The sequence below is a fragment of the Cyprinodon variegatus genome, unplaced genomic scaffold (assembly GCF_000732505.1).
Source record: "Cyprinodon variegatus isolate N-32 unplaced genomic scaffold, C_variegatus-1.0 Scaffold493, whole genome shotgun sequence".
NCBI lineage: Eukaryota > Metazoa > Chordata > Actinopteri > Cyprinodontiformes > Cyprinodontidae > Cyprinodon > Cyprinodon variegatus.
The window spans coordinates 304,881-365,435 of NW_015150946.1; the positions used below are offsets into that span (position 1 = coordinate 304,881).

At 38.5% G+C, this 60,555-nt stretch overlaps 3 protein-coding genes across 5 annotated transcripts in view; 2 read left to right on the forward strand and 1 right to left on the reverse strand.

Annotated features, from left to right (window-relative positions):
• LOC107094610 (round spermatid basic protein 1-like) overlaps window positions 1–7,844 on the forward strand; it is a 34,796-nt gene extending 26,952 nt beyond the window's left edge. The window contains exons 7-9 of the mRNA XM_015390341.1: window positions 2,254–2,424; window positions 2,532–2,640; window positions 3,357–7,844. Of these exons, the coding sequence (XP_015245827.1) occupies window positions 2,254–2,424; window positions 2,532–2,640; window positions 3,357–5,105 (2,029 nt within the window). The 3' untranslated portion in view covers window positions 5,106–7,844. The remainder of the gene's footprint in view (window positions 1–2,253; window positions 2,425–2,531; window positions 2,641–3,356) is intronic.
• A 1,901-nt stretch (window positions 7,845–9,745) lies between these two features.
• On the reverse strand, window positions 9,746–11,521 carry tmem60 (transmembrane protein 60). The gene is made up of 3 exons (XM_015390322.1): window positions 11,356–11,521; window positions 10,968–11,075; window positions 9,746–10,612 (listed from the first exon to the last, which is right to left on the reverse strand). The coding sequence occupies exons 2-3, from the start codon at window positions 11,049–11,051 to the stop codon at window positions 10,295–10,297; spliced, it is 402 nt and encodes a 133-aa protein (XP_015245808.1). The 5' UTR covers window positions 11,052–11,075; window positions 11,356–11,521; the 3' UTR covers window positions 9,746–10,294.
• A 5,656-nt stretch (window positions 11,522–17,177) lies between these two features.
• Window positions 17,178–56,594, forward strand: phtf2 (putative homeodomain transcription factor 2). Of its 3 annotated transcripts, XM_015390342.1 has the most exons (22): window positions 17,179–17,362; window positions 24,574–24,630; window positions 32,523–32,602; window positions 41,732–41,788; window positions 41,990–42,001; window positions 45,659–45,728; window positions 45,834–45,992; window positions 47,119–47,284; window positions 48,408–48,569; window positions 49,283–49,511; window positions 49,606–49,752; window positions 49,841–49,997; window positions 50,072–50,142; window positions 50,266–50,394; window positions 50,477–50,562; window positions 50,639–50,831; window positions 50,915–51,046; window positions 51,128–51,214; window positions 51,284–51,439; window positions 51,516–51,611; window positions 51,686–51,811; window positions 55,264–56,594. In XM_015390342.1, exons 3-22 carry the CDS (start codon window positions 32,558–32,560, stop codon window positions 55,282–55,284), a joined length of 2,301 nt encoding a protein of 766 aa, XP_015245828.1. In that variant the 5' UTR covers window positions 17,179–17,362; window positions 24,574–24,630; window positions 32,523–32,557; the 3' UTR covers window positions 55,285–56,594. The 3 variants fall into 3 exon arrangements, with proteins under 3 accessions (XP_015245830.1, XP_015245828.1, XP_015245829.1); XM_015390344.1 differs by lacking the exon at window positions 48,408–48,569 and having other exon boundaries at window positions 17,178–17,362; XM_015390343.1 differs by lacking the exon at window positions 41,990–42,001 and having other exon boundaries at window positions 55,264–56,593.
• Window positions 56,595–60,555: the final 3,961 nt, after the last annotated feature.

Here is a 60,555-nt window from a genome sequence, read left to right on the forward strand (position 1 = left end):
TCTAAAAATGAAGGCTGTGCATAAAAGCTTTAAATGGATTTCTGCTTAGAGATTAAACAGAAATATCTTTACTGTATTTTCTACCCCCTTATCTTGTAGTACTTTACTCTCCCTCCTCCCATCTTTCTTACTGTTTCAGTTCTCCTAGTCGTACCTCACACACTCCTCTCCTTTCCTCATCCCTACTTTATCTGCCCATAAATATACATAAATCTGTCCTGACAGGATACACACTCCCATGCATGGAAGCAAAAAAAACAAGACCTCACATATAGAGAATGCTTTAGGATCTATTTTAAACGTTACGCTTGAGATGGATTTTTTTTCCTTCACTACAGTCTCTCCTACTGTTGCACTTATCAGCTTTTCTGGTTTTACATTTATTACTGTCAGCCTGAGCGCACACACAGACTCAGATATGCGTGTGTTCGACTTCATCCATCCCTCCGCTCAGCAATATTGTCCCCCCCTCCTTCTCCAGCGGCTCATGCTTCTTTCTTCTTATCTCTGAATGAATGAGCACAGCATGGAGAGTCTAGCTGTTCCTCTGACCGTGTTTATATGTGCGCTGTGTCTTGGAGGATTCCCTAATATTTCCTGCATGTGTGTTCAGCCTCCCGTTTGAACCTGAATGCAGCTCCGGTGTGAGTCACTGATCTAGCAGTGAGCTGACTGCAGTACTTCTATTGTTCAGCGGTGCGGCTCATTTTTATGCTTTTACTCCTGTTATGCTACAAAATACAGAGTAAACATAATACACATAATCTCCATTTCCTATGTTTAAGCTAATATATAGAGCCACTTCTGTATTAGTGTACTGGTTCCCTGTTCTTATTCTATTGTTAGATTTAAAGAAATTCAAAATCTGAGGAAAAATTGAAGGCCTCTGATTAAATGATTCCTTTTGGCTTCCCTGGAAGACCAAACGGTTTTGTTTTTCTACCAATAATCCCTTATTGTTTACCTTCAGGTTAATCTAAAAATAAACTAGATCTGATGTAGTGCTTCCACTCTTAAAGGAATTTTATTTGGACCTAATTAAAAATAATCCAGATCAGACCCTACAGGGGTTGACGTTCAGGATTTTTACCACTTGCCCTTCGGGCAAGCGACTTTCACATTTCATTTGCCCAGAAACAATTTTTACTTGCCCAGTATAATGTTTGATAAATATAGTTCCTAATATTCATTTTTGTGTATATATAAATGAAACATGTTTGGTTTTTAAATGTTTTTTGGAATTCAGTATTTTTTAAGTTTCCAGGTTCCTGGTGTGTATATGCATGCGTCAGATAATGAACTCAAGCCTACATTACCGTGTTAACATGCTTTTTTTAATCCTTCCTGCACATTCTTTTCAAACTAAACTTTGCTTTAAACTGTTGTGTGCTTGAAAAAATATAAATTGTAATGTTAAAAATCTAAAAAAAAACAGGTTAAAAACTTAAGATAAATCACAAGACAGAAGTCAATGTCACAAATGAATAACTTTTATTTTAGAGCCACGGTATGTTTATACAAGATAATACTATTATTATAATGCAACTTTTCTAGAGAATCATTATACATAGTTATTTTATAAAGGGTTTCCAGTCTTACATAATTTCAGAATTCCCTGACTTTTAACTGACTCGGGATTAGTTTTCCCTGACAAAATAAATGCAGCAACAAGACAATAATTATAACATAACAGGTCACCAATTTAACATGTTTAGCTCTATAACATTTGAATTTACCACTCCAATTTTTTGCGATCATCGCACTTGGTTGGCGGGCAAATGCAATGAAATTTGTACTCTCCCAACAATAAAAACTACTTGCCCCGGGAGATCGGGCGATGGTTAACATCGAGCCCTGCCCTATATGTTGGTGTTTTATAAATAACCAATATAGCATCAAGTAATACAGAATTACATACTTTTAAGTTCATATGTCTGTCACCTTTTTTATAATTAATGCTTTTAGCTAATGAATTAAAATTTTTTGCTCCTCGTTTCTTTAAAATGTTATGACTGGGTAACCTTATTTTCACTGTAAACCATAGATGGAAAAATCGGGGGGAAACTATCTGTAATTATTTTGTGAGATATTTTTTACTGAATGACTAAAGGGTCTTTTACTTCAAACCCTTATGCATAAATGTTGGATCATAATGAGTCAGATCTTCCCCCTCACCTTTTAGTCATAGCTGCATTTATTTACCAAGCAGGAAAGAAGCAGACCTAAAACTGTGTTGTTGTTTTGTTCCTTTAGCTCCACTAACGAGGTTAAGAATCTGCTCCAATCGATGCCCAGAACCAGCGAGCCCAGAGAGGTGCTGTTTGAAGATCGGACCAGAGCCCACGCTGATCACATCGGTCAGGGCTTTGAGCGTCAGACCACAGCAGCTGTAGGGGTGCTGAAGGCCGTCTGTGCTGTGGAAAGGTAGGAGATATGGTCTGGAGGTGACACGCACTTATTGTTTACACAACTTCTTCCATGACGGATGGCGCGTCATCGCTCTGTTTTCCTCCACCCTGCTTCAATTTCAGCTCGGAGCCTCCTCGTGTAACCAAAGATGTGGTGTGTTTCCACGCTAGTGATTTCCCTTACGTCGTCCAGAGGCTGCAGTTGGACTTGTACGAACCTCCGCTGTCTCAGGTGATCATTTACACACAACCACAAGCAAATAAGCACACAGCGATTTCCCCAATATGGTAGAGAATTTAGCCCGCTGTGTTGATGTATCCACGTCAGTCAATGCTGCCCCCTGGTGGATAAGATGCTCTTTTTTTCTAGTTTAATAAGGAGACAGTAATGTTGATCAGTGCTAATAAAGGCTGAAGGTTTGGAAAGTTAATTTTCTTTATGCTTTTGAGGTAAGAGGGTTTTTTTTTCAGATGTGTTTTGTAAGAAATAAAAATCTGTGAAAGCAGAAAATAACCTCGATATTTCTGCACTGTATGCCTGGTTTTTCATATTTTATAAATACTTCTTCCTTTTAAATATTTCAGATCGCCACACTCATTTTATCATCAAATATAGATAATATTAATTAACTTATAATGGTTGTTATTCACCAAGAATTTCCTTGTTAAAGGCTGTATGTGTAAATAAACATAACACCTCACTACTGCCTGATCTGTAGCATCAAGATTTTAATAGAACTTTTATTACAACATTAAGTAGGCTCTTAATATCTCATAAGGTGTTACGTTGTGCCTTGAAAAGTGAGAAACAAAATATTTGTTCAAAATATCAGGTTTGCTTCATTACTTTTTTGGCGTTAATAATGTGAAATGTCCCTTTATTAAGTTGTTTTGTCTGATAGAACATTCATTAGCCTGTTGCTCACATCCTGTGTCTGATTATCATAGTGCGTGCAGTGGGTGGATGATGCCAAACTAAACCAGCTCCGGCGGGAAGGCATCCGCTATGCCCGCATCCGCCTTTGCCACGACGACATCTACTTCATCCCCCGCAATGTGGTCCACCAGTTCAAGACAGTGTCTGCCGTCTGCAGCTTGGCGTGGCACGTCCGCCTGCAGCAGTATCACCAAAAAGAGGAAGAGGAGGAGCAGCAGAGCGAGCTGAAAGAAGAGGAAAACGTGGCCGTGACCAAGGAGCAGGATGGAGAGAAGAGAGAGAATGAAGTGAAGGAGGAGGTGGATGTGGCAGATAAAAGGACGTTGCTCACTGAAGTAAAGGAAGAACAAGATGATCGTCCTCTGTCCGCTCAGCCCTCTCTCTCAGATGTCAGCAAAGATGAAGAGTTGGAAACCGGAAGGAAAGAGGATGAAAAACCCAGATGGGATTCTTCTCCTTCAAAAGCGAAGGCAGAGGCTCCAGCTTCTCCTTGTAAGAAGGAATCAGCATCGCCTCTTCCTCCTCCTGCTTCTCCTTCTTCTCATAAGGACATGAAATCCAAAGGCTCAGCTAAACCTCTGCCTCACCTTCACTCAGACAGCAGGACGGGGTCTTCCGGTACAAATGTCCCCCCGTTGGCTCAGAAATCCTCATGTTCTCCACCGTACTCCAAGTCTTCCACCTGTGTGTCATCCTCTCCTTCAGCAGGAACTGCCTTCACTTCTTCTCACACTTTGTCTTCTACCTCTCCTCCTTCCTCTGTTTTGCCCACCTCTTCTCCGTCTACTTCCTCTTCCTCCCTGACGAGTCCCAAGTCTGCGGCAGAAAGTCTTTTAAAAGCTCTTCCACCTTCCAACGGTTCGTCTTCCTGCCAGCTACCTGCCTCTTCCCAGTCGGACAATAAGGATTTGATCGCCCGGACGCAGGCGCAGTCAGACGTAAGGATGTCGCAGGGCCGACCTGCCGCAGACCGATGGACTCACCCGGCAACGGAAACACGGACACAAACGCCCTCCGAGTCAGAGACGAGGACTCACAGCACCGACTCTGACTCCAGGACATTCAGTGATTTGCATAAACATCTGGCGCCAGACGCCTCACGGCCAGGGGTCTACATGCAGCAATACCCATCCCCACACCTCCCTCAGATGCTTCCTCCTCCTTTTTCCCCCCTCCTGCCCCACTCCCATCTTCCTCACCAGCCTCCCATCCTCCAACAAAACCCCATCTCCAGCCATCCCCATGAGCAGCGCTCTCTGAACTCTTTCCTCAGTCAGGCGGGACCGCCACATTCGGTTCACCTGAACCACCCTTACCCGCCCCCCCAGCCCAGCCTCTCCTCACAGTCTCACTCCTACTTCCAGCCTCCCCTCATGTCCCCCTCCTCCTCTTCCTCTCAGCCCCTCACCAGCTCCCAGTCTGTCCCGCCTCATTTCTCCTACCATCACCAGTTTGCCAAAACCTTCTTCCCCCCCCAGCACTCCGGCTACCCCTCTCACCCCTTCCTCCCCCATCAGTCCTTCCTCCCACAGCCGCCCGGTTCTTACCCACTACAGCCACAGTACCAAACCCCAGGACCGATGCAGCCTCAGCTCCATTTGTCGCAGTCTTTTACTCCCCCTCAACCCCCTCCTCCCCCATCCTCCACACCGCCTCCGCCTCCTCCCCCTTTCCCACCTCCTCCCCCCTTTCCTCAGCACTCCCCTTCTATCTTCCCTCCTCCCCCAAGGCATGATGATGAGCAGAAACAGATTTTATAGTGGTATTTGTACATAGTGATGCTAAATTTAAATAACTGTAAATGTAAGAGGTTTTGTTTTGGTTGTGCTGTTGTAAAACTGTAAAAAAGAACAGAGGAGGAAGTAAAGTGTGTTATTAAGGAGCCTGGGACTAAAATACCGTGCCTTTCTGAAGCATTTATACCCTGAACTTCTCATTTTGTCACACTACAAATAATCAGCTTGAATATATTTTATTGAGGTTTTACTGGACAGTCCAACATGAAGTAGTGCAAAGGAAAATGTGTTAAAGATTTTAAAGATAAAGATATAAAAAACTAAAAAAGTGCAGCTTTTATTATTTAGCCCCTTTTAAGCTCAACTTGTTAATGTATTATAGCTGGGAGACTCTTGGAAGTATATCTGGGGGGAAAAAAAAATAAAATCAATGAAGCTGCTACCTCCACTTTGTTTCAGAGTCGTGTGCAAAATCTTTCCTCTCATTTTGTTTCCTAAAAGGTTCCATTTATCTCTCATAAGACCAAAACTCCTTGATTCGGTTGAATGCATTTCACACTTTCCTTTGCACTAAAAACTTGCTTTATTTGTGTTGGTTTGTTACAAGCTCTAGTCCAGTTAAATACTTTGAGATTTGTGTTTTTTAACTTAAGTAAATATAACAGCAAAAGCTCAGTGGGTATGAATTCTTATTCAAGGCATTGTATGATCCCAGACCCCACACTAAAGAGCCTCAGATTTTCCTGAGACTCAAATTTAAAACTCTTCTACGTTTCATTTTACTTGCAGGAAGCGAAGGGTGCATCTGTTTTAACCCCAACTGGTTCAGTTCAGGTCCCTGGTTGGCAGAACCCGCCATCAGATAGGAGGAGAAACACGTTTTATTTCAATAAGCCTTTTAGATTTTTTTTTTATAAGAATTGCAGCTCATGCTTCTACTTTGGGGGTTTATTTATTTCAGTTGTGCACTGATTAAAAAGCATTTTCTCTATTTATCAGTGCCAGTTGGTGGTGGCTGCACTTTTCTCACCGTTTTGTATTTAGAGCAATAAGGCTCTGCAATAATCCGCTGAAATAAACAGAATTCTCTATCTGTGTTTTTACTGACATTTTAAACAGACGGTGGAACACATGAAGAATGTCCAAAAGACTTTTCTAAACTTTTCAGGTGTTTCATTGGCTAAAAGGAAAGACCATGTGAAGTCTCGAGGTCGTTTTCTACCTGTTGTTCTAATATCACTTTTCGATGTCTTTGGCTGTTTAGGTGAGTTTTAGTTGAGGAGTTAGCTCAACATCAGCCAAGACTGTCTCAGGAAAACACCTCCATCTCGCTTCATTGGTTTTACTGTTACGTTGTTTTGTTTTTTTATGCAGAAAAAGTGAATTCTTAACCAAGTTATGACTGAAATGTTGCAGATAAGCTCCTTTAAACGTTTAGCCATCCAGATACCGGACAATTGTAATTCAAAGAGCAATATGCAGGAGTTCAAAACTAGGCATGGGTCGGTTAAAGTACAGCAAGGAATTAAACGGTTTGGGTTACAAAGCTGTGCTGCCCCTCCCTCACCTGTTGCTGCACGCTGCCAGTTTGTCAGCTGAGGTTGCAGGATGGAAAACATTCCCAATGAAGGGGGAAAAATACAATCTGTTAAAATGAAGAATGAAATTAAAAAATTGGCAAGTTTTAATTTTCATTTATGCTTCTCTTTTGTTTTTTATTAACTGTTTTATCTGTAATTATAAACATTGTATTTTCACAGCAGTAGGAAAATTTGCTGATTTTTGCTTCAAATAAAGAGGAAAGATTGTGTTTAAGCCGTCAGGATCTCATGCTAACCCATGCTTAGTCATGAAATACATATATTTATTTATTTCTGCTCTCAAACTGACATTTTTGATGAAGTGTTGGATCTCTGGATGACTTCAGGCTCTTCAGAGACTAATTTAAAGTGTTTGGTTTTTACATTTTTACAACAGATGGTCTACTGTTTAGAGGTTGTCTCCACAGCATTATTAATAGGTTTACCGGTCTCGTTTTGCAGCAGTGTTCAGCAAAGCTTTTATTTATCAGCCAGGGACTGAAGCGACCTGTTTGTGGCCCACATCTGTGGACCTTTTAAAGATGACAGCACCAGTGTCTTTTTCCTGTTGGCCGTCTATACTGGAGTACAGCCCACTCGCTAATGTAGCCCAAGACATTTCCCCAGTGCCTGTCCTTAACTGTGAACTCCTCAGTGCTCCACAGGCGCTCAGCGCAGGGAGTTTTGTCCTTTTATGAGTCGCAGTTGAAGTTCTCTCTAAACTACGAGAGCACTGCCTTAATTTGGTTTCCAAATCCGCTGAAAAGCCTCCAATTATCTATGTTTTAAATAAGACTCAGAAGAATGCTACGCTGTTTTCTTGAATTGGAAGAAGAAAGCCTTAGCTTTTATTCCTGCCTCAAACGACTCAGTTTTAAGGACTCTACTCGCTGTGGCTCTGGGGAGATAAAGGTGATAATTAAGCACTTGATGGCAGTCGTGTGGCGCTCTGCAGCTCTTTTTGTGCTTTGGGTTTAGACGTTACAGACATGACAGGATTTTTTTTTATTTTATGTGAAATTGTAACAAACCCTTCGGTTGAAAACACAAGTCCTCAGGGGCCAGGACTGTTTTCACAGAGTTTATTTATATCGAGTTTTGTTTATTTTTTCATGCTAGTTGTTATTTCAACTGTCAGCAATGAAGTGTACATAAGAGTTTTTTTGTAAAGAGGTGGAAAAAAAACAACTTGTAGTGTGGTTTCTACTTTAAATATGAGCCTAGCTAATAAAAGGTTCAAAGTATGAAAACTGTATCACGGCGAATGTTTTGTCTGTTATGATTGAATGAATTCAACTGTTTGCATCTGAAAACTATTTACAGACTAAATTTAATTTCACATCCAATTAAACCTAAATGTAATCCAACTTGATTTAATTAGTTTCAGATTTATTTATCACAAAAATAAACATATTTCCAATCAAAGTTCAATGATTGCAGGAGTCTCTCCAAAGTCAAGCACAAGGCGACAGTGGAACGAAACACTCTGAATAGTAAGAAACTAGCCGAATCAACCTTAGTATGAGAAACCAGCTACTTTAACCATTTCAGAGGACAGGAAAGAGGTACCCTCTTAGGCAGGGGTCTGCAACCTGTGGCCCCTGAGCCACATGTGACTCTTTGGAGCCTTAACCATGGCTCTTAATAGTGGCAAAAAGTATATATAGGGGTAACTAATATACCATAATAACAAATACCAGTCCACGAAACTTTAGTGGTTTTTAAAATATCTGAATTGAATTTATTTTAACAACCAAATGCTATTAAAAGAACCAGACATGTTTTTAGAGCTGTTTGTTTTTTTAACTTGAAAATTTTGTTTTATTACTTTTTTATTATTTACATCAAATAATAGCCTAAGGAAGGAAATCCATGCTTTATCGATCGTTTTTCCTTATTTTAAAAGCTAAAAATACAAAGACTGGTTGACTTGTGGCAACAGATTTTTTAGAGGCCGATATTTAACAGAAATGGGTCGTGTTTTAATAAAACGTCATACATTTTGTGACTCTATTCGACTCTACGTAGCCAAGCTCGGGGTAAAATGGCTCTTAGGATTTGAAAGGTTGCAGACCCCTGCTCTATGGAAAACTAAACGTATGAAATGTAAATAGTAGCAGTAGCTTCATTAGGGATACTACCGGTAAACAGAAATACTGGACTGAGGGTAGTTTGGCAAGAACATGAGGAGTATGAGGAGCTGATGGCAGCAGCAGCTTAGTTTGGAATAAAAATCCACGTAAATACAGAAGCACTGAGTCAGGAATACTTTATTCCTGAAAAGAAGAGAAAGGGAACGCTTACGTTACATTCAGTAACCATGAATTTTTTGCATAAAATTACTCAGATTGAAGTACGACAGCTGATAAAAGGATGCATGTATGCTTTGTAATGCTGTTCTTTAGTGTTTTTTTATTAAACTGTCCTATTTATACCGATGCGCTTCCAGACTGCATCTCTGATTCAGGAAGTTGACACATTCACCTCAAACCAGATTTTTTTTTTTATGTCCATATTTGCTTTTGCGCCAGATGATCTCAGTCGACCTTTAGAGCTTTCTAACTGAAAACCTGGTTTAGAAAGATGAAACTTTGCTGGTGAAGATTCTCAGTCATCCAGGTCATAGACATTCCAAAAAAAGTTAAAAACAAACCACTAGACTTTGTTTTCCAATTTTGTAGATATTTTGCTTCCCATCCAGGATGCTTTTTCTATTCAAAATGTCTGGAGTAGTGTTGAGCTCCAGGCTTTATAGGAACATCTTCCAACTTGGAAAACAAAGTCCCGTGGTTTGTTTTTAACTTTTTTTTGGAAAGAAAAATGAAGCTACTAAGGATTTTTTTGTGTGAAGACTGAAACCGCCGTTCCATTTCAGGATATTAACCTGCTGTTAAGTCATAAATATGTTAAGAAGTGTTGTGTAATATTGTTTAAACGTTTGCATGCAGCCTGCTTAACTGCATGTCAGACAGGACAGTTTCCTTTAAAGGGCAGCCTCTCCTCTGGTGGTTCGTCTCTTCAGGCCATTTCAGACACCATCTCCCCTGCTCTGGAATATCAATAAGCCACAACAGCAAATTATCAAGTAATAGAAATGAGTCATTTATTAATTACATCACATGCATACAGACTCTATTGGTGTTTGTTTTTCTTTTTTGAGTAAAGTGCAAAAAAAAAAAATGTTGGCACAACATAAACATTTGTACAAGAACATCTAAATGGGGCTGAAACCCAGTTCACAAATAAAACTGTTTGTAGAAAGTCTTCAAGTTGGACCAACCCTGCATGCAAAGATAGAATAACAGCTTATGAGATGATATATATAGAGTAGAAAAGGGGCAATATCAGATGGATTCTAAATGACGGAATGATGCTAGGAGGTTTGCTAAAGAATGGAATGAGAAGTGTGCAGGAATCCAGCCACAGCATGTGGAAATAATCTATAACGATACATGCACCCTGAACTGCAGCCTTTCACAAACTATTTAAATATTAAATAATAATGAACATTCGAAATAAAAGTTTACTTTCTCCAGTGTTGGTTTCACAGTTTAACAAACAGTTTGACACTTTTCTCCATCATTTGACCCCCCGCTACTATAGAAAGTGTTAGGACTACAACATAAGATTGTTTCAAGCCTCTCGTCTTTCAGGAAAAATATTCACCCCCAGTTCAACCAGTGCGCCCAGCAGCATGGTCCACAGCGGGATGCAGACAAACGTCAGCTTCAAATCGGCCAGTTTCTCCAGTTTGGCGCACAGCGTCAGGCAGAAGCCCAGTTTGAGCAGCATGGCGGTCAGGTACCAGGTGCGCAGACGCAGGTCTGGCGAGCCGTTGCGCGGGTCGTACCCAGGTTTGCAGTGCCCCGCCATCTTGATGGCGAGCATGAGGATGAGGATGCCATCAAAGATCCAGACTGGAAGGAAGATGAGGAACCAGTTCCATTGCACCTGGGGAGAGGAAGAGGAGTTTATTATTAAGGTAATGAATCATTTAGAAGCAGAGGGGAAATTATACAACCCTAAAAAAATAAAGCCAGATATTAAAGAGGTGTGGGGAGCAAAATATACTGTGTTAGAATGTCCTAGTCAAAGTCTAGACCTAAATCTAAGAATCTGAGCTACAATTCAGAATATTTAAAAACTTTAAAACACATTTCTGTCTTCGTATAGCCTAAAATACCTTTAGCTGTAAAGCAGGGAGACATTATTGTCTCAGGGTCTCTATATAAATATTTAAAACTGAAATATTTTGATTAAAAACTAGGAAAAAAAAATCAATAAAGATTGTAAGAAAATGTCATACCTTCCCATCCAGTTTCAGCACCAGCATAATTAGAAACACCAGGGTAAAAACCCAGGTCAGCAGAACCCTCTGAGCCAGAGACATCTCACTGTCCGGACGGCCTCATCACTGCAGACAATCAGCTGTTAGTTTATCCATTCAGTGTAAACACGCAGCAAACCATTTATGTTACTGATGATCAGAGTAACACTGATGCTGGGATTGAAAGGACAGGGGATCAAGGTTGGCAGTAGGCTACAGTAATATAAAGCCCGATTGGTACAACATACAAAACTGATTTGATTCAAAATGAAATCGAATTAAAAGAAAATTAAAGCTTTTCGTTCATTGTAGGCAGACAATGGCTCTCAGCTAGCTTAGCTTAATGCTTATCGATTGGCTAACTTACGTTAGTGTAGTCCCAGCTCCATGTCAAGCATCTTTTAGTCTCCCTGTACATCAGAAATCGATTATCACAACAGTATTACAGCTTATCATTTACATTGTTACGGTTTTTTCCCCAATACGGGAATATTGGTTCCGTTATTTTCGAGTTTGTCCCGCCCCTCTCAGAAACCCATTGGTTCTTTCTTTTGCGTCATGCGTCGGTCGTACATGCCATAGATATAGAAGACTAGAAGCTAAACACATTAACAGAGAGCACCAGGCCGTATCTGTATCTAAACGCAACAGTTTTATTCGCATTTATATTTTACCAAATTAAATGATTAAGTCGGTTCGATTGTAACGGGAAAAGATTTCTTTTTTTTTTTATATATATATATATATAAACAAAATAGTTGAATAAATACGTGTTTTTAAAATAAAAACGTGTAATGTTGAGGTTTGGTAATTTTTATAAATCATATTTCATGAATTATTTTTTTTACCATACAACTTAATGACGATATTTATATTAATAATTTTTATTTAATTTTTGTTTTGAATACGGAAGATTCAAAATAAAAAAAAGGTCAAGTGATTTTTTTTGTATTATTATTATTGTATTTTATTTCAGTTTGCTATGGGGGAAAAGGCAGAATTCTGACTTTAATCTCAGAATTCTGACTTTAATCACAGAATTCTGACTTCAGTATCAGAATTCTAACTCAATATCAGAATTCTGACTTTTTTCCCATATCAAACTGAAATAAAATGTAAAAATTAGTTAACTTTTTTAATTTTTTCAGTGGACCCGTAAAACACTGGTAAGTTAAGACTAGTTTTGATTAATTTTGGGCTTACCGTGGTTCCTTTTTGGTTTGCAGATATCGTACATTTTTCTTAATGGTTTTCCATTAAGACCATTACGAGGGAAAACCCAATATCGGTTTGTCTGACAAAAAAAGCTTTTCTTGTTGTTTCTTAAAACAGTGAGTGCAGAAGAAATAAAAACTATATTTTCTATTTACATGATCCTTCAGAATTATTACATGTATATTTTAGTTTTTCTTTTTTGTGATAAGACCCAACTTTGCCACTCACAAAATGGCGTACGCGCATACACTATCCTTCTACTCTGCGTATCTATACGTTGGCGTCAAACCGTAAAAGTTTTTAAAAGGCGCACAGTCTGTAGCGAGTTTAAACAGCCACTAGAGGGCGGTAACGTTTTTCCCCTCCTATTGTTATCCTATTTTTAATTTTACTTACAACTATTTGAAGAAAAACAAGCATTTTTTTTTCAATTTCATTTTCATTGTTAATATCGCTTTCTATCAATCTATAGAATATTCGACTTTCTCATTCTTAGCCGTTGGTTAATTTAAAGCTTATACAAATGTTACTTCACACTCTCACGAAGCTTTACGGTAATATTCTGAAGTGGAGTTTTTAACAGTGTGCGGGTTGAAAGGAGAAAGCTAGCGTTTCAAACATCATCGAGCAGGACTCTCAGCATCTCCTCCAGACAATGGGCAAAGCACGCTACCTGTGAGCGCAATAATTTACCGTCGGATAACACAGAGTTTGGCTCGGGGACGAGGAACGAAGCTTTAAGGAGGTAAGACGGAGCTGCTGGTCGTTTGGAGATGCTATTAAGAACAGCTGTGCGGGCTTTGTGGCTGCCGCCACCGGTGGTTTAGCTAGCAGTGTAGCTCGGTTTTTTAGAAGAAGGAGCTTTTTCTGCATTTATAAACTGCTGGAAAACGTCTCTGCGTCGCAATACACGACGGTTAGCCTAAAAAAAATAGCTGCTTCACACAGAGCTACGAAGGTTACACCGTTTTAACCCTTTATAGGACACTCGGTGAAATCCTTTAAAAATCCACATTTCAAGGTAATAGTGTTATTGGAATCCAGGATAAGACCTTATTACCTTTGTAACATTTTGATGGCAAAAATGAATGTCAGTGTAATAACAAGAAACGCCTACCTGCCCGAATATATTAAGAAAAATAACAAAAATAAGTGCGCCTATAAGAAATTCATGAAAAACACTAAGAAACACATTTTTTTTGGTACAACATAACCTTAGAGGCATTAATGCTGATACTGGCACTTAGAGTTTTTTAGTTTATAAACCTAAATATATTTTTTAACTAGGGTTATTAACTTTTTAACTTTACTTTTGAACTTTTTAATTAGCCTTTTACCTTTTTTAACTTTTCAATTAGCTTTTTACCTTTTTAATTAGATTTTTACCTTTTTTCCTTGACTTTTTAATCCAAATGTTCCCTATTTCTCTTGACTTTTTAACTTCTTACCTTTTTTTCTTGACTTATTAACTTTTTACCTTTTTTTTTTTTTAACTTAATTTCCAGTAGGTAATATATCATTTAAGGGCTAATCTAATTGGTCAAAAGCCCAAATAAGATGTACAGTCATGTAGCAGTCTCTTTGCTGAAGGGCTGGATATAGATCTTGTGCTTCTAGACCTTTACTGAGGGATAGAGGGGACTCCATTTGTAAGGGCTATGCAAGTGATCAGAAATACTAACTTGGCTTATAAAGGATTACCAGTAAGTGAAAGCGGGTAAACTATCTTCACCATCCTCCTGTATTGAAATCTACCCACTGTCCCTTAAAGAAGCTTAACTGCTGTAAACTGGCTGCAGTGAGCAAACTTTAAAGGATTAAGCCAAGATAATTTTAACACATTTCCCGTGTGGTTAATCTCTGCTTTTGCTCGTTTTTTTATTTTCAGCCTGGTACAGGAGATGGATGCCTCACTGATTATAAGTATTTCTTTGTAACTCTACTTTAGTTGTTCTTTGTAAATCAAACCAAGTTAAATAAAAGACCAGTCTTCTCCTTGACTAGAGGTCAGATCATTTTTTGACCTAAAGATTAGGGCTGGGTATTTTTGCCAAAGTGCTGAATCGATTCCGTTTTGATTCATACAGTTCTAAATTGATTAATTTCAATTCAATCTGTTTTTACAATGTGTTTCAAAATACTCATGTAATTAATTTTTTCCTGCAATATTAAACACAAAGTGCAAACTTGTAAACCAGACAGTTTAAACTTGAGATGTGAACAAAACGGTCTCAAAAGTGCAAGCTTGTTTGTGAAAAGTGAAAAAGTGAAGCCTCACATGAGCGAGCAGACGTGACACAGCAGACATGCATGAGCTGCATTATCTGCACAAACCGTATGTGCAGCATTATCTGTAACAACTACAGGGTGTTTGCTGGTCAGCCCCCATTTGTTAATGTCGTCAGTCAACTTATAGGCTATATTTGCAGCTGTCTGGCTTGAAGTCATCTTGGTGGATTGTAGCTGCAAGGTGCCACTCATTATCAATGTAGTGGGAAGTCGCCTTAATGTCAAATATCCAGCACATTATCTGAAGCTGTTTTAACTCCAAAATGGTTCCAGACATCAGGCTTCAGTTGGGACAGCTTGCTGAGCCGAGTGTTACTTGAATCGGCATTTGCACATGCCTGCTCATTTGAATGTGAACGTCACGTGTCACTATAAAACTAATCAATCTCATTCCCTACACATCGATTTTGCAAAAATCTAAAGCAATTGATCCAAAATGGATTAAATCGATTTTTTTACCCAGCCCTAATAAAGAACCAGTTTTTCCATCACAAAAAGAAATGAATTTTGTTTCCAATACAAGGAAAAACTATTCACGGGGATATTCTATTTAGTAGAATTAGTGCTTTCCCTATAAATTAAATTTAATGCTTTTGTTTTTTATTTAACACAGGCACAGCAATAAAAGCAATTGCAAGTCAGATTAAGGCATTTATTATCTAAAACCGAGCATCAGAACAGGAAGGGAAGTGGGTTTAAGTGACCTATTATGTCTTGGTTGTTGATGACAAACTGCTGATTTAGAGGGATTTTCGTGCTTAGTTTAATAAATTAGGTGCAAACCTTCATTCAGATCTAACCTAAACTCAATATGTAAATATGTTTTTTGATGTCCTTGCAGATTTTATCCACAATTCCCAGTTGTACAAATCCTAATTCCTTCTGCACAGGTACACTAGTTGCATATATGCATGCATGTAGGGAGAGCAGAGTGAAGTCAGTGTAGATGTTTGAATGGTTTGCGCTGATTATTGAAGCTGTTGGGTGGTATGAAGTGGACTGCCACAAGCCTTAACAAGAAATGCAGGTGAATGCATAGAGAAATGTAAAATCTTTATTATACTGTTGCACATATTTGTTTAATACATTTAGCCAAAGCTAATTTGAGTAATTATTTAAAAAAAAGTCAGTTCCCCTGTGTCTGCTAGGCTGCACTCCCAAGTATTTCAAAAATCTATAAAGTCTGTGAAAGATTTGACTTTGTGTCGCCATCTAAAGTGAACAATGAGAGCCGGTAGCTCAAATGTTATCTGTACCTGTGAGTCTTTCTCCTCTGAATGCTGCTTTACGAGGTAGAGATCATGTTCTGTAGAGTTCAAGTCAGCAGCTTTACCAGACTTTACTACCCAACTAAAACATAAAAACCTGAAAATGCCTACAAAACGGACAACGAAGAGCAGATTGATCCAAGAAGAACTCAAGACTAACTTGTCTTAACAGAACAGAAAAATATCGCCTTTGAGATAAAGTTCAGGAGCACAAACAACGCTGAGCAGTAGGGCTTATCTTGACTTGTTGAACATATTCTCTGGTGTGATAAAACAGCATAGTGGCAGTGGGATAAAGCGGCGGTAGTATGACTGTCAGGTCTAAGCACCTAAACATCATACATACATACAGGGAAAGAAAGAAGGCACAGAGACAATTAATTTAGTTTCTTGCAAGGAGAATAGGAAGGAGACTGAGGAGTTTACAATCTCCACCCCACTCTGCAGTCTTCAGCTTTCTCCTTGCTATTTATTGAAGAAAAGTTGATATCCCTAATTACACCAGCTGAGGTTTAACTAAAGGGAAAGGGAAACAAAAGGATCTTACTTTAAACCTCAGCACATATGTTAAAACAAAGCATGTGGTTTTTTACAATTGAATTGTNTATTTTATTTCAGTTTGCTATGGGGGAAAAGGCAGAATTCTGACTTTAATCTCAGAATTCTGACTTTAATCACAGAATTCTGACTTCAGTATCAGAATTCTAACTCAATATCAGATATCTGACTTTTTTCCCATATCAAACTGAAATAAAATGTAAAAATTAGTTAACTTTTTTAATTTTTTCAGTGGACCCGTAAAACACTGGTAAGTTAAGACTAGTTTTGATTAATTTTGGGCTTACCGTGGTTCCTTTTTGGTTTGCAGATATCGTACATTTTTCTTAATGGTTTTCCATTAAGACCATTACGAGGGAAAACCCAATATCGGTTTGTCTGACAAAAAAAGCTTTTCTTGTTGTTTCTTAAAACAGTGAGTGCAGAAGAAATAAAAACTATATTTTCTATTTACATGATCCTTCAGAATTATTACATGTATATTTTAGTTTTTCTTTTTTGTGATAAGACCCAACTTTGCCACTCACAAAATGGCGTACGCGCATACACTATCCTTCTACTCTGCGTATCTATACGTTGGCGTCAAACCGTAAAAGTTTTTAAAAGGCGCACAGTCTGTAGCGAGTTTAAACAGCCACTAGAGGGCGGTAACGTTTTTCCCCTCCTATTGTTATCCTATTTTTAATTTTACTTACAACTATTTGAAGAAAAACGAGCATTTTTTTTTCAATTTCATTTTCATTGTTAATATCGCTTTCTATCAATCTATAGAATATTCGACTTTCTCATTCTTAGCCGTTGGTTAATTTAAAGCTTATACAAATGTTACTTCACACTCTCACGAAGCTTTACGGTAATATTCTGAAGTGGAGTTTTTAACAGTGTGCGGGTTGAAAGGAGAAAGCTAGCGTTTCAAACATCATCGAGCAGGACTCTCAGCATCTCCTCCAGACAATGGGCAAAGCACGCTACCTGTGAGCGCAATAATTTACCGTCGGATAACACAGAGTTTGGCTCGGGGACGAGGAACGAAGCTTTAAGGAGGTAAGACGGAGCTGCTGGTCGTTTGGAGATGCTATTAAGAACAGCTGTGCGGGCTTTGTGGCTGCCGCCACCGGTGGTTTAGCTAGCAGTGTAGCTCGGTTTTTTAGAAGAAGGAGCTTTTTCTGCATTTATAAACTGCTGGAAAACGTCTCTGCGTCGCAATACACGACGGTTAGCCTAAAAAAAATAGCTGCTTCACACAGAGCTACGAAGGTTACACCGTTTTAACCCTTTATAGGACACTCGGTGAAATCCTTTAAAAATCCACATTTCAAGGTAATAGTGTTATTGGAATCCAGGATAAGACCTTATTACCTTTGTAACATTTTGATGGCAAAAATGAATGTCAGTGTAATAACAAGAAACGCCTACCTGCCCGAATATATTAAGAAAAATAACAAAAATAAGTGCGCCTATAAGAAATTCATGAAAAACACTAAGAAACACATTTTTTTTGGTACAACATAACCTTAGAGGCATTAATGCTGATACTGGCACTTAGAGTTTTTTAGTTTATAAACCTAAATATATTTTTTAACTAGGGTTATTAACTTTTTAACTTTACTTTTGAACTTTTTAATTAGCCTTTTACCTTTTTTAACTTTTCAATTAGCTTTTTACCTTTTTAATTAGATTTTTACCTTTTTTCCTTGACTTTTTAATCCAAATGTTCCCTATTTCTCTTGACTTTTTAACTTCTTACCTTTTTTTCTTGACTTATTAACTTTTTACCTTTTTTTTTTTTTAACTTAATTTCCAGTAGGTAATATATCATTTAAGGGCTAATCTAATTGGTCAAAAGCCCAAATAAGATGTACAGTCATGTAGCAGTCTCTTTGCTGAAGGGCTGGATATAGATCTTGTGCTTCTAGACCTTTACTGAGGGATAGAGGGGACTCCATTTGTAAGGGCTATGCAAGTGATCAGAAATACTAACTTGGCTTATAAAGGATTACCAGTAAGTGAAAGCGGGTAAACTATCTTCACCATCCTCCTGTATTGAAATCTACCCACTGTCCCTTAAAGAAGCTTAACTGCTGTAAACTGGCTGCAGTGAGCAAACTTTAAAGGATTAAGCCAAGATAATTTTAACACATTTCCCGTGTGGTTAATCTCTGCTTTTGCTCGTTTTTTTATTTTCAGCCTGGTACAGGAGATGGATGCCTCACTGATTATAAGTATTTCTTTGTAACTCTACTTTAGTTGTTCTTTGTAAATCAAACCAAGTTAAATAAAAGACCAGTCTTCTCCTTGACTAGAGGTCAGATCATTTTTTGACCTAAAGATTAGGGCTGGGTATTTTTGCCAAAGTGCTGAATCGATTCCGTTTTGATTCATACAGTTCTAAATTGATTAATTTCAATTCAATCTGTTTTTACAATGTGTTTCAAAATACTCATGTAATTAATTTTTTCCTGCAATATTAAACACAAAGTGCAAACTTGTAAACCAGACAGTTTAAACTTGAGATGTGAACAAAACGGTCTCAAAAGTGCAAGCTTGTTTGTGAAAAGTGAAAAAGTGAAGCCTCACATGAGCGAGCAGACGTGACACAGCAGACATGCATGAGCTGCATTATCTGCACAAACCGTATGTGCAGCATTATCTGTAACAACTACAGGGTGTTTGCTGGTCAGCCCCCATTTGTTAATGTTGTCAGTCAACTTATAGGCTATATTTGCAGCTGTCTGGCTTGAAGTCATCTTGGTGGATTGTAGCTGCAAGGTGCCACTCATTATCAATGTAGTGGGAAGTCGCCTTAATGTCAAATATCCAGCACATTATCTGAAGCTGTTTTAACTCCAAAATGGTTCCAGACATCAGGCTTCAGTTGGGACAGCTTGCTGAGCCGAGTGTTACTTGAATCGGCATTTGCACATGCCTGCTCATTTGAATGTGAACGTCACGTGTCACTATAAAACTAATCAATCTCATTCCCTACACATCGATTTTGCAAAAATCTAAAGCAATTGATCCAAAATGGATTAAATCGATTTTTTTACCCAGCCCTAATAAAGAACCAGTTTTTCCATCACAAAAAGAAATGAATTTTGTTTCCAATACAAGGAAAAACTATTCACGGGGATATTCTATTTAGTAGAATTAGTGCTTTCCCTATAAATTAAATTTAATGCTTTTGTTTTTTATTTAACACAGGCACATCAATAAAAGCAATTGCAAGTCAGATTAAGGCATTTATTATCTAAAACCGAGCATCAGAACAGGAAGGGAAGTGGGTTTAAGTGACCTATTATGTCTTGGTTGTTGATGACAAACTGCTGATTTAGAGGGATTTTCGTGCTTAGTTTAATAAATTAGGTGCAAACCTTCATTCAGATCTAACCTAAACTCAATATGTAAATATGTTTTTTGATGTCCTTGCAGATTTTATCCACAATTCCCAGTTGTACAAATCCTAATTCCTTCTGCACAGGTACACTAGTTGCATATATGCATGCATGTAGGGAGAGCAGAGTGAAGTCAGTGTAGATGTTTGAATGGTTTGAGCTGATTATTGAAGCTGTTGGGTGGTATGAAGTGGACTGCCACAAGCCTTAACAAGAAATGGAGGTGAATGCATAGAGAAATGTAAAATCTTTATTATACTGTTGCACATATTTGTTTAATACATTTAGCCAAAGCTAATTTGAGTAATTATTTAAAAAAAAGTCAGTTCCCCTGTGTCTGCTAGGCTGCACTCCCAAGTATTTCAAAAATCTATAAAGTCTGTGAAAGATTTGACTTTGTGTCGCCATCTAAAGTGAACAATGAGAGCCGGTAGCTCAAATGTTATCTGTACCTGTGAGTCTTTCTCCTCTGAATGCTGCTTTACGAGGTAGAGATCATGTTCTGTAGAGTTCAAGTCAGCAGCTTTACCAGACTTTACTACCCAACTAAAACATAAAAACCTGAAAATGCCTACAAAACGGACAACGAAGAGCAGATTGATCCAAGAAGAACTCAAGACTAACTTGTCTTAACAGAACAGAAAAATATCGCCTTTGAGATAAAGTTCAGGAGCACAAACAACGCTGAGCAGTAGGGCTTATCTTGACTTGTTGAACATATTCTCTGGTGTGATAAAACAGCATAGTGGCAGTGGGATAAAGCGGCGGTAGTATGACTGTCAGGTCTAAGCACCTAAGACATCATACATACATACATACAGGGAAAGAAAGAAGGCACAGAGACAATTAATTTAGTTTCTTGCAAGGAGAATAGGAAGGAGACTGAGGAGTTTACAATCTCCACCCCACTATGCAGTCTTCAGCTTTCTCCTTGCTATTTATTGAAGAAAAGTTGATATCCCTAATTACACCAGCTGAGGTTTAACTAAAGGGAAAGGGAAACAAAAGGATCTTACTTTAAACCTCCGCACATATGTTAAAACAAAGCATGTGGTTTTTTACAATTGAATTGTTCCAAGAACACATGTTTAGAAGAAACATGTGATAGAGGCTGTTCAGGTCTCTTTTACAACCCAGCATGTGATAGACGATGTTCAGGCCTCCTTCACAACCCGTCAGTTGCAATACCTTTATCTGGAACTATCTTAAGCAAGAGTTAATAAAAGATAAATCACACATTATACATCATAATAGTTCATTAGAACACAACCCATGAAACACAAACGGAGTATAAATAAAATATTTCTGCTGCTTGTGCTTCAGGACCACAATGACGTTATATATTTGATAAAGCCATAAATTATGTGGTAGTGGAAACACAGATGAGCTCAGCTAAAGCTTTATTTAGGCTAAATTTTGGCTTGGTTAGAAGAGTTAGTTTTATATTTAAAATCTGTAGTCATTTAGTTTGTTTTGCATATAAAAGTGTTGCAGGTTTGCAATTTGTCATTAAAAAAGTGAATGGGAGTCGATCACAGCTATTCAAGCCATGACTGCAGGAGAAAAGATCAGCTGCAGGATAATCTGCTGTTGGTAGTAGTTTGAATTCTGGCCAAGAATGTCATTTTTTTTTGTCTTCATCATGCAGTAATTAGTTTAGACATGCACAGAAGTATTGCTTCATGGGACTAGCGTGCTTTGGATTGCTTCTTCAACAGCACTTCATGAAAACTGTTTTTAGAAGTGGAGGAGCATAACTGCAACAATGCAAAAACAAGTGTCTGATTTACATAGGAACATTTCAGATGAATATTTGTGGCCTCCGTCCATTTGCACTTGTTTTAAATTTATTCAAGGGAACCTTTCACGTTAATAAATAAAACAGATCCTAACACCTGTTTACTCAAATCTTTTTGTGCTGACTTATATTATAAGCATTATATTTGTGTTATACCCATTCTTTTCAGTTCTGTTTGCTTAAATAAAAGTTTTTTTGTAACGTACCAGTAGTGGCTGAACCGTTCAGTTAAAGATGACACAGATTAGATCTGAAAGTCTTTTTTTTTTCTGGTACAAAAACAACAGGGGATGTAATCAGCTGCAGGTCGATCCATTGTTGCAGCTGTCGGGTTTGGCAGTTTTCAAACACGTTCTGTGACAAATGCAGTAATTTAGGTAACATGGGTGAGTCTACATCTTTCAGTGGAAACATCTGAGGCTGTATCCTGCAGTAGTTCCTGTCTATCAGCATAGCTGTGCAGCAGTTTGTCAGAGTGCACACAGATCAGTCAGTGAATTATTGTGCCTTATTGTTCCCCTGATTGAATTATCCGATTTTTATGTGCATGTGCTGCATTTTAACACAGCCACTGTCCTGCATCCTTTCTTCCCCACCCCCTTTCTATGAAGACTTCTCAAATAATCATTTGTGTTCAGCATGTGTCTGCCTGCAGAGCAGGTTACATCATCAGCTGCAGTAAAGTTACATCACACATAAGGCTTCTGTATCATTTAATGTTGCAGCAATAAGACAAAGGCCTGCAGGGCACAGCTGGCAATTTAAAGACATGAAAAACATTCTGAGTAGTGAGAATTGATTTAGCTGCTCAGTAGAGGAGCTGGTTTTGTTAGGTTGTGTTGTTAAAAGGAACCACACAGATCTGAGAAAGTTTGTTCTATTTACTGTGGTCAGACGCTTCCTTTGATTAAAAAAATAAAATGAAATAAAAGTAATCTCGACCCGGCTAACCCCAAATTGGTTTGTCCTACACTGGTGACTTTAAAAGGATACGGTATGTGATGCAACAACTTTTGTACAGATAAATCTCATGTTTTAGAACAAAAGATCGCAAGTTTTTTATGATTTAAAGCTGCTGCAAAAGATGTCGCTGAACATGCAACAACTTTGAACATTTTGGGAAGCTTAAAGCACCATGTTTTATATTTCAGCTTATGATGCATTATTTTTGTCAAGGATATCGTAATAATGGCGTTGAATGAAGAGGTAGAAAGTAATCAGTTTACTCCATGGTAAGCTGTAATTTTTTTTTTTTTCAAAACTACACTTTAGTCCCCCATGACAACAAAGGTCCTCGTGGAAACACGCTGTTATGGCGCATTAAGGAGAGCAGACGACTTTTATATATGCTAGTTTTGCCGAACATATTAACATTTTAACTCTGAAAGTTTTAGATCGTTGTGGAATAATAATTAAAGTAGTTTATTTTAACTCTATAGTTCTATTTCTTTTTCTTGGTCTTGAATCACATTTTGGTAGCCTGATACACCAGAATAAATGTGTAATTTAGTCTGGCCCCAATCTAATCCTTCAAAAACGGATTCCAAAGCTGAGTCAAATGAGGACTATTCAATAGTTGTTGCCATCTTCCTTGTTGTGCTTTCTCCAGCGTCGTGCAGCTTTGTCGTCATGCCCTCAAAACCCCGCCCACTTTGCATCCTAAAATTCAAAACACATCTCTGCGATGTGATTGGCCCGCCAGTTCTAGGGCCTGGGGCATTGATCGAGACTAGACCACTCGCAGGCAAAAATGATTTTGGCCGCTGGCGGGTGTTTTGGTGATTATGATAATTTGAGTTGGACTATAGTTACTTTGCATATCATGTGTATGTCCATGTTCAGCTTTTCTTTTAAATATCTGATATTTGCCAATAGATCAGATATGTTTTATTTTTTAAAGCCCCCATTATCGATATTATCGGCCTTAAAAAATCCAATATCAGTCTCAAATATCTTCAACTTTGTGCTTTAAATTTACAAAGTATTTCTTATTTGTTACTTAGATTCAATCCTAAATGTGTATAGGGAATCCTGCTTTTAATTTCCCACCAGTGGTAACATTCGGTCATAGTTTCTTTGTATTATTGTTCCTCACACTTTAATATGAAATCTATTTCAGAGTTAATGTACGAACCACTGAGTTTAAACCAGAGATTAAACATTGCATCAAGTCAATGAATTCTAAACAGTTAGTTTTCCGCCTGACAGTTTATATTAGCTGCAGGGATGGAGTAAACATAGAAGCTGTGGAAAGAAGCAGCTGATATAGCTTCACTCTTTGGGGAAGTGATGGCCTAGTAGCTAGAGCAGTGCGCTTGTGGTCTTAGAAGGTTGCAAGTACCCGGTTCGATCCTCACAGACAGCCACTCTGGGTCCCTGAGCAAGTCCCTTTAGCCCACACTGCTCCCTGGAAGCCACAAAAGGGGAGGGGTTTAATGGAGAGAGTGAATTTCCCCATTGTGGGACAATAAATGGATTTGAATCTGTCTGAAATTTCTAATCTGGAAAGATCTGACTAGAGGGGAAAATAAAACAAACCCTAAAGCTTTTCTTAACTTTTGCATGATGCAGAATCGCGTTTGAATTTTTAAGAGGGGAAAAAGGTTGATATATCGAGAGTAACATCCGTTTCAACCAATGTCATTTTTAAACATATCGCTTTTAGCTCGATTAGTAGAACTTGGCTGATGTTAACAAATATTATTTCCGTTAAGTTGCTGTTTTTGTTTGAGAAGGAAAGGGTGATCGGCCATGTTTGTTCTGTTATGTGACAGTAGCAAAGGATTCTGGGTGTTTAACTGAAGCAGAGAAGCGCTGTCAGCAATGTTAGGTTTTTCATGGTGTTGTTTAGATTGGTGCATCCCTATCAAAGGATTATGTTACGGGAAAAAAAATGCTAATATAGCAAAATGTGCAGGAAAAAGACTCCCCAGGATGCTTTGTACATCGAGGTGTAAATTTGTTTGAAACAGAGGAAACGATGTGATAGTTGACATATTTACTACTAATGCTGTTTTAAATCTCATTCTAAATGTAATTTTCTCTTTTTCTTTTGTTTCCTAAAGCTGCAGCTCTTCTGCTGTGAGGACAAACCACCACTCCGCTCCAAAGCCACACCAGAGGTCAGCCCATGTCTCACTACTCCTCACACTCTTGTTTGTTTTCTTGCTGCTATGTGTTGAACTGCATCATCTGTTGCTACGTGTTGCCTATTTGCATGGATATGTACACAGAGCCGTTCTGCTTACACATCAACAGCACTTCATGAAAACTGGGCCCTTAGTCTGTAAGAGAGACAGATGGAGAAATAAGAGACTGCGAATTTAGAAAACAGACTTCCTGTTTTGGGAGCACGCACAAGGAGCGAAGACAGATCTCTTTTTTTAGCATGTGTGTGTAGACAAGACTGTGGATCTGGCCTACAGTCAGCAGCAGCAAAGCTTTTTTTTTTTTAAAGTTTCAGTTCATCTGCGGTTACTTGGTTCCTGCCCGGCAAACTGCAGCAGTCAGTTTTTTTTGTTTCTAGTTTTACATGACCTTTTTTACACAGCTAGCAGCTTTGCATTCTCCTCTGACTATATTATTGTTTACGATATCTGCAGCAGGGTCAGTCCAGGCCTCTTTGCAAACAATGTTCTGATGCAGCAGGCACACATCAGTTTCTTACAGTTATCTACATTTAATTATTTAGTCTTTTGACCTTTAATCGCTTTCTGGGCTGCAGTCTTGGATTTCCTGTTGGCAGCTCACATACAAACACACGTTCACACATGTGCTCCACCTAGTTAAGACGGAAAGAAATAACCTAGCGTTAAGCACAGCGAGTTAACGGATTTATAAAGGTCATTGTAGAGGACCAGCATAAATAGCCGATTACTGCTATAGCAGCCCAACTTTTAGCTCATAACTTCAATATTACCTTTGGATAGAGCAATAGCCAACTAATACACATAAGATTCGGTAAGTTTGCTCTGCATCCGCTGACTTTCTATTTTACAAACTATTTGTGGCACGTTTTCTTTTTTCTCCTGTGCTCTACTGAGCTCAAGATGTTGGCTGAAAGAAACTAAGTTTGCATTCAAATCTAATGTAGGAACCAACATAATTTTCATATTAGTTTGTCATACATCAGTGGTACCGATTTGACTAAATCGAACTAAAATGAGTCTCATTGCTTATAAGCAGAGCTAAAACAACTGAAATACTGGTCACTTTTCTGAAAACGGCTCCTCTTACATAAAATAGAACTTTGCAGGAAACGCAAATTAAAGTCCTGTGGGGAAGGAGCCCACAGAGATGAATGATTTAATTCTTTTGAGATAAGTTTCTCTAAGTGTAGACTATTGAAATATGATTGTATTTAGGTCCAAATGTACATTTTGGCTATGTAAAGACTTCCTGGCAACATAATCTATTTCATTTGTTGATGGAGCAGTGATAGGAATGTGAGTGGAATCTATACAGCCAATTATGCCTGGAAGCCCTAAAATATATTATTGCACACAGAATTAGGGCTGGGTTTTTACCCTTTACGACGATAACTGGTGCAAATTTATGTCTGTAAATTCGTTAAATAATTCTACCATTTCCCTGTGTGCACTGGTGGCTGTTATTCCCTTACCCTTTAAGGTACGTTCACACTGCAGCCTGAAGTGTCCCAAATCCGATTTTTAAATTTTTTTTTTTGGCCCCCTGGATCTGATCTTTTCATGACAGTCTGAACAACACAGATCCGATTTTTTTTCTCCAATGCGAACCAGGCCACTCGGCTATGTGTTCCTGAATCCGATACGAATCAGATCTTTTCAAATGCGACCTGTGCCTGAACAGCCGACCTGAAAGTCATTAATACCCGAAAGTGGTCACTCTTCTGCTTCTTGCTACGCAGAAATAGCAAGAAAAACAGCAACAATGCTAGACGATAAGAGGAGAGTTGTATTTATGTTTAACCATCTTGGAAAGATTGAGTTTTTAAGGTTGGGAAAGATCGCTAGATGTTCTCCAGCACTACAATCCATGTTTACTGCTTGTGACGTCATTGCGTCCTCTACTGTACATGTGGGACACTTAGGTCGTATGAATGCAGTTCACACAGGAGATTGCATACAAGTCGCATACTTATGTAAATGTGTACAGCAACGCAAAAAAAAATAAAAAAAATATTAGATTTCACAAATAAATCAGAATAAAGCATCAAGACGTAACCAAAGCGCTGCAGTAAGTGAGGAATCGCGTAACTCCACCAATCCAGTCAGAAGCGTAAACGAAGAATGCCAAATGAGCCCATTAAAGAATCGTCAAACACAGGTGTAAACAAATTTAAGTCAGTTAATCCTGTGGAGCTGAGCGAGAACAGAGATGAAGCTGAGCGCACAGAAGTGGAGAGCGCGTTGTCAGTGTCGAGCGCGCGGCAGACATGGTTTGAGTGAAGGTGTGCGAGTTTAAAGGATGCACATTGTTCTCACTGGATGCCTAGCTCGGTGGCACCAAAATTACACCATAGATGTTGAGCAAAATAACACAAAATGCAAAGCTTGCGTGAAAACTGTCAGGACTACCCAAAGTAACACATCCAACCTCCACCACTTACAGCACAACCACACTGTTGAGTTTAAAGATGTGCAAAAGGCTCCATTACCTTAGTGCAAAAATGTGTGCAAGAGAGGAAACATTTTTCTCCTGTTAAATGAGACTTTGTTGAATGTTTAAACTTGAATGGGCACAATGCTTTAATATTTAATTGGAAGTAATATGTAATGTGATTTATTCATTAAATAAATTATAAATAGATCAGTTGCATTTCCTGCACATGTCTTTTTTTTCTGATAGAGGAGCTGGAGCATTTATCGTGCATTTATCATTATCGAGGTTAAGATGCCTAATTTGTTGTGATATTGGTTTGAGGTCACATCGCCCAGCCCTACTCAGAAGGCAGGATTTCCCTCAGATGTGGAGCTGTTATAGCTGTTGAGGTCAAGGCGACAGCATGTTAAAGCCTTTAGATTTACATATATATTTATCGGTGTGTGTATAGGCAAATAATCATGTATTTATTGATTTGTTGTGTATAAAACAGTCATAAATTACCCAGGACTATTACAGACACACCTATTTTCACACATGCACACCCACCACACCCTCGCTCATGGCTCTGAATTGGCCGCAGTGATTACTTTTTTCAGGATGATGGAAAATACCAGTGTCTGGTAGCTCAGTGTGGTATTTCTTTAGCGTGATGATGAGCACACAGGCATTATTGCAAGAGCTCTTAAAGCCAATGGAAAACCACCAACTCCCTGTGGTTTATCTGTTTGTTTTCTCTTTATTTTTGGTCATTATTCATACCCTAGGTCTGGAAGCACACAGACTGCTTGGACACGTTCTGGCATTCGCTCCCTTAGCACAAGAAGCTTCATTTAAAGGCTGGCCTACATAATGCAGACTGTCCGATTTGACTGCTCTCTTTGTAAATAGGTCAGCTCAGACAGACAAGTAGTCTGATTTGAGGAGATTCAAGGCTGCAGGCTGTGAGAATGTGTGTCTCTGAGTCTTATATAGTTTCCTTGAAGACTGATTTCTTTTGCTAGTAGCATTATTCCCTAAAGCAGAATCATGCATGTAGGATTTAGTTACAAAAGTCTGCCTCTTTGGATCATCTAAGCATAATAATGTTCTTTTTTCTGTTCATGATTGTCCTTTAGGGGAAAAAAAAAAAAAAACAGAATTTTTGGGATCACCAATTTGTAGTTTAGTAAACAAAACATTAGCAAATGATCGTATTATGTTTTCTGCAGGGGTAATTGCCCTGCAAGCACTCACTTAGGGTGATGTGTCAAGCCTTATTAGGCAATCATGGCCGTCTCCGCGTTTGTTTTTGTCTGATAACGTGTGTGAATCTGTGGTGGAATCTCAGTAAGGGATAAAAACAGGATTTAAAGGCTTTACATAAAGAGGATCTACCTGTTTTTCTTATCATAGTTACTGTGAGAGAAGGATTTGTGGTCTAAGAGCTGCAGATCTCAGATTTTGTGTCAGACTCCAGTAATAATGGCTGCTACTTAAATGATTGGAGGTGATATACTGATGATTCATTTTATGGGTGACATTTTTGTATCCAAAACATGTAATTTAAAAAATGACTACAATGGACAAATTAAAGAATTTGAAGATATCAAATGACCGACACCTTTTTAGAGTATTTTTCTTTTGCTTCAGTTACAGATAAAGAGAGAGGTGGCAACTGCATACTAGCCATTAGAAAGGGAGACTTCCTTCTTGTTTCTAATGTCTCCAAATCTGTGTTACATCATACATAGAGTCACTAATAAAAGCCTAAAAAAATCAGTGTTTTAACTTTCCATGCATGCTGCATCAACATTGAACAGAAAAAAAAATCTGCATTTAACATGGAGACTAGTTTCTCTTCTTCCTGCTCTTGAGCTTTACCTTTACACACGTTCCTTACAACGGGCAGGTTTGGGTTTGTGGTTAGCATTTCTCTGAAGCGATACATCTATGACAGATCTAAAGGTGTGTGGTTTGGTAGCTGAACGATGAGCTATGTGATGAACTCGGCTCACCCTCATGGCTGCAGATGGTCACAAAGCTGCCTCGTGAGATAATCTTAAGGGTTTTTTTTTTATTTTTAGCCTATGACGTTGTGTTGCCCCCTCCTTTTTTGGTCCGTGGCACTACTCAAAACAATATTGTTTAGTTCCAGAAAAGGACTGGAAAAAACGAGCCTGTAATCCCGGCTGCACTGATGAGCTTTCACATGCAAAGCAGGACGTCTTCACACTGCTGGTGTGGAGCTGTGAGGAAAAGCAGGAAAGACTAAAACCTTTGATTGGTAACTCAATATTATCAAATACTGCTGTCATGTCACTTCCTTCATCATCTCTGTTTTTAAAGAGAAATCTCTTCCTGCTCCGTCAGTCCCTCTGATCTACAACGGCTGCTCTGAGCGCCTCGCCTCACACAGCAGGACAATACCACAGTTATGTAACGCAAAAATAGACATAAAAAGAGTCACAAAGGGACATAAAGTAGGAAGGAAGAGAAGTTAAGACAGAGTATAGAGGAAAGGATAGTGGCTAACCGCAAAAGCCTCTGGGTTTGATCTCAACAGCTGCTTAATAACCACACCTTCTGCTTATTTACTCCTACCTCCACTGACTGAGGAATGCACCCTCTTGAAAGAAGATCACCTGTGCATCATAGTGCTACATAAGCTGCATTTCAAGCTGATTTTAAAAGGAAACCTTGTGTTTCAGCAGTGATGATGGATTCTTTATTTTTACTAATGATTTTGAAGTTTAGTTTTTCTGTTTTTCGTTTTTAATTTCAGCCTTTAACACAGGAGCTATAATCTATTGCTGTAATAGGCCTGTGGAAAAAAACCTTGTTTATTAAGTAAGAACTGATAATCTGGGGATTACCTTTATTTTTTGAGGAGTGCTTAATGTGGGTGCATAAGCATTATATATCTGTGTAAAAATGATTTAGTTTTGTAAAAACACAAACCTTTGAATATATCACCAAAAGTAAGGTATTTTACAAAGGTTTCCTTCTGTTTACAAATAAAATTCTGTTATGTGACCTGAAAGTTCATGTGTTCAACAGCGTAGCCATCAGTAGATTGATGTCTGAGGTCCTGCTCTGGCAGTCGAACGCACAGTCGAGCAGCTTTCCCAGGTTTAGGTCACTGAAAACATTTTCTACTTATAATAGACTAGTAACCAATTATTTGACCAGCGGCCATGTGGTGCATGTGAGTGGTCTAGCCTCGATCAATGCCCAAGGCCCTGGAACTGGTGGGCCAATCACAACGCAGAGATGTGTTTTGAATTTCTGGATGCGAAACGGGCGGAGTTTTGAGGGCGGGACGACAAAGCTGCGTGACGCTGGAGAAAGCACAACAAGGAAGATGGCAACAACTATTGATCAGTAGCAGCTTTCAATAGAGCGCTCCATTGAAAGTTAAGTTCTCTTTTCTGTTGCTGTTGTTCAATAAAAGTACGTTTTTAAGATCATTTGAGGCGAGAATATTATACTTTAAAGCGTCACTATATGATCCATTTACCAATTTTAATGCGTAATTAAAAACACTGTTTCCGAAGAACTCCAAAGCTAACGGCAGCCCGTTTTAAGCGGCCCCCTTTTGGCATATTTGTGTATGAAGGACCACTGCCTCTGATGGTGATTTTTGATTCAGCTTTGGAATCAGTTTTGGAAGGATTAGACTTGGGGTTTTCGTTGAAACGTGGACAGGAAGAGGCTGTACGCTCTTCCATTTTTAAGAAAGACGTATTCATTGTCTTACTGTCAGGCTTTTTCTTTACACTCCCCCACCAGCTTTCTGTCGCGCTTACTACGTCACAGTCAGTTCAGCTCATTGGTCAGAGCATTGGCCATAGGCACAGACAGTGGTTTGAAAGACAACCGGTTGTTCTCATCAACAATCTCCCGATGTCTTATTCATCGGCACCAGGCTATATCACACATTTAATCTCACATTTAGTCTGGTTTATCAGGATATACTTATCGCACTCTGTGGTTATAAAGCTGCAGATTTACATGCCCATTAAAATCTATTTAGTTGGAGATATCAAATAGCCTGTCACAATTCTTATTCAGTCCTCAAGTTGCGTCCCCATAGAACATTTATTTGTACTAATATCAGCTCAGTACAACTCAAAAATGATTTGATCAGGCAAAATATTTCTAATTATACAAAGATATGATAATAGAAAACCTGCAACAGGTTATATTTTCATTGTTTACTATGGGATCATCAGAGAATTAGTTTTTAGTTGTAATGATGGTTGTTTTTTTTTTTTAGTTTTATGGATTTCATGAAATCAAAGGGAAAAGAAGGATGAGGTTGATTGTATGATTAAAACCTGAAGTTTTATTTACAATCTATATCACCCTTTCCTGTGATTATTACCTGATCTGCATTATTTTAATTATTCTGTGCTGCTGTTTTTCGTGTGTTTTATTAGTTTTCTTGACAACAGCTTTGTTAGTAAATATTCGTGACTTGATGCCTTAAAAAAATAACTACTAGTTTTATTCATAATTTGGCTTAGGTCACTTAAAAGCTAGGTTAGCATTAGCATGTTTGTTCTCTGTTTTGGTAAGGTTTGTTGATCTCATATAAAGTGCTTATGTGCTTCTTATGATTGCTTTTGGAAAAATCTTCTTTCTAATTAGCAAAACAATGAGCTTTTCTTTAAACGTAATGTTTACCAACTAGTGTTTCGGCTGCTCTCTGTGCATGGGCAGCAATAGCTGCACTTTCGCTGTTAACGTCATTGAAAACAGATTTGTTAGGTGGAGAAAATAAGGAGCACAGCCTGTAATATTGTATTGCAAGCAGCGCACACAAAAATAGAACATGATATTTAGAAAAACTAGCTTTGCAAATTGCAGGTGGAGAGCTCAGTGGGGGTGCACAGGGCCTAAAATTACAGACAGACCAGCGGCACGGGCTGTTTTCTCTCGGGAAATTTTTCAATTTTCTTCCATACTTGCAAATGAAATGGAACCAAGCTGTACTTAAAAAAAATTACAATTTAGTTCATGCTTTAAAAAAAAAAAATTTTATAATCAGTCAAATAAATTAACTGATTTCTATGTCATCAGCTTATCTGTTTTTAGCTCCTTTCAGCGTTTCAGGGTTGGCTATTTGCTTAGTGGCGTGGTTACTTGTACAATAGGTTAAAAGGAATGTTTTATATTACTGATCACGATACTCTGGATAATCCTGTGACTCTACGCTGTTTAGACTTTGTTTTCAACCTCAGCTCTAAGAAAGATGGGAGGTGCTGGGGGGAAACAACGTTGCACCGTTTTTCCTTTAAGCTAAAAGTGCAAGGGTGTGTGTTCTTCTTTTTTTAGATCTTGGGACACACCTTCTCACCAGGTGTAGATCTCAGCCGTCCTCTCTGCCTCCTCATTACTTTGTCACTCACTCTGCCGTCGTCTTCTGTCTCTCTCTCTCTGTTTGCAGTCTTAAGATGCCCTAAGCTGGAGAAGGAAATGTAAATGGCTTCCAAAGTAAAAGATGCTGTTGTTTGGTACCAGAAAAAGGTAAGAGGTGTTTTGTTTGTTTTTGCTCAACTATGCTTTCTTATCCAGAAGCAGAGAAAATTTTTATTTTGAATTAGTTTTGTATTTTATTACAAATCTGCAGACCAAGGATGAGGTTTAAAAACATTTTCACATTTAGTAAAGGAAATCTGCTGTTCAAGGGAGATTTGCATCAGAAATCTATCCTCCACAAAGCTGCGGTGTCTCTGCCCAGAAGTCATTTGGGTAAAACAATATGCTTTATTTTTGGACCATGGCTGATTATCTGAATTTGATTTGGATTTCCGGATTCTCGTCTCTCTTGCATCTGCATTCATGCGAAAAGCCAAAATGTTTCAGGCAGTGCAGCTCAGCCTGACTCCGGCCGGTGTTGTATGTCCACTTATTCCATGGTCTCAGATATCTGATATTCTTTTGGACTCATGCACCGCTCTTCCTGCAGCTCTCAGCTTACACTCTCATCTGCATCTCTGTCTCTAAAGCTTCATCCCTCTCTGCCTGCTTTTACTCTGAAACTTCTGCTCCGTCTTCCACCCTTCCCTCCTCTCCGAGGTCCTGTTTACAGTTGGCAGACGTACATTTTCCAACCACACAAACAAAACATGACGCACAACTTCTAGACCTTCATCAAAGGTGTAGAGATGCAAGGTGGTGCATGAAACAGGTTCTGTTTTAAAGCTTCAATTTTGTTTGTCTTAATATAATTTTCAGGATATCGTTTAAAGTCGAGCTCTTAATTTGGATCGAGTTGCAGAAGATTTATGTCAAACTAAGCTTGTCTGGGCAGAAGCATCACTAGTGACGGCAGCCGCTGAGTCAGGGATGAATACACCTTTTTAAAGAGTAGTATCACCTGTTGTCAGGGCGTTTGTTTCTTAGATGTGAATCAGATTAGTTACTTCCAGTCTTCCCCTCCTTGGACACGTGAATAAAATTCAAACAAAAGCTTGTTTGTAGATCAAAGACGTCACACTTAGCTGCTATCGGCTGTGATGGGAAAGTGTTGAAAAGTATAGATTGGCATCCAGTTTTTCTTTTTTAATCCTGCAGAGACAGGAAGAGAATCTGAGTGAGAGGGCTGAAACTCTGCCAAGTTATTATAAACTCAGTGAGATAAACTTAACATGATCACCATGAAAAAATGTTTCAGATTCAAAGTTTCAACCACAAGCCCTCCTTTAGGCACACTGACACTATATCTGTCTAATTATATGACGCTCTTTTTCTAAAATGCACTTGAAGAGTTCATTTGCAAAAATTAGCTGAGGTATGTAAATTTAACCTTAAAAAACAGAGTTATCTGTTTTTGCAAATGAACTCTTCATGTTAAGCTCATTGTCATTCGTAGAACAATTAACATCTTCCACAAACTTCGCCTTTTGTCTTGTTGATAGTAAAATTAGTTTGGTGATATGAAACATGTTCATGTTATAATTAAGCAGAACCAGAGCAAATCTGTGGGGGAGCAAATATAGTTTTCCTTAAAGAAGACTTTTTACAAAATCAAACCAGGTGAAACCAAAACTTTTCCATTTGAGAAGTTATGGATAGAGCATATTGACATATGAAAAAGTTTTCATCTTAAATGCAATTTTTATTTATATATATATATATATATATTTTTTTTTTTTTTAACAATTTTTGTCACTCTGTCAGCTAAAGGCATATATTACAGGCTCTAAACTCCAGTTAGCAATCGATTACTAAATTAGTTGTTGATTATTTCAGTAATCCATTAATCACGATTAATCTAATTAATTGTCTCAGCCCTAGTTTCATTATACCTTTATGACAGACCTATGCCTGAAAGGAAGTTTTAATGGATTTTTCTTAGAGCACACTTAGACTTGATAAGAAAAATGCATTAATCTTTTTGGGGTTTGGTGGCAACTGTTAACAACAACTTTAAATGATTGAATGAAGGACACCCAGCTCAGTGTATTATCCTGCAGGAACTGTGCATGATGAATTATTTAACCGTTCCTTCTTACTGCCTAGAGCTCCTGAAACCAAACCAGATTCACACAAGTACCGATTTATCTGAGTTTTCCACTAGTTCACCAAATAAATCCGCCCCTGCTGAGGTAGATTTTCTTTATTAGTCTGTAACCTGCAGGGTCCAGACATCTGAATAGCTAAATCAAAGATGCCGGAATACTGGTGTTTTTGATTCAGCTATGCAGGTGAGTCAAACTTTTACCTTGGAAAATAATGTTTGTGGTTCATTTTTTTGTTTCAGACTGACTCTGTCACCTGCAGCTCTTTAGTAAGTTCTCTGCAGGAATGAGTCACTGTGTATTTCTGACTCTGTCTGGACGCAGACTGCAAATAGACTCAGACTGTTATGTTGAGCTTGTGTTTTTTTTTTCTTCCTGACTGCAGAGCTGAGTTAAGCCCAGATCATAGCGGCGAGACAGCCGCTCTGATTCTGCTCGGTGTCTGAGTCTGTGCAAAAAAAAACTGTCAAACCATTTTTACTTTATATTTGAGCCTGATTGTGAGCATTTTGATTAAAACTAAAAAATATATGAATCAAGGACATATCACCATTTATCACCATATCACCAGCTGAGTTATTATTAACCGTCTGATGAATTTAGAGTTAGGGGAGAGAAGCTGAGTAGTTTTTCAGTCTGTAGGCAACAGATTTCAATGTTAATGGTGTTATATAATTGCAAAGTGTTGGCGTGAAGAATCCAGTGGGTTGTTTGTGGAGGATTTTTTATATTTAGACCAGGGGAGAACATTTCTACTTATCTTATCTAATGTTTTACATGGTTTCTGGTGTATTCCACCAACACAGTGTTACACACCCAATCTATGAAAAATCCTCATATATAAAAGTAGAAAAAGATATTAGAGATACGTTTTTCTACATTCTCCAAATCTTCCTAATATTTGTGTTTAGTTTAACTCCTGAATTATGCAAAAAGGTGTTGTTCTGAGACCTGACGTTTTGATTGTTGGATGAATTTTTGCATCATGTAGTGGTTAGTTAGCCAGGATTAAAGTGATCTGAAGAGCTTCCTTTATTTATGTTCTTTCTGACACTGTGGCCTTATGAAAACTGGATGACGTTTCTTCTTCCTGTTTTAAAAGATTTAATTAGACCCACAGCTCTTTAGATAAGATGCTGTTATGGCTATACTGAACAGAGGAAGAGGTGTTAATAAGAAACCACACGCTGTCAGACTGGGTTCACTGATCTACGAGCTTTTTTCTTTTTGTCTTTACAGCTTAAAACTAAAAATTTTTACTTGTTTAGTGTTTCAGGAAACCCTTCAAATTAATGAACCAGAGCCAGTTAATATTTTAATAACAAAATGCAGCCAACCAAAGAAAAGCTCCACATTATTAAAAATCCTTTACTCAATGGCTTTTTTTTAACACTCTTACGTGTCCTTTTTTTTCTCTATTTGACTGTAGATGCTTCAGTACAAACACATAACATATGGTTGTTGCTCAATTTGTTTGAGGGAGGCATCATTTCCTCTATTTCACGTGTTGACTGAAGAGTTCATCTACTCAGTGGAAATATGGTTTAAAACCTTTGATAAAATACTATAAAGGGACATCGACGATATAAAAAAGTCAAAATGCAAATTGAGGCACAAAATGAGTCTTTGATCTTGTTTGTGTTGCCGACGCCATGAGACGTTTGGTCTGAAGGTCATATTGACACACAGTGCATACGCTCATAAAACCTGTATGCCAAATTATTCATTGTGCACAAAACTGTCCACACATAATGATATCTCTGCTGTGTAAAGAGATCAAGTGAAAAATATGTTATTGATCCCAAAGAGAAATGAAACGTTGGAACTCTTGGAGGTTTTAAGGCCAATTTATTCTTCTGACGCATAGCCTCTGCGACTGTCAAATCGGTCTATGTGCGTGACCGCGCCCCCCCACGCAGAGATTCAGCAATCATAGTTGCACACCTCAAAAAAAATCCTGACTATGCGTTGGACGGTTGCAAACCCACGCAGACCTCAAACGGAAGTGCGCAGATAAAAATCAGCTGTGATTGGTCCTTGGTATGCCTTTCCGGCTGTGTGCCGTCCTTCTTGATAGTTTCGGGGGGTGCCATTTTTAAAAACCGAGGAACAACTACAATGGACAACCTACGTGTCCTCCTTTGTCTTTTTGCCAACTCCATTAACAGAACCTGTTCCTCTTCGATGTCTAGCAACTCTAGATCCAAATCCATGACCATGATATCTTGCAGGCGCGCCTTCGTTGTTTTGTAAGATAAACACTCGCACCGGCGAAGTTCTAGTGACCAAGTTCCAGTTCTCGAATAGGCTCCCCCATGCGCTTTGGTGGGAAGCTTTGGTAGAAATTCCAGATTGACGGTGCAGAAGCATAGCAGAAAACTGTTTCGCGATCAGACCCAATCGACATTTGATGTGTGCGGATGCAGAAGTATAATCTGCCCTTTATAATTGAACTTTATTGATCTCACATTGGAGAAATTTACCTCTGCATTTAACCCATCCCCTTAGGGAGCAGTGGGCTGCCATCGTGGGGCACCCGGGGAGCAGTGTGGGGTTAAGGGTCATGCTCAGTTAGTTGTTGTAGATGTTGACAGCTGTAGGCAGTAAGGATCTACTGTAACAGTCTGTGTGGCACTGCATCTAGAGAAGCCTCTGACTGAATACACTCTTTTGTTTTTAAACAATCTATATTATTTTAAAGTCCTACTAAAGATAAAAGGACTTCAAAACTTCAGTAATTTACTGTGTTTTAAAATAAATGATATGGTCAGTGAAACAGCCTGTGTATCTTTAGTTTTGCCTGTTTTACATGCTTCCTTTTCTTGGCTAAATATAAACCTTACATACTATCACCGGCCTCTCTGTATCACCGAGGGTCACCCTTTAAACCTGCCAGCAGTTAACCCAAGTGCAACATAAGCTGCTCAACACAGGTTTGTTATTCTAATTTTATCACCAGTTTCACACATGCACTAAATTAATCCTTAATTCTCAGCATTTATCTAGATTTGTCAATGTTTATTGCAAACAAGGTGGATTCGGAAATTAATTTTTGAGATTTTTTTTGCTTAACGGATGAGTTGTCAAAGAAGATATGCACATAAATCTCTTGTCATCCTCCGGGCGCGTTGAATAGAGACAGCCCATTCCAAGGAAGTCATTACACTTCAGGGAATTCCAGGGAAACAAAATTGACATGCAGTGGTTTTATTTTTGTCTTCCGTTTGCATATAAGGGATTTAAATCACCTTAAATAATAATTTTGGAGGATTTAAAAAATTTGCATTCTTATTTTTAGTAAATGTAAAAAAAAAAATAAATATATAAAAAAATAAAAAAAGGTTTTCTATTCAGGTTAGATTCGATTCATTCTGTTACATAGCTCTGAATTTTAGCTCCAAACTCCTCTCACTACTTTTGGTATGACATAACAGCTATGGTTATAAAAAAGTCATTATCCAAGCAATGAACTGATAAACCGGCTGTTCCACTTTGATGTCACTGCAATTTTTATTGTTGTGAAATTTCCACCTGTGGTGCATACCACACCAAGCTGATAGTATGAGTATGAACCTGCTACATGTGGCCACACGGAAATGCACACATGCTTATATATATCTATATAAAAATGTGTGAGAGTATATGTATATATAACCAGTTACTCAGAAATAAGTGACTGTTTGAAGCCTCGAGGTAAGCAGGAAGCAAAGTCCACTGGGCTGCAGTAAACGTGCCTGTTTTCACTTTCTGTATAAAAATAAAGGCACCCGCACTTCTGCCATACACACTAGTTTTAGATATTGCTAATCTTTTACAGTTTACGATAAAGTAAAAATAATAATCTACCTATTTAGATAAAAAGTAAGAGATCAGAGTCAATGTTTGTTCTGTATGTTTTTGTTTTTTCTCCTTCCTACATGTCTATAAACTAACGAGATGTAGTTCAAATCAGCTTCTTTATGTAATAAAACTGCGTATCGGTCAGAAGACGTCTGGATCCATAAAGATGAACGGAAAGAAGCGTTATTTTTTCTCATGTTTTAAAAGTGAAGAAAAGTTTTTTTCAAACCAGGAAAATCCTGATTATTGCATCTCTAATTCAAATAAACTGTTCTGTAAATAAGTGGTTAAATCTCCTGTAATTGAAGTTTTAGTTATATTTTAAGGGGTAGATTAACACCAGATTATCTTCATCGTAGTGTTGTACTGTTTTTGGTGTTACTGCTGGTCATATTTTAGGAAATATGTATGCAGAGACGGCAGATTACAAAAAAATGAATTGGGAAATAAAAGCTAAAACTATAGCCTCTAAACTATAGACGCATATTAAACACGGCTGGATTTTTGTTTAACTCTTTGTCTATTTTTCAGTAAACATGTTTCTTTGTACTGCAGAGGCAGCAGTTATGTAACACGCCGTCCCCTCCAGCTGTTGTCATGAAGCTGCGGCGCCACTCAGCCGGTCATCTGTCTTAGTTTTCCTCTCAAACCACTAACCTTTTTTAAAACGGTTATCCAGCAAAGGACTGCTTTATTTTAAGAGGCGCTGGCAAAGATGTAGAGATGAGTGTGAGGATAAGAGGATTGGCTTTGTATGCTGTCATGGTTTGGCATCGCCTCAGTGACCTGCGGAGCCATCTGCTTCTGCTAAAAGGTCTGACAGGAACCATGAAGCGCCCAAACCAGTAGCAACATCCAGGACCAGTAAAGCCAGAGTGAATCGCTCACGCACTGAGGTAGTCTTCCACTCGTGGCGTGTTGTTGAAGCCGTTTTGTCTAACCTGGGAGTGGAGCTGGTTATGTGACAGATTCCTCCTGCTGGGTGGTTAAAGCCGATGCTGAATCATGAATAGAAATAGATTTGACACGTGCATTTAAAAATGCAACATTTGAGAGAACGTTTGTTTTTCTGTATGAAACAAAGAGAATAAATTCATTTCACACTTTTTCTATGCATCGATTAAGAAATAAAAAATGACACGCATTACTTTCAAAAACTAGCTTTTATCTTCATCATCCCCTCCAGGAGATGACCTTGATCTAAAGGGTGACAATTCAATTTAGTGTCATCGTTTGTTGTGAAACATGATTGTTTTACAATCATGTTTCACAACAAACGATGACACAAATAATGAAAATATAAAACACTAAATATTTGCAGCTAGTGGCGTTACAGAGTCGGCTATTATAAAAACAAAGTGAACTGATGTCATTAATGATCTATGGAAGCCTAAGGTGAACGTTGGTGGGGAAAAAAATAACTATTTTTATTTTTTTTAAAAACAAAAAAACTCCATAAACAAAGAAAACAGCTAACGTATAAAATTGATAAATTTCCCTGCCCTAATTAAAACTGTGGCGTTTAAACGGAGATACCTTGGTGTTCTCTTTTCAGCTCAAAGTTTCATCAAAATGTAAGATTCTCTCTTTGAAGGAATCAGCTTCTTAGCAGCCAGTGAAACTGGAAACCCATAAATTTTACTAATCAAATATTTGCTTGCCAGTCAGTGTTGATGAGAGGGCAAATTCAGAGCAAATGATCAGTTTTACTGCTGTTTCCTGGAGGAATGAGAGCAGATCATTCTAAAGAGAAACGGTTGCTTATTTTTCATAAACGTATCCTGGATCTGCTCCAATTTTACTGATGTTTCTGTGTCGCCTAATGACTTTATAAATAATAAACTCTGGCTTTAACTTCCTGCAGTTTCTGTGCAGTTTGCAGCTCACTGAAAAAACAAATAGTTGATAACATTCAAGAGTTTCCCAGAAATCCAGAGATCAAAATCATCAAGACTGATGGGTGAAATTACTTAAGAGGTTAAAAATAATTCTCTATATGGTTTCTAAAATGACTACCGTAATTTTCGGACTATAAGCGGCGACTTTTTCCCCATTTTTCGACCTTGCGGCTTATATAACAATGCAGCTTATCTATTGACTTTTACAGCTAACGGCCACTAGGGTAATACCTAAATCTATGGATTTTACCATCCACCATGTTGACGTCACATTTGCTTCAACACACATGTACGGTAGCCGCGTGTGGGGGAATGCGGAGGTCCTCCGGAAGCAGACTTCTACCGTGAGTAGTACGAGACAGAACGACAGTGAGAAAGACAGACATTGCGAGCGGAAGACAGTTTGTGTGACACCCTTATTATGAAAACAAAACGTACCGGTAGAAATAATAAATAGGAGCTTCCCCAAACAGTTGCCTCTTTCCCGACAATCCTCTCTGTGCACGAACCATATGGTAATTAAACACAAAAAAACTGCTACTTATAGTCCGGTGCGGCTTTTATATGTACAAATCATGCTTTAGCTTCTGCGGCTTATATTCAGATGCGGCTAATAGTCTGAAAATTACGGTATTTTAGATTAATGGCCACATTAATCAACCTATAGTCTAAATAAAAAGTCCTGCTTATTTAAACTACATTAAAGGCACTTTGATAAGCGCTTCTGTTTCTTGGTGTTCTTGTCCTTGACCCCCTCTCTTCTTTCCATCAAGCTTTAATGAGCTCTCATTAATGATGCAGACTTTCCACTGACCTAGACTCCATCCATGGGAGACCAACTCATTGGCAATAGTGCCGCGTTCGTTTCAGGTTCTGCTTGGCCAGTCAGCCCACAGCAAACACTACCTGTTGGTAGACTATGACTCCCACTGTCATATCCAATGCTCTTATGTCTATTTATCGACATAAATCATTTTGTCTGCTTTATAACTCTTCTCTCTGAGATGTTTGAGATGCAGGAAAAAAAGAAAATCAATTATGTGACCCTAGAACATAATATTCAGATTAGGATGTAAATATTAGGATGATGATGATATGTTAGAGCTTTACTCTGTTCTCCATACAGCCGGAGAAACCTTTGGTCGTTTAATTAAATTTATTTCTAAATGTTGGTCTGCAGAATTGAGAATTTTAACCCTTTTGAACCTTTTTAATTACCTTTGGTGAACCTGAAAACTCTTAACCAGTCCAATTTTTCCAAAAGGAAATTACATTTTTTTTATTCTGTGAATATTTGTTTGTTTTTGAAGTGCAATTTGGAGATAAGTTTGCTTTATATCTGGTTTCTCTTAAACGTTCTTCCTTGTGACTCTCAGCCGTATTTATCTTTGCAGATTGGAGCCTATGACCAGCAGATATGGGAGAAATCAGTGGAGCAAAGAGAAATAAAGGTCTGTTGCTTCTGTTTGTTTTATTTCTATTTGTCTTCTGTCATCCTTTGCTTTGTTTTCTCTTCGGTTTCTCCTCTTGTGTGCAGTTTTATTTCTCTCCCCTCTGACTCTGTACCATCAGCTCTTTTCCACTGCTTTTCTTTTAATCTCTTTGGTCTCTATCCACCTCCTGTGTCCATCTTTTCCACCTCCTCTCTACAGTTTATTTCTCTGGTGAGTATGCAGCGGGGTGGACGGTCCTCTTGTGTCCCACCGTGCATGTCCTCACTCCCACGCCGTAGATTCTTAGTTTGTGGTTTGACTTGAGCTGCAGTGTTACAAACTAACCCAGCCTGCGTTTTTAATTGACAAGTTATAACCGGCTGCAGGGAGGTTTAAATGCAGCTGGGGTTGTCTGGGTGGGACCACAGCATGAGTCATGAAATCAGGGCAGCATTAGGAATAAACATCTGCCATTTTTATCCTACAACCAAAACTTTTTTTTTATTTTTTTACTGCAAGTTATTATCCTGATTTTTCTCTATATGTTTCACTCCAGCAAAGTTAAACAATAATTTATTAAAACAGAGGACAGATCAATAGTTGTAGAGGAGCAGTAGTGTAAATGATTTACCAGCAAGGCTTGAAGCTGCCCTATAGTCCTGCTATCACTTATTGACTGATGGTGCACTCTAAACACGTTATTCTGATCCGTAATAACAGGAATCTGGCTCCTTTTGTGTGTTTGTGTAATTCAAACTGGGCTTTAGCAGAAGTTGGTATCATGGTGTCAGGTTAAAGGCCTGAGCTCCTGGGTTATGAGGGAACCCTGTTTCTCTCTGAGATCAGTTATTCCATCACATTACAACCACAAACTTCATGGTTTTGTTTTATGTTTTTGTTTGTTTTCCGGAGTTTGACTAGGCCATTTTGCCATTATCAGGTTTTAAAGTAATGATCAGGATCACTTCCATCTATCTATCAGCTCTGACATGCATCCCCACAGCATAATGCTGTCAACATCGTGTTTCACTTAAGGGGCGGTGTTTCTGCTGTAATGAGATCTACTGTTTTTTTTACTATGCAGCCAAACATTAATCTTTGGTCTCATCTGACCAGTACAGCTTCCTCTTCATGTCCGATATGCCCCTACATGGCGGTAAATACGGAGCATCGTTGCTCTTTCCTCTCCACCGAAGAGCAGATCGGTCAACTTGTCAGAGCCATTTCTCCACCAAAGCCGTGGATCTCCTGATTCCCTCCTTCCGGACCGTCGTGTCTTATGATGAATGTTTTGGCGTTTATTTGAACAGACATCAAAGTTGCTTTGAAAATATGACAGAACCGGGTTTAAACTTTGCTGTATTTTTTCATCTTTGTGACGTTTGTTCCTCATAGAACAAAATATATCAAAGCGTTTGGATATAATATAATGAAATGTAAAATTAAAGGTCAGAATACATGCAGAAAGAAATAAGTTGTGAGAATAGTCGGCTGCATCGCTTCTTCTTCTTCGAAAGCTGCCCCAACTTCTCTAAAACAGAAATGAGAAGCAGACAGCTGCGCCTCTCATAGGGCTGTTTGACCTTGATGCAGCTCTCTGCAAGGTTTCCCAGTCTGCAGCAGGCAGTTTCAGTCCTGCACAAGTGCTGTGCACTCCTTACCCGTAAGAACGTCTAATTATACAACGCAGAGGCTGATAAGAACCCAGGCAATCATTATCATAAATCTAGAGACGTTTCATAATTTACTGTGGTTTTATGTTTAACACCATACAACACAATCTTTAACCACCTTAATTTATTTTCTGCTGTTTTAAATGTATCTAAAATGACAACTTTTTAAGAACTATGTGATGTGCAGATTTAGGCTTTTCACTTTCTTTACTATCTGATGCAAATTTGCATTATACTCCTTCACTGATGCTAAATAGTTGACTTTGTAAGGGAATCTTGTCTTATGGTTTAACCCCATGTCGCCCCCTGCAGGTGAAAACAGAAAATGCATTTTATTTTTGCAGATTTAGGATCATTTAAGCAAATAATGGAAGCAAATACATTTTTAATGAGTGGATGTTGAACATCTGCTAAATAATGACATGGAAAATTCACAAACTGCATTTATCAGCATGGAGACATTTTATTTCAAAAGATAAAGGCCTATATATAGCAGAGATGGGGGCTTATCAAAGAGGAAGCTATCGATCAGCTACCTCAAGACCTACACACACTCCTATTCTCCTGAAGGTTTCCTCCCCTCTGCAAACACTTTATCAGCTTGTTGGAGCCGTTTTAAGATAAGGAGCCCAATATCTCATTGCTATCACTGATAACGGGACTTGATTGGCTTGTGTAAATGTTGGTATGAGAGGAATTACTTTAAAGGCCATGATAGATCAGGATGCGCTCTTATGTTACTGGTAATAACAGTGTTATTTAAAATTGGTACAAGCTATGTTTGTGCTAAAGCTGAAAAAGTATCTTGCAGGTATTTTCTTTGTGGTTGGGTGGGGATGGGGTTCCTATCAAAATTATTTAGATTATTCCACTAATTTTGATATAAATATTTGGATAAAAAAATACAGTCTCAATTGAAGATTTACCTATTAAAGTGTCAAACCAACCTAGGTCTTGATTTGAAGTTAATAATTGAACCTGTCTGACTGGATGAAGTAGGATGTGAGATTGCCAGGTGGAGCAGTGGTTAGCGACCCATGTTTAGAGCCCTTAGTCTTCGACGACGCCGACCCAGGTTAAAATCCGACCTCTGGTCCTTTGCCGCATATCTCTCCCCCTCTCTCAAACATGCTGGTATTAATGGGTTATGGAGCTTTTCTAAGGCTCTGAGAAAGCGACGGCTGGTATTCACGAGTGGAGAAATGATGGAAGAGTAGAGATGGCTCCCAGGAGCGCCCAGCCTCCCAAAATGACCCCAAGGGTGAATTAAAAAAATATGAGAAGCATGAGAACATTTTAGAAATCCTTTGCTCCAGTTTGTTCGGTTCATGTTTCAACAGTAAGACGTTAGACTAAAACAGCCAAAATCACTGGTGACCAAAAAGAACACAAAGTCAGCTAATTAGTCTTTTCTTTCTCATTTTATCTTTAAGCACAAGAGAAATTTGGTAATATAGCAGAATAATAGGTGAAATAGCACAGCGGGTCCACGTTTGAACAAGGACATGTTGGTTTAGTCAAAGTACAGATTTAAATCGATTTTAGTCACCATGGTCTCACGTTAAAACGCTCATTAATAATCACCTTCTATGACTACATCTAAATGAAGGACTCTTTGGCATGTAAATATTTTTTATTTAACAGCATCTATCAGGTCTAGTAGAGTTATCTCGATTTGCTTTTCTGGATCTTCAGTTTTTCGACACCTTCCTTTAATATAAAATAAGAATGATCTAGAATAGAAATATGTATGCAAGAAACGGAAAGAACTCTTTTATGTTTTAGTCTTTAAGAACAAAGTAATAATACCATCTTTACCACAGCATAAAAAGGTGTGATGTGGATAGGTAAATATATTTCTAATCCATAAGAAGTGAAGTAGTCTCAGTACCTTTTTTTGACTCGGTGCATAAAGACAGAGCAGCACAGGAGGAAGTGACACGCAGCTGCAGGAAGTTGGGGTTATTCCCCAGGGTCATATTTGATCAAAGCCCCTTCCTGAGCCACAGCTGACATGATGCAGCTGGGTTTACGGACTGAAACTGCTGAGTAGATGCTGGATGTAGATATAAACCCACTAGAAGTGAGTAGATCCAAAGGCTGTTGAAAGATTAGAACTTGTCTTTGTTCTCACCGCACAGTGTGACCTCTCATGCATGAAGTGCTTTATTTGCATCTATTTGATGTTTTAATTAATCTCTGTCTTGCTTTGCAGGGCTTGAGGAACAAGCCAAAGAAGACGGGACACGTCAAACCAGATCTGATAGATGTGGATTTAGTTAGAGGTGAGAAATCTCTGGGGCGTCATCATCACAGCAGCCTCCTTCTCCCACACGTTAAAGCCCACTTCTGTGCTCTACAAGATGAGCTATAACCTGTTTGATTCTCAGGTTCAGCGTTTGCCAAGGCCAAACCAGAGAGTCCGTGGACGTCACTGACCAGGAAGGGCCTCGTCAGAGTCGTTTTCTTCCCCTTCTTTTACCGATGGTGGATTCAGGTCACCTCTAAAGGCATCTTTCTACTGCTGTTGGCTCTGTATCTGCTGCAAGGTAGGACTTAACTCATTTTTCTGTCAGTGTACTGAACCAAATCTCAGCATTTTGAACATTTTAGCTTATTTTAGAGGTTTCTAACTCAGGCTCCTGTGTTTAGTTTGCCTTTTAACACGAGGCCTACCATGTGCACACAGCGATTAGGGAGCACCGTTCAACTCTAACGTCAATGATTTCCACCACCTTTGCTGGACGACGTACACTGTTGCCTTTCATTGCTCCCTCCACCCTTCCTGCTCGCCTTTTTCCACCTCTAACCAACAATTTATCCTCCATGAACCTGACTTTCAGAGTTTAGTTTGGGTTCACTGAATTCTGAAAACCCCTTTTATGGAGTAATGTAGGGTATATAGAGGGAAAGCTTATATTTAGAAGGAAGAGGCCTTTATCTGCATAGCGGCTTTTCGTGAGACGGCAAAAAAACCCAGGAAGGAAGGTACGACATAAAGGCAGGAAGAAAGCAAGCATGAAAGGACAGGAAGCGAAGCAGGAAAAAGAGACGAAAAGAAGACAGGACACAAGAATAAAAGTAACAACCTATAGAAGCAAGAAGGAAATTAGTTTAGAAATAAATCTGTAAAAGTAAAATTGTTTTCATCAGATTCCGGAGCCCATCGCTGTGTGACGGGTTACGCCTCCACTATAGATTCCTCCTCCATTCACCAGCTGATGGACACAGTTCTAGTTTCTGGTATCGATTTTAATCCTGCTGGATCCAAATAGTAGCAGGATGGACTTTTCCTGGCCTAATGCCCTCCCAGCTAATAGAGAAGATTAGACTAAAGCTCACAGAGAGACACTGTGATCAACAAAAATAAAGAAAAGCAGACAAATGCTGTTATAGCACTTTACTTTAGTAAAACAAGATTGTATTTATATTATAAATATCTTATCAGTCTAATCCAATTATAAAGACGGATTCATATTCATGCACTTTTCTATTTGGGAGGAGCTGTAAAACAATGCTAACTGGAATTAAATGTCCATCAGCTGTTTATGCCATTAATAAAGGCAATAACCTTAAAAAAAAAAGCATCTATTTCCTTTATTGAAGTGAAATACACTGCATTGATGGACCAGATGTGGATCCTAAAGGTAAACATGGATTGCTGTTTCTCCTCAGTGGCAGCAGCAGCCCTCTATGCGACCATCTCCCAGCCTCATGGGATCCCAGCCACCGAGGTGTTTGGAGCCATCTGGCTCATGCTGCTGCTGGGAACCGTCCACTGTCAGATCGTTTCCACCAGGACCCCAAAACCCGCCTCCAGCAGCGGCGGCAAGAGACGCAGGTGAGCTGGTGCAGGAAGGCGGTGACGGGAAGTTTTTTAAATACGACCAGAAGAAAAGCGAAATCAGAGTGAAATGTTGGGACAGAAACATAAAAGGAGGATCAGTTTCTGATATTTAAATCCATAATCAATACGCCTGTTATTGGTTAACTGATAAACAAACAGCTTGTTTCTTTAAATTCCTAAAAGCTGTTTGTGGTACTATATTAGTTTTTTAATGGTGTGGCTGTTTGCTGTGTTTTGGAGTGTTTCCAGTTTGTTGGTTTCATGTCCGTCAGCATGCTGCTGCCAGTAGAAATCTGAACCTCTGCTTTAGGAGTGTTTCTCCCTGCGCTGGATCAGCCGCAGGTTTTCATTCACCGGAGGAACAGAAATCTTTAATAGGGAAGTAGAAGAAAAACCCACATATAGCTGCATTACATGGAGCAAAATACTCCATATACTTTCTAATAATGATTTTGTTGTTTATGGTTAAGAGCTAAAAAACACAATATTCAGTTTGCTACTAATAGATCAGATCTTTGTTTGCTCATCCTCTCAAGGCTTTTTCTGCCACACAACTTTCCATGAATAAGCTTGGATACAGCAGTCTGTCAGCAAACATTATGTGACTTTTCCTCACTAGAGACACTGACCGCATATGTGGAGTTAACATTATTGACCGTTGGTAGCAATACACACTTGAATCATATAATTTATTTATTTTCTTACGATGAACTTGTAATAGCTCTCAGGGCAGATGTTTCATCCACCAGCACTATAAATCCTCCTTCTGTTAATGACACATTAACAGAAAAAACAATTTTCTTTTCTTCCCCCGCTATCAATGATTATTAATTTTTTTCTTCAGAATCAAATTTATTTCTGATTAACATTTTGTTTCCAGGATCTTTTATCTGTAATATTTTTTTTTCTTTTTAGATTAACATATTCAGTTCTGCAACAGTAGAGAATATAAACATTTGATTAAATTTCCATCTATCTACTCCAATCACTTAAATCAAATGATCTACTTTTGCAGAATACCAACCTAATGTGGGGGTTTTATATTTTATATCGTTCTCTAAGGCCTCTTGGTCTGCTCTAAGTCTCTTCTCTGATCTCCGTTCTTTCCAAACTGAAGGAAGTTGAGGAAGGCATCTCAGATGGAGGTGCATAGGGAAGGAGACGGGTCTAGCACTACCGATAACACACAGGAGGGGGCGCCACATTCTCACTCAGCCAGCACCACATACAGCCTGGGTGCTTTCTTCCAAGATTTCTGGCATGATATCTGTAAAGCTGGGTGTGTATTTTCATTTTCCTGGTTTCTGTGATTAGACTGTGTTAAATGGGGGAAGGTTGTGCTTTGAAGACAAAAATCAATCTGTCTGATTCTTCTTAATACAAATGCTGACTGTTTGAAATGTGAAATTTAAAAAGAAATATTTAAATCTTTAAAGATGAAAACAGAGAGCCAACCTTGCCTCAGACCTTTTTGCCTGCTTCATTAGCTGCAACATCTTTCACAATCTGACCTCTTTTTCTCCTGGATAAAAGAGTTCAGCCGACCCAAAATATAAAGTCTGTTTTAGTCGACTTAAAATGCAAGAGTTGTTATGAGCAGCTGAAGGGTTTTGCAGCTACTGCTGATGTGATTAATGTGCCGATTATGATTTTGTTCTAAAGCTGCATGCTGCCTCTGTTCCATGTTGTCCGTTTTCAGCCTGCAGGAGTTTTGGGCGACTCAAAACTCCTCCAGGCCCTTCGGTTATTTCATGCAACAGTTACGTCTTTAAATATTTTTGTAAATCTGACTAGAAACAATCTGATGTTTGTTGATTCTCTTTATGTTCGGTATGGTAGCAGTATGATGACTCCCTCTGATTTTTATTATTCTCCATTACAGATGTTTTTTTTGCATGACTGTTCCAGTGTTGTGTTAAATGTTTCTGTTTAGCCTGGATATGACGAGTCTGCTGACTCCTCCTTTGGTTACTCGCCTCCCTTCCACTGCAGGTCCAAGAAGTCCAAGCTGTCCATCGATAAATCGACGGAGACTGATAATGGCTACGTGTCCCTGGATGGACGGGTGACCAACCGCAGCAGTGAGGAGGGCCTCCAGCTGCACGATCAGCGCTGTGACCTACTGACCCGGCCAGATGAGGCGTGCTGGAACCCTCACATCCAGCCCTCTCACTCTCCGACGACGCGTGGCCCAGGACTGCTCACAGCAGGCAGCCATAAGGTCAGCAAAGCAAAATCATCACTCAGTACTTTAATAGATTTATTGGAACAATAGAACAACATTTCCAACTTGTGGATTTGGTTTTGTGTTTCAGGAGCCTGCATCTGATGAAGCTTCCAGCGAGGAGGATCCTGAAGCCTCCTACAGCGCCCTCCGCAGGGGAGCTGAAAGAAAGAACAGTGACTGTACTCTCCGCAACCGCAAAAATACACATCTTTACAAGAAACACTATGCTGTGGAGGTAAAGGGTGCAGTCTGATTGGTGGATAAATCATGCAGAGCCAGGCAGTAACCCCTTTATAATCATAAATCTTTGTTTTGACCATCAGGATGTTCCCAAATCTGGAACCAGCTGCAGCTCCAGATGTTCCAGTATGAGAACCCAGGACTCTGAGAGCACGCGGCACGAGTCTGAAACAGAGGACCTGATGTGGGAGGACTTCCTGCACTGTGCAGAATGTAGATCATCCTGCACCTCAGAGACGGGTGAGCTGATTGAACTGTTCATGAGAAACCAGGCTTTCCAGCACGCCTGTTTACACCGCGACTGTTTTTAACAGAGGGAGAAGCAGGAGGGACTTCTGTCTGTCCTCCATCGAAGAAGGAATACAGAGATGATCCGTTCCATCAGGTATGTAGGCCTGTTGCCTTTAACTGAGTATTTTCCTATTCATCCTCCATTACTTAACCAAACATTTGTTTAAATAAATCGAGTTTTCACGTATAACTGTAGTTGGTTATGCTTTTATTGCAGAGCCATATTCCCTGGCTGCACAGCTCCAACCCCGGCCTGGAGAGGGTGAGCGCCATCGTGTGGGAGGGAAATGAGTGTAAGAAGGCAGACATGTCCGTCCTGGAGATCAGTGGCATGATCATGAACAGAGTGAGTGGCTCCTCAAGTGCTTGTTAGAGAAGTTGAGGTATTGTTAAGTAAACCACAGTGACCCTCCTGTCTGTGTGTTCAGGTGAACCTCTACACTCCTGGCATTGGCTACCAGGTGTTTGGGAACCTGGTTTCAGTCACTCTGGGACTCACGCCCTTCGTCTACAGGTACAGCAGACATTAATGTCCCTGGAAGCGGCTCACATTGAGCCCAATGCTGACTAACACCCTCCTCATCCCACAGGCTGGTTCAGCACTGTGACCTGGATCAGTTCACTACGCTCTCAGCAAACGAGATGCTCTCTGTTGCTTTGGGGGGAGGATCCGAATCTGATGCCCTGGTTATCACCATGGTAACACTCAGCTTCCTAGTGCGTGTTTGCCTTATTTGGCTCTTCTTCTTCCTGCTCAGTGTGGCAGAGAGGACCTACAAACAGGTAAGAGCATAAAATCCATGTTTATTTGTGGAAACGGTCAAACCAGCAGATTTTTTTCAGCTCTTCTGATCTCTGTATTTCAGAGGCTGCTGTTTGCCAAGCTGTTTGGTCACCTGACATCAGCCCGCAGAGCCAGGAAGTCTGAGGTTCCTCATTTCCGACTGAAGAAAGTTCAGAACATAAAGATGTGGCTGTCGCTGCGCTCATACCTCAAGGTACCAGTCCACGGGTGTGGCTTTATGGTTACCAGTCTCTCTGGAAACACACAGTGACAATTTGTTTGAATTAATTCACAGAGACGGGGCCCTCAGCGTTCAGTCGACGTCATTGTGTCGTCAGCCTTCCTCCTCACTCTGTCCGTAGTCTTCATCTGCTGTGCTCAGGTAACTTTAAGCCCGCTTTGAATTAAAGGTGTTTTAGCTCCTCCCCCTGACTCTGTCCTTGTCTTCCAGCTTCTCCACGTCCATGAAACGTTCCTGGAGTATCACTACAACTGGGAGCTGGTGATCTGGTGTGCCAGTTTGTCTCTGTTCCTGCTCCGGTTTGTAACTCTGGGCTCTGAGACCAGCAAGAAGTACAGCAACACCTCCATACTGCTTACTGAACAGGTAGGAGCAGAAACAGATGGTCAGCAGCGAGGGTAGGTGTTCCTGTGATCTCACTAGCTGTTCCTCTGCCCCATAGATCAACCTCTATCTAAAGATGGAGAAGAAGCCAAACAAGAAGGAGGAGCTGACGCTTGTCAATAATGTCCTAAAACTGGCAACCAAACTACTCAAGGTACCACCTCACTGCCTCACCTCTCCTCTCGGATCAACAAAGTCTGCATTTCTAACAGTTTTCTCTGTTTCCAGGAGCTGGATACTCCATTCAGGTTGTATGGTTTGACCATGAATCCTCTGCTCTACAACATCACCCAGGTTGTCATCCTGTCTGCTGTCTCAGGAGTCATTTCTGACCTACTAGGATTTAATCTCAAGGTAAGAACTTCCAACTTTTTATTAGCAGATAGACATTATATATGTGGACTCCTAGAGGGTGGCCATCTGGGATCGGACCACAGTTTAGACAGCTGCTGACAGAATCAATAGGAGGCGCCCATTTTAATCACATGAAAGACAAGTCAGAGATAATATTACAATAATCTCTTACATGTCACAATCCCTTAAAATTGCCTTATATAGTACGTTAGATTATTCATTCAGATTAAAAACTATTTAAGCTGAACTCAAACTGGATGAGATATATGCAAAGTTAAATGTTAATATATTGTAAGATTGCTTTACAAATATTCAGCATTTTAAGGGAATACTCTTTGATAAGTTTTATGATCTATTGAGGAAAACTTGTAATGTGATTTACAAAAGTTATTTTAGTTTTAAAACATTTGTTAATATTTTATTTTGTCACTGTCAAGACTTTGTCAAATCGTAGTGAATGGTACATTTATGTTGTGTCTAACCTTTCAAACTGTTTTTATTTATGCAAATGTGAACATTTGTTCTTTAATCAGTTAATAAAGCCTTTAGTTAGACACAACATAAATGTACCATTCACTACGATTTGACAAAAAAATAAATAAGAAAATGTAAACTAAAAACTCTTTATTGTAAATCACATTACAACACATCTTCCTCTATTAATCAAAATACTTATTATCAAAGAGCAATCCTTTAAAATACACCATATAAATATAAAACTTTGTGTTTATCATTAACTTTGCATATATCTCATTCAGTTTTAAGGGATTGTGATATGTAAGAGATATTATCTCTGACTCGTCTTTCATGTGATTAAAATGGGATCCAAGTCTCCTATTAATTCTGACAGCAGCTGGTCTGATTCAAGATGGCTGCCCTCTAGGCGCGTCGGCCTCACTGCGGACAGGGTCCACGTCTATGGTTTTTTTCTGTCAGGATATTTTAGCACCATGGAGAAGCAGTCTTTAATTTCTTTGCTCTGGTAATTTGGAACAAATTCCCTGGAAACATAAAATATCCGCTTCCTCAGAGTGACCTAGTATTTAAACATTGGGGTGTGTGACGTCCTATGATAAAGGTTTGGTTCAAACGCTACAAGTGCCAACACTCTCTGTGCCCCGATTAAAAGTACAACCTGTGTTTTTTACATTGACCCCCTGAATTTAACGTAATAAAACAAGGTCCAACCCCCCAAAATAAGTTTGGGGCAATTGGAACCGTTCCAAAGATAATCCGGTTTTGTAATCCAAGTAACGTCTTCCTATGGGCAACGAGTTGAAGGCACAAACTAAACTGTTAATTTATTTTTTATGGTACGCCAGCATTCATAACATGTAGGCAAATCACTGTCCCCCAGACATCCGCAGTTATTTTTTAAAAAAAAACAAAGCGGAGTGTGTATGATGTCATCCACGCGCCGGACTGAAGTTGTGACATGCAGTCCGGGCCACGTAAGTAAAACTAGCTACAGTTCAGTGGACAGGATGACATCATACACACTTTGTTTTTTAAAAATATAACCGCGGATGTCTGGGAGACAAGATTCACCTACATCAGGGGTGTCAAACTGGTTCCAGAACTGGCTGTGTGGCTGCAGGTATTCTTTCCAACCAAGCAATCGCACACCAGAGTCCAGTCATTTCATCAAGTCATCATGTTCAGATTGGACTCAGAACGGCCTGTTCTGGAACCAGTTTGACACCCCTGACCTACCATAAAGAATAAATTATGAACAGTTTAGTTTGTGCCTTCAAGTCGTTGCCCATAGGAAGACGTTACTTGGATATAACCTAACAGAATATCTTAAGAACAGCTCCAAATGACACAAAACTAGTATGGGTAGAACATGATGTAATAACGTAAAATCAAGGCCCCAATGTAAAAAAAAAATAAAGTTAAAACTCTGCTTACAGTGTCAATAAAATAAGATTTTTGTGACTACTTTCAGGCTTAGGTGTGTTTTTTTTTTTTTTACATATAAAAGTCCATCACGAAAACAGAAAAGGAGGCAGGGATAATCACCTGGTTTAATGTGCATTTCATCTGTTAGACTTGGAGCTCCAAAAAATTGCTTTACATTTTTTATATTGTTTATATCAGTATAATGGCCTAAGAAAGCCCCAAACAGATACCTGTAAGCCTATAAAACTCCTTTATTATAACATTTCAGAAATAGTTTAGTTTGATATATATAAATAAATAATGCTCCAAGCTGAACACATTAAATGCTCATTCCACCAGGTAATTAGTCCATGTTTTTCAGTCTAAATCATTCTCAGATGTCCAAGAAGAAAGACACACCTAAGCCTAAAGGATTGTTTACAGATCAATATAGTAAATTAACTCAAAGTCAGCAATTAAAGTTTCTAAAACATCCTAATTTAGATTGACACTGTAGGAAGTGTTTTAACTTGTTTTCTGCACTTATGCTAACTGGGCACAGCCAACGCTGACAACTGGTAATGCTTCCCAGGACAAACCATGACCTTTAACACAGCAAATATCTAGTCACTGAAAAAGAAAAAAAAAAGCCATTTCAAACTGGAAAAAATCTTTTTTAAATGTGTAATTAGGAAAGATAATCTCTATTTAGAAATAGGCTTTGAACATACATTTTCAAATTCTAGTATTTAATACTTAATGAAGAATTCAATTTAAAATGGCTTGTTTTTCATAAAAATCAGCTCATTTAAAGGCTGCCCTCAGATAATTAATTTATAGATAAAACTTACCTCATTGGAGCTGCTGAAAGCAGGTCTAGGTCACTCGGTAACGCTGTAACAGAAATGAGTTTAAAGGTTATAAAGTTCACAATATAATTTATTTTTGTCGTGCCCTATGAAGGTATGTTTGTTTGTTTCTTTATCATTCAATCAAAAAATACATTTGAACACTGCTTTTCTTTGATAGAAGTCCAGTCTTTTTTGTTTAAAGTAACTTTTTATTGGACCATATAATGGATAGGACATTTGTGTCTTCATTATTCAATCAAAATAAAATATTTCAGACTCCAAAAATTTCATTTGAACACTTCTTTTTTTTTTTTTTATTGAAATGTTCTCTTTGGTTGAAGTAATCCATTTTACTTCAACCAAAGAGAACATTATCAATAATAAATAAATAAAAAGTGTTCAAATGCAATTTTTGGAGTCTGAAATATTTTATTTGCATTGTTAAACTATTTTCTAAGATTGAAAATGTTTATCTTTTTAGTGATTCTGTTTGATTGAATAATAAAGACACAAATGTCCTACCCATTATATTGTCAAATAAAACATTGTCAATCAAAGAAAAGCAGCGTTCAAATGTATTTCTTTTTTTTTGATTGAATGATAAAGAAACAAATCGCCCCGCATAAATCCAAATAGTCTTTGAGGTTTTACATACAAGCTAGAAACCCAAGCAGATTTAGTTTAGTGAATCTAAAATTGTTTCTTGTTCTCTGTTCACAGCTTTGGAAGATCAAATCATGACGCTCCAGAGCTCTGACCTTCAACGTTTCCACTTTGTGCAATTCACATTATTTATTTACCCACTCAGTGTTTTACTTAGGGTTTGTTTTAATTCTAGGTTGTTCAGTTGTGTTCTGTAAACACACAGCAAAACATGTTAGTATTATGAGCCTAAGTTATGTTCTCAGCTGCACATGACTTTTTGCTACTCTGCAAATTCAAAGGCAGAAAGATAATCTGTTTTATTAGCTTAATTTATTTTTTTAAGCTACATTTTTATTTTATGCATCTAATGCTGAAGATCACATACTTGCAGCAAACAGAAGATGTCTCATCACATAAATAAATATATGGTCCTCACTGTTATCTATGCTGTAAACCAGCTTTATGCGTATAAACTGAAAACATTTCATGTTCCTACCTGAGGATGCATTCATTCTGCAGGTAGAGTCCTCTGGAAATAAACCATGAGCTGTTCTCTTCCAGTAGAAGCCACTGGCCCTGCAACAAGCAATCAGTGGTATTTACAGCAATACATGTGTAGGTAGAGAACCTCTGCTGACTGAGCTGGTAAAACTAAGACGAATAAAAAAAGAAGCTATATAATATAAGCAGAAAAATCTTGGTTTTAGTGTTTTGTATTATTTGTAGATAAACTTCAGTTTCCTTCTGAGAACATTAAGATTTTTGAACTGGAAGACGGAAAAGTACGAGTTACTTTTTACGAGATCAATATTTACATTTGAAGACCGTTTTTTTTAAGTGATGATTTAAAAGGCATTTCCATATATAAACGTTCTATGTGTGTTAGAGGAAACATTCAGAGCTCCTCCCTGCAGTAGACCAGAGACAGCATGTTAAGACCGTCTGTATGTAAACGAAAATATGCACTTTAAGAACAGATTTGATGTGGAAGAAAGTTACAGATGTTTTTGTGGTCACATTTCTATATTGACAAATCATTTTCTGAAGGAAATCCTACGTGGTACGTGAAGTTGTGCTGACATACAAGATGCCTCAAGTTTCTAACGTCATCATGAAAGCGTTTGAGGAGGAAGACCAAAGTGCTTGCGTTTTATTGTTTTTTTGTCATCTCTGCTGGGGAAAAGAATGTATTTTTAGCATTGTGCTTTAAAATGTATTTAATTCCCTTCAGAAATACTTTTAGTATTGTGGGTGAGCTGTTTATTCTTTGCGTTCACCTGAAAGCAGAGGCATGATTCAGTTTTTAAAACATGTTTGATTTATATGAAAATGTGACGCTGTTTGTCAGAGTTTGAATATTTAGATTTAGTCTCTGTGTGTCTGAGGTCTCTTTTTAAAAAAATAAAATAAAATGACAATACTGCCTCAGCTTTTTTTCTGTTCTATCCTAAACATCAGCAGTGGTCAAAAGCAGCACATGATTAGAATATTTAATTTAGAATTGGAAAGAAAATTTCTCTGATATTCAGATGTTTTCGGTGTCATTAAAGATAATTAAAATCTATATTAACCAAATATCTTAACAAGAAAATTTTTGATACACGAGAAAAAAAACATTGTTTTCATTATATTTGTACTTAGAAAAAAACAAAAATTTTACTTGTCAGTACTTATCTAGTTTTTCTGCATAACTATATCAACTTGTCTAAAAATAGCATGCAATTAAAAAGCCATCTAGGTACAATCACACATTAAGACTCCACTACTGATGAAAAAACATGGTGGGTACATAAAGGTGTACACACTATATAAATGAAGAAACAATGCACATAAGAATGTGAAACTAAAACCCAAACAAACTGTCACATCATAGAACCTGCTGTGAACATTTCTGATGCTACTTCTGCCATCTTATCAGAATCAGAATGCATTTTGCTTAGAACAATTTAAGCAAAGAAAAAAAAACTCACCTTTCAGTTATACGAGCATGAAGACAGTTTGATGTGTTCAAGAAGTCTGTCACCATCTGAGGACAAAGATAGAAAATGTATTAATTAAATTTGACAGACATTTTTTATACCACATGCATGTAGCAGCATTTCACCAAGTTAAACAGTAATCATTAAAGCAGATGATCAAATCAGTTTTATGGCCACAGACGGAGTGAGGGCAGAGGTTGCCAACTATGCAGACCTTCAAATCCTCTAAAGAAAAGTTTACACAGAGTTTCCTGTATGGGTTTCTATGACCAACCTTCTGCAACCAAGTCATACATCACCAGTGAGTGCAAAGCTTCAATGCAGAGCAGGAAAACGGTAACATCTATCATGATAGAAACCGGATCAATGTTTTTAAAAATTAAACAGGGTTACAATTCAGACTTAGCATATTTCTCTGGTCCTTGTTTCAACTGGGTAAACAAATAAAATAATCATATCGACTGATATGAAGGCCATTATTTTTCAGCCATATTCAGGGTTCCTACAACATAAGGCAAGTTAAATTCAAGACTTTTTTTTTTTTGGTCCCTTGAAAACTTCACGATTTATCTGTTAATGATTACTTGAGCGAGTAATGGAGCATCTCTCAGAAAACTGGTCTTCATAATCACTTCTTAAAAATATCTGTACCGAGGTCTGAGCTGGTACGCGTTGGAGCTCCGCTCCCGTTTTTCACTTCATTAATAAAGTATGCAGCTATAACCCTGGGATTACTACTTGTGGAGTAAGCATGGAGTCATATGACCATACGCGAAAATACGTCAACAGCTCCATTAGTCAGGTTTTAGTTTTTCATATGAATCAACATGCCACATAAAGTTGGGACCTTTTGAATGATTCTAAAGCCTCAGCTGCTCTCCTTGAGGATGTAGGATTTTGAGAAGGTACCGGCGAACAGTTCTATGGGAAACCACCAAGCCAGCTGGATGCATTTCAGGTGCATTCATTTATAAACATAAAGCATCCTGTGCTGGTTTACTTGCTCCTGCAGTGCGACTCCCAGCAAGTCAGAGTAGAGTGGGTTTTTTGGCTTAAACTATTCTACGGACATACTACGCAATGCTGACAAACCAAAACTAATTCCATCCACACTGAGAAACTCAGTATTTCCCCGTGTCGCATACATAAAAGGAAATAAAAGCATATTAAATCCAACAACGCACTCATTGTTCACGTTTCATGTAGCGTAGCTTATCACTGAATGTCCTTCCTGATCTCCTAAATATAACATTATCTTAGAATTATGAGATCTTATTTCGCAATTATGAGATTAGATCTCATAATATTGAGATCAGGATCTGATAATTATGAGATTTTATCTCGTAATGAGATAATCTGTCAGATTTCTTTTTTCTTTGGTGAATGCAATATGCTTCCGTAGTATTCAATACTAACTGCATAAGCAAAAGAAATTCTTAAACATAAACATTTTTATAACATAACAAAAAAGGAACGTATTAGGTTATTGAAAAACAAAAATGGATAAAACACTTATGATCCAATTACTTGATAGATCTAAACTACCGTTAAAAGACATCCTGTCAGAATATCTGCTACTTCATTTCACTGTAGCGGACACCAGCTCTTCTATTTCCACTTTCTTTCCACCACCAAGCTAAGTCTGCTACTTATTTCCAGTTGAATAAGCGAAGCGTTTATGATGAGACGAAATGGCCCGATGTTACAACCAGCAAACTATTGTTGCACTTTATGGAGTCCATGGTGATTGACAGAAACACCAAAGCAACCAGGAAAGCTTGGAAGATCATCAATGCTTACACAGCAAAAAGGTCGGCTATGTGTTGATACACAAACATGGCAGTTTGGCGAATATGAAGGCAGATGTTCAACATGCCATAAATGTGCAGGTGCTTTGTTACATGACTCAGACATCAGCCATCAAGGTTGATTAAGCCCATCACAAGCATGGGTTAGCTTCAAACTAAGTGTCTAGGAGGTGGACCTTGTTAAAGATAAGCTCTGTGTATGCACCCTAATCCACTTTCTCTCCGTTTTTTTTTTCTCTGAAAAGAGATCACTCGGGACAAACTCTTAATACTTCATAACTTATATGTATTAAAAACCAGGAGACATGACAACAGATTCTGATAGAAATTGTAATCTTTCTCAGATCAAAGAAATTGCTAAGAGTTTACAGATTGGCAGCTGCTCACCTCCGAGCTCGACTCTCAACAAGTGGCCCCAATTAACAGTTAAAAAGGCATTTTATACATCTCCAGTCTGCCACATCATCACATTACATCATACACATTAGCAGATGAGTAGATATTACAGCTCCAGCCTTATCAAAATATTACACTTCATTCTTAGCTGAGGGACACCGCTCTCATTCCATTTCAAAAACTTTGCCACATAAAGAATGAAGATTATAACTGTATATCCAGACAGAACAACTGTCCTAATTAGATTAACTATTGTGGAAAATATCAGTTCTTACATGCAACAGGCAGTCCATACCAAGGTGTAATAAACTCACACATCATCAGTGATAATTATCCTAACAACCTGGTTCATTTCTCTCACTCTCTAATAACCTGCAGGACATGGGCTCTGTGCTGTTAGTGTATTTTAACAATTAGATTTCAATTCTAAAGATGAGCATTTAAAAATGAAGACAAGCGGCTGCATACAGCTTCAAGTGATAACAGACTGGCTAATGGGAGATGTTTTGTATCCAATTAATTTTTAAGACTGATTCACAAAATACTCACAAATATCAGGCTATGTTTGCACTGCAGGTTTTAATGCTCAATTCCAATTTTTTTTGTGAAATCTGAAATTTTTTGCATTGCAGTTCACATTTGCAAATATATGCGACTTATATGTGATCTGTGTGAACTACATTCATACAACGCAAGTGTCTTGCATGCACAGTAAAGGACGCAATGACATCACAAGCAAGCGTGCTCTGCGCTTAAGGAAGTAAACAGATGGTTTTGCTAATCTAGTTATCTTTCCCAACCTTAAAACCGTAATCTTTTCAAGATGGTTAAATAAAAATACTTCTCTCCACATTATCGACCACCGTGGTTGTTAATTTTCTTGCCGCTTCTACATAGCAAGACGCAGAACAATTACATTTGTCGGGTATTATAATGTCATTCAGGTTGGATGAATGCAACTTGGCCATCTAGACTCAGGTCACATTTGAAAAGATCTGATTCATATCTGATTCAGGACCACATAGTTAAGTAGCCTGGGTTGCATTGGGAAAAATCTGATCTGTGTCGTTCAGACTGCCATGAAAAGATCAGATTCAGGTCGCATATGGGCAAAAAAGAAAATCGGATTTGGGTCACTTCAGGCTGCAGTAGGAACAAAGCCTTAGTTTGTCATATTTACAAGC

Excerpts from the sequence above, each read along its gene's own strand:
- tmem60 (XM_015390322.1), bottom strand. The coding sequence starts at position 11,051 with ATGTCTCTGGCTCAGAGGGTTCTGCTGACCTGGGTTTTTACCCTGGTG. Across the intron at positions 10,613-10,967 it reads TGCTGAAACTGGATGGGAAG|GTGCAATGGAACTGGTTCCT; the intron begins GTATGACATTTT and ends TCCTCTCCCCAG.
- phtf2 (XM_015390342.1), top strand. The coding sequence starts at position 32,558 with ATGGCTTCCAAAGTAAAAGATGCTGTTGTTTGGTACCAGAAAAAG. Across the intron at positions 45,993-47,118 it reads GGCTCTGTATCTGCTGCAAG|TGGCAGCAGCAGCCCTCTAT; the intron begins GTAGGACTTAAC and ends GTTTCTCCTCAG. Across the intron at positions 50,832-50,914 it reads CAGAGAGGACCTACAAACAG|AGGCTGCTGTTTGCCAAGCT; the intron begins GTAAGAGCATAA and ends TCTGTATTTCAG.